At 36.6% G+C, this 72,089-nt stretch overlaps 3 protein-coding genes across 4 annotated transcripts; all 3 read right to left on the bottom strand.

Annotated features, from left to right (window-relative positions):
- Positions 1-15,442: 15,442 nt before the first annotated feature.
- Positions 15,443-19,978, bottom strand: LOC132286303 (putative pentatricopeptide repeat-containing protein At1g64310). 2 transcript variants are annotated; one of them, XM_059788620.1, is made up of 4 exons: positions 17,959-19,978; positions 17,076-17,336; positions 16,932-16,991; positions 15,443-16,536 (listed from the first exon to the last, which is right to left on the bottom strand). In XM_059788620.1, the coding sequence occupies exon 1, from the start codon at positions 19,727-19,729 to the stop codon at positions 18,068-18,070; it is 1,662 nt and encodes a 553-aa protein (XP_059644603.1). In that variant the 5' UTR covers positions 19,730-19,978; the 3' UTR covers positions 15,443-16,536; positions 16,932-16,991; positions 17,076-17,336; positions 17,959-18,067. The 2 variants fall into 2 exon arrangements, with proteins under 2 accessions (XP_059644603.1, XP_059644602.1); XM_059788619.1 differs by having other exon boundaries at positions 17,076-19,978.
- A 1,924-nt stretch (positions 19,979-21,902) lies between these two features.
- Positions 21,903-23,169, bottom strand: LOC132284909 (uncharacterized). The gene has a single exon (XM_059787051.1). The coding sequence runs from the start codon at positions 23,115-23,117 to the stop codon at positions 22,101-22,103; it is 1,017 nt and encodes a 338-aa protein (XP_059643034.1). The 5' UTR covers positions 23,118-23,169; the 3' UTR covers positions 21,903-22,100.
- Positions 23,170-24,676: 1,507 nt separating this feature from the next.
- LOC132282625 (histone deacetylase 6) lies at positions 24,677-38,776 on the bottom strand. The gene is made up of 6 exons (XM_059784363.1): positions 38,120-38,776; positions 35,433-35,873; positions 35,184-35,326; positions 25,841-25,931; positions 25,600-25,739; positions 24,677-25,254 (listed from the first exon to the last, which is right to left on the bottom strand). Exons 1-6 carry the CDS (start codon positions 38,660-38,662, stop codon positions 25,188-25,190), a joined length of 1,425 nt encoding a protein of 474 aa, XP_059640346.1. The 5' UTR covers positions 38,663-38,776; the 3' UTR covers positions 24,677-25,187.
- Positions 38,777-72,089: the final 33,313 nt, after the last annotated feature.

Below are 72,089 nucleotides of genomic sequence, written 5' to 3'. Positions count from 1 at the left end.
TTGAATAGGTTTTGAAACTTTTATTTAATTATTTTCTTGAATGAAAGTTTAATTATCATGGTTGTATCTTGCATGGAAGTAACTTGTAATGTGCTATTAAATTAAGCCTTGATATGTTCCTTAACATACTTTAATTTGAGAGCATTTGGATGAGTTTAAAAATCTAGAGATTGTAATTAAAAGAATTAATTAAAATCTATTTAATGGCTCAATTGGCTTGATTAAGTTTTTTTTTTACTTGATATTTGTAATTACTAGGACTCATTTACTAGCATGTAATAATTTGGGACCATTTAGAGTTGCTTTAGAATCTAGAGATTTAATTATCATGATTTAATTAAATTCTATTTATTGTTCCAAAGACCTAATTAAGCTTTTGTGTAGATATTTGTAATGACCATGCTAAATTGTCTAGCATGTATTAATTAGGGAATATTTTGATGAGAATTGAAACCTAGAGAAATTAATTAGTTTATTTAATTAATTTTTGTTTCTATTGCATTAATGATTTAATCATGTATTTGACGTTGATTGTATGTTTAAATCATGATTTTGGACTTGTATTAGATTTATGAGATTAAGCTTTACATATTGAATAATATTGTCATAACGTGTAACGAATCGCGCACTGAAGATTCGACACGTAATATTATTATAGCGTGTAACAAATCGCAATCTGAAGATTCGACATTTGTCATGCCATAGTAGTTGTGGACTTAGAGCATGTATTGTGTGTTTCCAAAATTGATTTGTGCATGGGAGTTAGTTTATTACCTTATATATATATAATGATATATACTTTGTAGCACAATTTGTTTATTTTAGAAACATAGGATGTCATTTATTCAATATGACTAGAGTATGACTCTAGGGCGGAAGATTAACTCTTCCTACACTTGCGCAATAAGGTAGTTCCCGGCGGGTTAGTAACCCGAAATAGCTATAATTATCGGTCTGATCCGATTTACATTCAAGTTTTTCCACTATTTGATTTCGTATTAAATTCCAAGTCATTTTTATGACTTATTTGTCATTTGTGACTTGATGCATACAGCCTTTTTACAGTTTTGTATACTATTGCTTATATACTTGTTTGCTTTGGATTTATCATTTCAATAACTTGTGTATTTGAACTGATCCCTTAGTTCACTTTAGAACATAGACGCTATGTGGCATGAACCACTTTAGTTGATTTTGTATCTTAGATTTCAAGTTAATAATTTTGAGAATCTATATCTTGTTGCGTTGTATAGTATGCTTCTATATTGTTTAATTGCATAAATATTGTAGTTTATGCTAGAAATGCTTTAAAGTAGCTTAAGATGATTCCTGAGTCTCACTTTTGACATAGACGTTAGGTGGCATGAACCTTTTGAATTGTTTTACATAATTGTGATAACCTTGTAAAATGTTAGGTCTATGCAGGCTTATTTCCTACAAGTAATACAGGCTACTCAACTTTCACTGAATGCGACCTATTTCAGGTATAAAGACGTGGTTTCGGGATGCGCAATATCCCTAGGTTGTTTTGTTGATTTGAAATTCTTTTAAATGTATTCTAGTTCACATGCAAGTGTTAGCATGTTTGAGTTTTACTTTTAAAGTTGTAATACTTAGCTATGTTCAATATGTTGTTTATACTTTGTAATATGTAAAGTGTATTTAGATATACTCTTTAGGATATATTTGACATATATGTAATGAGGCCATGGGCTAAGTGACTTTTATTTGCATTCTAGGTATTTTTTTCTTTAGGTGATTTTATTGAAAAATAAAAAAATGGCATGTTTTAGCCTCACTACTTTCGAATAGGGTGTGGGAAGTGCGTTTTAGCACTTCCATATGGTCTATTTATTTATGCATGAAATGTGGCCAAGGGCTAAACGGACTTTTGAAACCATTTTATAATTTTAATTTCAAGTTTCTCTTTTAAAAGCCATTTTAGGCGAAATTTGAGGATTAATAGGTGATATTTTGTATTTAGCGACCATTGAGGCCGTAGGCTATTGGAACGCGTGTAAATATGTATATTACGTTTGCGTGAATGCTCACCTTGCACAAAATATCACATTTGTATGAAATAGATGCTTGTTGGTCTCAATTTTTCTATTTAAGGCACTTTCTTTGCATTTTGAGGTTCGGATAGGTTGTATTTTGCATCAGGCATTTTTAGGATCCGCGAACCATTCCCACACGCTTAAAATCACTAAATACGTTTGTGTGCATGATCATTTTAGTACACAACACCATTTCGGGTCAAATAAACTCTTTGTGCAAAGTTGTTTATTTATTTATTTTTATCGTTTTTGACCAAATCGGATCTGGGGGCATTTTGAAAATTTCTTTTGAAAAATAAATTCCGGCCTTGACTTGGTCACATAGAAAATGTAATTTTAGGGGGTGTTTCTTCACAACATTTTTCCAGAAAATGTCGTCTCAGTCTCGAAAACCCCACATCAAATCTGATTTTATGTGCGCATATACACTTTTTGAAAAAGTCTGTTATAAGGGCATTTTGGGAATTTCACGTCAAAAATAAATTTTTTTTTTTCGAGATGGTCAGCTTGGAAAAATTATTTTAACAGGGGTTTCTTCTTCGTGTTTTTCTAGAAAACGTTGTTTAGTACCTCAAAACGGCACACAAATTTCAGCATTTTGCCCAGGTTACTATTCACTATTGTCAAAACAGTATTCATTGCTATTAAAACACTATTCACGGCCGCGGCAACGTTAAAACTTTGTTTTGACTTTTCTGTTCCATCCGGATTCTGAATCAAGTGATTTTTGAGTCTAACTTGATTAATTTTTCACCGGCTTTCCAATGGTGTACTCGGTGGCACCCAAATCTTATTAGAAATTACCATTTTGCCCTAGGGCTAACTTGTCCGGTTTTGCTTTTAAATTGCTTCCGCTTGCTTTCTTTTAGGTTTCGTGACTTTATGGGAAGTTACGCTTGTGTCTTGGGGATGATGTACATTTCTAAAGACGTTCTTCTATGTAAAAAGACCATTTTGCCCTTGGGGGCTTATTTGGGTCTTTTTCTAATCTTTTTCATCCTCGTTGTTCTCGTTGAGTTTTGTGGCCTCATGGAAGGTCACTTTAACGTCTTAGAGATACATTGTATCTCTAAAGACTTGGTTTCCATTTTTGCTTCCGTATTCAGATCCGTTATTGGGTCAAACTTCGGTTCATCACAGGATACACTGGCTTGAAAAACCATGGCCGTCACAGGTGGTATCAGAGCTCCCAAGTTCGAATACTTTGGGACGATGGGTTTTGGGTGCATATCACGTTTTTGTTGTTATGTTATACGTGTGTATATGCTATTTGTTAACATGTTTCGGTATTATAACATGTTTGCGTGTTTCTTAATAACATGCTTGGTTTAATAACCTATCTACGTGCTTAGTTCGCAACTTGTTTAGAAGCTTACTCAATTCGTTTTAGCATGTTGTAGATGCTTATCAGTTTTAGCATGACTGTATGTTGCATACATTGACGTGCTACTTGTTTTCATGCATTCACTGAGTGAGTTACTATCGATCATGATAACTTGTGTTATTATCGACGTTGTTTCATTCTTTCACGCATATAGCGTCATGGTCTTGACTCGTGGAGAGTCTACTCGTTAGGGCTCGGGTGAGGATAGAGTTGCAGTCTTGTCTAATGGAATGAGACGAGGGCCGTGGAGGCACCGTTTCATCTCGTTCTTCTTTCGTAGCTTTATGACATAGTCATGGGGCATCCGAGATGGCGGTATCATCTCTTGGGTTTTGTGGTGACCTTGATGTGATGACGCCATTGAGGTTTTTATTTCTAGCGTCATAGGACGATGAGTTAGGACAGACTCGAATCCTTCCTTTAGGAATCGGGAATTTATTTGTGAGCCTCAGGGCAAAGTTCTCGTGTCTTGCCTTCTTAAGGCGATGTTTTCGGGATTTGGATTGGTGTGTTGACCTAGAACCTTTCTAGTGTTGCCTTGGACAACTCTTACGAGCTACGGTTGGGATGTGAGCGGTTTCGTGTAATTAATTGCTTTGGTGCAATTAATTACTTTCCCTTGTCTTTGAAGACTTCCAGCGTTGTGTTAGGGTTCCGGTTGAATCCTTTAGAGTCCCCATAGAACTCACTGGCACCTTGAGGGGTGTTCTTCTTGTCGATGTCTCATAACGGTTAGCATTTGAGCTATCCATTATACTGTTGTCTTGTTTGGTGTGGTGTTGGGATTCTATTTGGGTATGAGCTGGTCTTGAGAAGGACTTGCTGACCCTATGTTTCGGGGACCTTAGTGGTTGTTTGGGGGATGATTCATTTCCTTGTAGTAAAAGATTGGACTCATCCAGAATCTGTTGTACGTTTTCTGCGTGGTGTCTTTTAAGAAGTATTCCATTCATTTCCTTTGATTTTTATGAACTTGACATTTATATAATCCCTTTTACATGTTTATAAGCCCCATTATTTTCGGGCATGCCTTAAGAACATGTTTAGGATATATGATTATATGGTAGTTCGTATGAGGATATAGATGATACATTTTCATATACTGTATTCGTTCAGTATGCTAGTGTCATTTGTGGTGTATAGCTTGTAATTGTTTATTTAACCCCTATATGATAGGTGGCTTATTTGATTTACCTTATATGTACAGTGTGCTTAGTACTAAGGTAGTATTTGATTTATGCAATTTATTTTTGCAAGTATGTATTATGTGAGTATCTGGTTTATACTATTTCATCTTTCCTGCACTTATGTTAGGGTTTTGTAACCTTGGTTGTCGGGATTGTCATATGTGAGCTATGTAGTAAATTTGCATTTTGTTTCCGTTTGTGACCTTAGGATAGGTCTGCTTCAGGACGGTGTCTTTTGGTTTCATGGGTCCGATCCATTGGCTTGAGAGCACAGACTTGTCAGACTGTGGATTCGTGACTGGTGTTGTTGTTGTAGTGTTTCCAGATGTAGGAGTCGTTAGTTTCGCTGGCGTTAGGGATTTGTGGCCCTTAAGCGTGGTGGTGCCTATAGCATTGTTGTCAGAGTTTTGGGATTGGCCAAATAGTTCTGTAGGACGATTTTAGACCGTATTCCAACTCTCACAGATATCTGGTTCCCACTATGCTTTCAGTAGTGTCTGCAGTGACATTGATGTCATTTGTATCGAAAAGTTTTTCGGGTTGACCTGTTAGGGGCATGTTATAAACTAGTGCCTTATACTATCATGCTACCATACAAAGTTGTGTGTTGTGGACGAGTGCTAGTTGTCGTCGATGCTACCTTACTAACGAGTAAGTGTGGGCAGGCACTAAATGCTATCATAGCTACCACACATTTAAGTATGTTGTGGGCGGGTTCTGGTCGCTGTCCATACTGCAATGTCATTCTTTCCATTTGTCTTGATTCGACGTTTCGTTATCTTAGGATTCTTTCAGTTATTGACATTGAGTTAATATACCGATTCGTTCGGGGAGTTGTCTCTCAATTCTTCGTTTCACTTTCTTCGGACGGTATTGAGGCTTTTGGAATTGTCCTTTAGCACTTTATGATCTGTCCTTTGGTTTGATCTGGAGTTCGGTCTCAGTTCGGTTCTCCTCGGGATGTTCCTAATTTCAAGGACAAAATTCCTTTAAGGAGGGTAGGTTATAATGACCCGGTCATTTTACTTCCTTTCCTTTTTCTCAAATTTTACGGATAAATTTTTCCATTGAATTTTCTTTTCTGAGTTTGGTTTCTCATCACTTGGTGTCATCTTGAGTGCTCGAAAAGGGTTTTCGAGACTCTTTTCTTTGGATTGACAACTTCCTTAAAGGACAATGTCATTTACACATTTTTATTTTTTTGACACTATTCACTTTTTGTTCTTTTCCCCGTTTGTCACCTTTTTGGCACAACCTCACTTTTCGTGCTCGGAATTGATTTTCGACTTCACATACCTTTATTCTAAGTGGTTTTCATGAAATAAGTATCTTTACTTTTGTAGAAAATCTCTCTAGTTGCTCCTAGTGTCCATACGGGTACGGATGCAAAGTTCTTCAGAAACATTTTTGTTTCTTATGGTGTTTTTCATAAATATCTTTTGAAGATATTTTATTTCGAGGGTTTTTAAGAAAATATTTTTAAAAGATATTTTTTTTCTGGGTCATTTATGCAGTTATCCTTTCTTGGAGAGACCATTGTATAATTAATGAAAGTTATTGCAAAATGCCTCATTTTAAGCCTGAATCCTCGTACGGGATTCATTTTCACATTTTGTTGAGTCATGTACTCTTAAAATTTTCTTCCGGTCTTTTTTCCCAGATTTAAGGTTTTCGGCCCCGGTTAGCGCCGAACTTGTTCGGGGCATATCTTTCTGTATGGGACTAGATTTTTGATGTCGTTTCTTCCGTTGTTTATTTTTTTTCATTCTGGTTATTTTTCATTCACGGTGTTTTATCGTTTGAGCGCGTTTGCGCAAATTTCACTTTTCTGGATCAAGCGGGACCCGTTCGGGGCACTTTTAGGGTTTTTATATAAATAAGGGGTCTTAAAATGAAAAATCTGATTTCTTCATCTTCTTCCCCTCTTGGCCGGCAGCCATGGTAACCCAAGGGGCTGCCACCTTCTTTTATTCTTTTCCACCTTCTTTTATTCTTTTCCACCTTCTTCCCTCGTGTAAAATATCGTAGTGCCTTAGCGTTTATCGTAGGCCTTGGCGAGGCGATCCTTCCCCCCTTATTAGAAGCCGGTTCCAACCATTTTTGAGTTCGGGTTTTGAGTTCAGGTTTAGATTTTCATGATACCTCAAGAGTTATTGTTGCTTCCCTCGTTATCCCCGACAAAACCTAGAAGTATCGTCGGATTCAGAGCGATTTCCTTCCGGTGGGGATTTGAGATTTCATCTCAAAGTGAGGTAGGGGATGTTATAGGCTTTTATTTTTGTTGACTTACATGCTATTGATGCTTATACAACTTATATGCATGCCTTTGTATTTATTCTAGAATTTAATTTAATTATTTTCTTTGTATAGGATTTAATTTATATGGTTGTATATAGCTTAGAATTAAATTGTGGCATGCTATTAAATTAAGTCTTGTTATATTCATTAACATATATTAAATTGGTAGTATTTGAATAAGTATTGAAACTTTTATTTAATCTTTCACTTGTATGAAGATTTAATTCACATGGTTATAACTAGCATGAAATCAATTTATAATGTGATATTAAATTAGGCCTTAGTACTTTCTTTAACATATGTAAATTTGGGAATATTTAGACTTGTTTTAAAATCTAGAGAAAATTAATTAATTTTATTTTAAGTGTTCTAATCACTTAATTGAATTTTTAATTTGATATTGTTGATGAGTATGCTATGTTCTTTCATATATATTAAATTGAGAATATTTGAATAAGTTTTGAAACTTTTATTTAATTATTTTCTTGAATGAAAGTTTAATTATCATGGTTGTATCTCGCATGGAAGTAACTTGTAATGTGCTATTAAACTAAGTCTTGATATGTTCCTTAACATACTTTAATTTGAGAGCATTTGGATGAGTTTAAAAATCTTGAGATTGTAATTAAAAAAAAATTAATTAAAATCTATTTAATGGTTCCATTGGCTTGATTAAGTTTTTTTTTTTTTTTTTTTTTGTAACTTGATATTTGTAATGACTAGGACTAGTTTACTAGCATGTAATAATTTGGGACCATTTGGAGTTGTTTTAGAATCTAGAGATTTAATTATCATGATTTAATTAAATTCTACTTACTGTTCCAAAAACCTAATTAAGCTTTTGTGTAAATATATGTAATGACCAAGCTATATTGTCTAACATGTCTTAGTTAGGGAATATTTTGATTAGAATTGGAACCTAGAGAAATTAATTAGTTTATTTAATTAATTTTCGTTTCTATTGCATTAATGATTTAATCATGTATTTGACGTTGATTGTATGTGTAAATCCTGATTTTGGACTTGTATTATATTCATGAGATTAAGCTTTACATATTGAATAATATTGTCATAGTGTGTAACGAATCGCACACTGAAGATTCGACATGTGATATTATTATAGCGTGTAATGAATCGCACTCTGAAGATTCGACATTTATCATGCTATAGTAGTTGTGGACTTAGAGTATGTATTGTGTGTTTCCAAAATTGGTTTGTGCATAGTAGTTAGTTTATTACCTTATATATATACAATGATATATACTTTGTAGCATAATTTGTTTATTTTGGAAACATGGGATGTCGTTTGTTCGATATGACTAAAGTATGACTCTAGGGTGGAAGATTAGCTCTTCCCACACGTGCGCACTAAGGTGGTTCCCGGCGGGATAGTAACCCGAAATAGCTATGGTTGTCGGTCTGATACGATTTGGCATCTAAGTTTTTCCATTATTTGATTTCATATTAAATTCCAAGTCGTTTTCATGACTTATTTGTCATTGGTGATTTGATGCATACAGCGTCTTTACGGTTTTGTATACTATTGCTTGTATACTTGTATACTTTGGATTTATCATTTCAATAACTTGCGTAATTGAGATGATCCCTTAGTTCGCTTTGGAACATAGACGCTAGGTGGCATGAACCACTTTAGTTGTTTTCGTATCTTAGATTTCAAGTTAATAATTTTGAGGATCTATATCTTTTTGCATTATATAGTATGCTGCTATACTATTTAATTGCATATATATTGTAGTTTATACTAGAAATGTTTTAAAGTAGCTTAGGATGATCTCTAAGTCTCACTTTTGACATAGACGTTAGGTAGCATGAACCTTTTAAATCATTTCACATTAATGTGATAACCTTCTAAAATGTTAGGTCTATGCATGCTCATTCCCTACGAGTAATATAGGTTACTCACCCCTCGCTAAATGCGACATGTTTCGGTATGAAAACGTCGTTTCGGGATGCGCAATATCCCTAGGTCGTTTTGTTGATTTGAAGTTCTTTTAAATCTATTCTAGTTCACATGCAAGTGTTAGCATGTTTGAGTTTTACTTTTAAAGTTGTAATACTTAGCTAGGCTCAATATGCTGTTTATACTTTGTAATATGTAAAGTGTACTTAGATATACTCTTTAAGACATATTTGACATATATATAACGAGGCTATAGGACAAGTGGCTTTTATTTGCATTCTAGGAACTTTTATCTTCAGGTGATTTTATTGAAAAATAGAAAAATGGCGTGTTTTAACCTTACTACTTTTGCATGGGGTGTGGGAAGTGCACTTTAGCACTTCCATAGGGTCTATTTATTTATGCAAGAAGTGTGGCCAAGGGCCAAATGGTCTTTTGAGACCATTTTATAATTTTAGTTTCAAATTTATCTTTTAAAAGCCATTTTAGACAAAATTTGAGGTTTAATATGTGATATTTTGTATTTAGCGACCATTGAGGCTGTAGGCCATTGGAACGCGTGTAAATATATATATTACGTTTGCATGAATTCTCACCTTACACAAAATATCACATTTATATGAAATGGATGCTTGTTGGTCTCAAGTTTTCTATTTAAGGTATTTTCTTTGCATTTTGAGGTTCGGATAGGTCGTATTTTGCATCGGGCATTTTTGGGAGCCGCAGACCATTCCCGCGCACTTAAAATCAATAAATACGTTTGTGTGCATGATCGTTTTAGCACACAACACCATTTAAGGGTCAAATGAACACTTGGTGCAAAGTTGTTTACTTTTTTTTATCGTTTTTGACCTAATCAGATCTGGGGGCATTTTGGGAATTTCTTTGAAAAAATAAATTCCGGCCTTGATATGGTCACATAGAAAACGTGATTTTAGGGGAGGTTTCTTCAGAACATTTTTCCATAAAATGCCGTCTTAATCTCGAAAACCCCGCGTCAAATCTGATTTTCTGTGTTCATATGCATTTTTTGAAAAAGTCTGTTATAAGGGCATTTTGGGGATTTCACGTAAAAAATAATTTTTTTTTTTTTTTTTTTTTTAACATGGTCAGCTTAGAAAAATTATTTTAAGTGGGGTTTTATTTCGTGTTTTTCCAGAAAACATTGTTTAGTACCTCAAAACAGCACACAAATTTCAGCATTTTGCTTAGGTAATTCACTGTTGTCAAAACACTATTCACGGTCGCGGCGACGTCAAAACTTTGTTTTGACTTTTCTCTTCCATCTGGACTCCGAATCAAGTGATTTTTTAGTCTAACTTGATTAATTTTTCATCGTCTTTCCAATGGTGTGTTCGGTGGCACCCAAATCTTGCTGAAAATTACCATTTTGCCCTAAGGCTAACTTGTTTGGTTTTCTTTTTAAATTGCTTCCGCTTGCTTTCTTTTGGGTTCCGTGACTTCATGGGAAGTCACGCTTATGTCTTAGGGATGACGTACATTTCTAAAGACGTTATTCCATATAAAAAGACCATTTTGCCTTTGGGGGCTTATTTGGGTTTTTTTCTGATCTTTTTCATCCTCGTTGTTCTCGTTGAATTCCGTGGCTTCATGGAAGGTCACTTTGGCATCTTAGAGATGCATTGCATCTCTAGAGACTTGGTTTCTGTTTTTGCTTTCGCATTCGGATCCATTATCGGGTCAAACTTAGATTCATCACAGGACGCACAGACTTGAAAAACCAGAGCCGTCACAAATAACTCAAGTCTTAAATATTAATTAGAGTCCATTATAATTAATATCTCTAACATTAATTCACACTAATGTCGGTGAATTATTATAAGAATAAACTAGAGATAAAGTGATAAAGTGAATATATATATACTAGAGACTGTTATACATGCTTGTTGAGAAGCAAAACTAGAACCTTGGAAAGGTAGATGAGGTGAAGTATTTAATATATGGTAAAGATGTAGTTGTATGTCCTTAGTATAATTTTAAGCTATAAGCTTTAAATAAATCAAATAGAAAAATCAATAGACTTAACTTTGAGGACATTTCAAAATAAGTCTATATGTGTGGCACTAAAGATAAAGGATATTGCTAACAATAAGCAATTTTAGGGCACAAAGTATACATTTGCTCTCAACTAAAGAAATTTCTGCAGAGCATAATATTTCTATATACAACTGTCTAGCCACATATAAAATTGAGGGTTGCACTAGAGAGTAATTGTATAAGATCATTGAGGGGAATAGGGTTAAATCTAAAAGCTAACGAGTCATTTTAATAGAAACACAACCTAGTTGACTGTAGATCCCAAGATCTAGGTTCAAAGGGACAACTGAAATTCTGAATGACTCACCAGAAGCACTGGGAAAATATAAATCATCTATCCATTTCTATGATGAGACAGTTTTGCTACCTACAGTAAAGATTAGGATAATCAACGATTTTAATGACTCTTATACCTTGAAAATTCAAGTGGGGTATAGTAGAATTCTCTTAATAAGAAGTCATCTACATGGATGTAAAGTGGGGCCGCTTCTGTGAGAACTGTAAAGGTTAAGTTTTCTGGAGCACTCATGAATACCAAGAGTTGTTCAGGACAAAATGAACACAACAATGAGAAATAACTCTATGAAGAAGGGTACTATGTGTTTAATATTGTCTTGGTTTACATCAACGGCTGAATAGTTCATGACATTATATTCACTGGTTAGCAAGTAAATCTTATAGTAATACACTAAGGAAGGGTCAAGGCCAAAAACTATATATCCTGATACAGTAGCTTTCGGTTTATAGTCTCTTTAATGTCTTCATAATCATCTTTTGCATTTTAGCAGCCAATTTCCATTTATGTGGGGAATTGTTGGAAACTAGTTTTGAAAACTAGTGTTTCTTATTAATGAAATTTGTCTACAACTTAAGTTGAAAAATACAGGCACGTTATTTGGGTATCCATGTTTATACTACAACGTGAATAAGATGAATACTTGTTCATGAACAGTTGATATACAAATAAAATAGTGGTGTACGTGTGTATGAACTGAAATGCCTTGAGAATGGTGTGTAATGGAATTTCACAATTAGTTATATTTAGGTTACAAAAATTTGCAAAACACAACACAACACACCCATTACGTGATTCTTAGTGTTGGTGGCTATTATTGGTTGTATGAGGAAAGTTGTGTCTATTCAGGTAGGAATGTGTTTCAGAGTGGTTATAAATTAACCGATGCAACTAATGAATAATTGCATCCCTATTGAAGAGACACGTCTAATATGAAAAGACACATCTACGCCTATAAATACCCCCTTGGCTGTTACAATTTATCTGTTCAATTATCTGATTTCTTTTCACCCTCCATAGACTTGAACCCAACCCAAGTGGGTTCAAGCCATAGGTCAAGTGGTCCAAACTACTTAGACCATAATCTAATTTCACCTAGCCATATTAAAATTGGGTCGAGCCATTTGGTTCGGATTGCAACCAATGATTCATTTATATAATATATAGATGCATTTTTGAGTCAAAGAGATTATTACACAAGAGGTTCTCCGTATCCACGAGTTTGAAGTGCTGTTACTGATGGAAGTAAACCATTGTATCCTAGGAGACAAACGCTACAAAGTCCATCAGTACCATACGAGGGCATAAATTGTCTTAAGGACATACTATTCAATACTAGCCTCGATCCAGGTTTTTTATTTATTATTATTATTTTATTGTATTATTATGCATATTTAATTAAATATTTTTAGCATATTATTAATTATCTCGTAGTATATTAGTATAAAATTTGTTATATCTTAAATATCGTATGAATCATATATTTTTCAACATATATATATATATATATATATATACACACATTCAATGAAATTGTGATTGGGTTTACTTGTAAGCACTTTTATTTATGTAATAAGATATAATTAGTTGATAGTACGAATTACGTAATATAATCGGTGTTGGAAAGTCTTTCTTGTGAGATTGTAAATTCTAAAGAAATTAGCAAACTTATTTAAGCTAAAAATGGGTTAATAATAATACTCTAATATAATGCCAGCAAGTTAATAATAACCTCCTCCGGTACCTACTTGAGCATTGCTTCATTCCATATTTAGGTATGTAAGACCAACAAAAGCTGAAGCATGACCTACCACATGTCCACATATTCAAGGCAGTCTCAATCAATCCCCATACACCTAGTTGAGACATTTTCAGATAGGGGTAAGTTGAGAGACTGCCAATTGGGCACGCCTGCCGGACTTTTGCCACCCATTCCATGTGGGTCAGATTACATTCAGTACTGGATTAGTTAGCAAGCTATATGATTAAAATAATTAGAGTTGAAGATGGCCCTAATGATTAAAAAACGCCATCAATAATTTTGTTATATATATATTTTTTCAAAATTAACTTTTTGACCAAAAATTTCAAACTTCGCCTTACAAACTTTTAATTAATGGTATTTGATAAAATAAAATATAGAGTTTGGATGAAAAGAAAAACAATTTTTCGTCTGCAATAAGGAAAATTTTGAACTTAGGTGGGAAGAGTATTGTAATAGATATATAAAATTAAAATGACGAATTATGATATACAATCCAACATTTCAACTGAAATGTCGACAACATTCAAACCATAAAATTCATTTAAATAGCATCTCATGATTGAAATGTTGTGCTTAACAATCATTTCCTGTGTAAGTATAAGAATGACCCTCTAGATTTATGGAAAGAGCTTATAAAATCTTTTGCATTACTTGACTATAGTCCATAGTTCACTTTGATATGCATTACCTAATAACCTAATTGGTAGTTCGCCCAACTCCTTAAACGGGTATGCCTTCGTTTGAGTCTCCCCTTCCACAATTTGACAAAAGAAAAAAAAATTCTGCCCCAAACCGATAAGACCCTGAATGAGGGTGGGGGCCACCTACTCTGTTTGTATTGATCTGGGCCAAATTCGGCCCAAACCAGCATAACACTTATTTAAATCTTGACATTCTTTAAGAAATTTATTTTGGTGGAGGTCTGCATTCTTAAATATACTGGAAATATGGAAATGAATGAACTTGAGACATCTCCGAATACTTCAAATTCTAGAATGACATTGTATATAGTGCAACTTGGGTGGGTCAATTCGAACCCAATCTAAGCCCAGCCCTCATAAATTTGGATAATTATATTTATAATTAGGGTTGGGTTTGAATTGAACTTTTTTAATCTGAACTTGATCAGGATTGGATTTGAATACAGGTGCCAATAAATTGAACCCGACTCGACCTAAATTTTACTTTAATTTAATTTTTTATTTTAAATGTACTATATATATCTTCAATTATTTCAACTGTAAAAAAGTTAAAGTTGTTCATCTTTTAGTCTTTACATCAAGTATTCCTAGTGGTAGATTATGTGCATTCCAAGCACGGAAAAGAATGAGAAAGTATTTTACAAGTTTCTTAAAGTTGGTCTGGCACAAGTCATTTATGTGATAAATTCAGTGGTAACCCAAATTCTAATCCAAAATCTCAGCTCGTGTTACAAATCTGAATTCAACCCAAACAAAAAACCAAAAAAAAAAAAAAAAAAAATTTGAATTGAGCTCGGCTTAGCGTTAGGTTAAGATTGAAAATTTCATATGCTAGATTGGTCACACTCAGATTAGAGAATGTCCATTGTCATAACTGTAAAACCGTAGGTATATTAAATTAAACAAGGCTTAGCTGAGAGCCTGTATATTCTCATGGACCAAGTCCACATGGCTAAATCACCCACACATGGGTTCTGTCTCATCCAGCTCTATTTGGGAAGGTTTTCGAAAATGTCTTAATAGGGTTTGGACAGATACGAAGCGAGAGAGTAAAAATTCGCATGAAATTTTTTTTTTTTGGGGGGGGGGGGGGGGGGTATGGGAAAGCTACCTCGACCTGTTTATGTTGCAAAATACCTTGATATACTTTGGAAATGACCATGTCCCATCTGAAATGACACAGTAAAAATGTGATTAGAAAGAGGGCTGAGGTGCATCCAATTACCGTACTAAAAGGCTATTATAACAACGGTATGACAAGAGTGTCATCCCGAGCGTGGGTCTCAAGAGGGTTGTATGGGGCGTCTCAGCATGCTTCTCTTGTGCCCCCACGACAGGTGGTGCGGTGGTACTTTTGAAAGTATATTATAATTTCTTATGTTAATCTCTAACGTTACTTTTCCATATCGAATTTTTTCTCGTCAATAATTTATGAAAATATTGACGTTAATTTTTCTTAAAAAGAATAATCTGAGTGTGACGGGATAAGAACGAGATGAGAGACAAAGAATCATATTAAACGGTTTTGAGATGGGGATAGAAATGAAAAGGAGGGACCCACAAACCCTCTCCTTGCCATTCCTACATGCATACCTAAAGAAGAGTACACTTGTAGAAGAATAATTGAATAGGGTAGGTATCTAAATGGTTAAGGTAAAAGCCTCCTACATGATAGTCAGCTGTAGAATGGAACCATACAAACTTTTTAACTTAAAAGTTACCATAAAAACATAGCTACAGCCTAGGTGAATTTTTACTTTCTGTGACTCCAAAAGCTCCTATACCTTCCCATAGTTCAGTTCTAGATGGTAGGGTGAAAAAATCATGAACCTCAAGTGACCAAGATTCTGAATCCTGTTCAAAAAGGAGCCTAATACACTAAACCTATGGATTCACACTAAGGCAGGCTTTAACAGAATTCCCAATTAAATTGTTGAGCCTAAGGCCTTGACTCTGTGTGCTAGAAAGACTAACTGGACAAGCTAATACCACCAGGTCCACCACCCTAAAGAAAAAAGGCACTCTGAGTTTTCAGGTTGGAAAATAGAGTACAATCCAGAAGATGTGGTTTAAAATGTATAGGTAAAACAAATAAAATAAAATAAAATAATCTATGGGTTCATGACTAATTTACACAAACTTTGTTTATTGACTGGTATCTACGTAATTTTCACTGCCTATTTGCAAGGGATTATTGAAAAGCCCCAGTTTGGCGTTGGGTGAATTGTCAAAATCAATAAGGGCTCACAGCTGCAGCATTCAGATCTCATTCAATTTAAAGTGAGGCCAGTAGATGGCTCTATGTACAACCCTAATAGTCCATGAAATTGAAACCACAAACTCAATCCACAACTTATAAAGACACAAATGTTACACCAAATCTCACATTAGACCATTTGCTGTGGCATGATCAACCAGGCAAGCCTTTTTTTTTTTTTTTTTTTTTTCGTTTATACTAAAGGTTTTGACCCTCTAGGCTCGACGGATCAAGCATTGTTAGCCACGTTTCTACAGAGAGCACATAGGCATACATGGTGTAATGCAGAAAATTGGAAACCAACTCCAGACATGCAATGCAAGCACAACAATGTAAAATTATACTCTTACAGTAACGGTGATCAAAAGAAAATCATCTCTTTTCTTTTCTTTTTTTTACCAATGTGGAAGTTCAATCATTGTCCAAAGCAAGAGTTACTCATATACACGTTGAATCATCAAAATGGACTTAATTTTAGATGTTTATATCAATGTCACCTCTGAGTGCGACTGGGATACAAAAGTGAGACCAAGCTGATGCACAATCATGACAATCATTCAGGTCAACTCTCTTTCCATATAATTGATGACCTTCTCTAGTTTCCTTTGTGCAGCTGGTGAAATCAAAGTAAAAGAAATGCAACAATTAGTATCTACAAGAAGGAGAATTGCCAGATGAGATATAATTTAGTTTCAAACATCTAAAATCTAGACTTGGACATGCAGAGGCCTATCCCAAGTCCCTTAACGTAAATTCATTTTGGTAATTCTACTCTATGTTGGCCATATTTTTATGTCATGACATAAGCCATTAAATACCATGGTTACAATAAATACATATGTGAGTGAAATCAACGTATACCACTGAAACCAATTAGGCTCGTAACTACATTCGGGTCTTGAATTTTCTAAAAGAACTACCCAGCATGTAAAGAATATATGTAATATGAAAAACTAAAGACATATCTTTGTAGAATTAAGAACGGTAACTAAATATAGGGGAACTTACCATGAAACTAACAAGTCATGTGGGACCTGAGATCAGCATCGCCAGGTATCTTTGGAGGTTCTGCAGCATCCATAACTTCTATTAAGAAAAGAAGATTTTTGGATTGTAATCAAGGATTTACTACACATGTAAGTTGAGTACTACCTTTTTCAGCCTTAGTACAGCAGTCAACGAGGAGTGCTATGAAGCTTCGACACAAGGTTGTCCATGTGCCTCTGAAGTCATGGGGAAGTGCTGTTCCTCGTAGTATGTATATTACATGCCTTTGTTGTTTTAAGGAAGATTGCATGAGGGGTATAATAAAAGGAACAGTTCAAGGAAGATTTACTCGCCTTGGTGTCCATTTGCAAGGTAAACGGACCACTGGCAATAAAAGGATTGGTTCACTGGATATATTCCCCTTGGCTGCAATATGAATGTGTAAGTTTTAGCAGGCTGTGACTCGATGCACTCTGCAGAGGTTATTGCTAATAGAAGGGGTAAGAGTTAGTTACTTACCAAAGTTAGCCTGTCTCTCTTCCAAACTAAGAATGGGAGAAATATAATTATTGTACCAATATCTGGATTGTTTAAGGGTCGCATTGATATTGTAGGAGTTATGAGTTTACAATTCAACCAAAAGAGCTACATATGGTAAAACAATGCCATTCTGGGTCGACACACTCGCTCATGTATGGCTGCTATACAAACTACAGCTCTAATAAGGAGGAACGATATAATAGACCGGACTGCCAACTCGATAACTAGTGATTCAAAGATCAAGTTCTGTCATTCCTCACAACCAGATCAACACACTGAGCCACATGTTGGACTGAATTTCACTATTATTACAGCCGTATTGTCGCAAAACCTAAAAGGACCTCATTCTTCCAAAAAATGGAGTTTGGTTCTTCACTGTTTGCATGTCAATTATCAATAGATTTCTCTATATATTACCATAATGGCAAATAAATTCAATGGAGTAAAAGCAACAATATCTTATATGTTTGGTTATATCCTAATGAGCAAGTGTTTTCTAATGCTTTACCTCTTTTAGAAGCTTCTGGATACTAACAGTTCTTCTGTGTATCAATATCACAGAATGACCTGGGATAAGAAAGTCATAATCCAGCATTCATTCAACTGTCCAATTATTACTAAATACTACATTCCTCAATCCAGCTAATTCCAGGTGTTTTCCTCATCCCTCCTTTCATATCATCTCTCAATTTCATCGCATCATTCCACCTTCCATCAGCAGCATATATGTTTGAAAGCATAACCTTGTACGTACTTTTTTCTGGTTTATTTTCAAAGATCCGCTGAGCTACAATTTCTGCCAACTCAGAATTTCCAAGAACATCACAGCATGATAGAAGTGCGCCCCAAATGCCAGAATCCACTGGTTCTGGCAAGGACTGGATGAGATTAAAAGCCTCTTCCAGCTCTCCATTCATCCCTAAAAGCTTTACCAAGTAAACAAAATGCTCTGCTCTAGCTTGGATGCCAAATTCATTTTTCATTCTACTGAAATATTCCCGACCATCTTTAACAAGACCAGCATGGCAGCAAGCACAAAGAAGATTTGAGAAAGTGGATTCATCTGGTTTAAGTCCTCCCTTTAGTATCTCCTCGAAAATTTCAAATGCCTCAGAAGCATGTCCATGCAAGCCAAGACCAGAAATTAATGAATTGTAAGAAATGATATTCCTTTTTGGCACACTGTCAAAAACCCGAATTCCCATTCCCAAGAAACCACACTTTGAATACATGTCAATGAGAGCAGAAGATACCATGACGTCTGACTCATATCCATGTCGAAGAACAAAACCATGTATTTCACTGCCAGGCCCTACGATCGCCAATTGAGCACTAGCCACCAGTAAACTAGCAATCAATATGGAGTCTGCCTTCTTACCTTCCATATTCATTTTCTTGAAGAGAATCAAGGCCCTTTCGGAGTCTCCAGACTGGGAAAAACCGGTTATGAGAGCAGACCACGTAACAAGATCAGGTTGCAACAAACTATCAAAAACTCTATGTGCTGAGTTCAAACACTTGAATCTTGCATACATGCTAACCAGTACAGAACATATATGAGCATTAGAATCAAAGCCACTTTTCAAACAAAATCCATGAATTCCTTGACCAATTTCCAGCAAGCCGGGATCCATCAAACCCGAAATCAACCCCACCAAAGTATAACCATCAGAATGCTTTCCCCTGCTTCGCATCATATTAAAAAGTTGTAGCCCTTTATCCCAATGCCCACAAAACCCATAACCTGAAATCATTGAATTCCATAAAACCAAATCTGGCTCCGGCATCCTATAGAACACCTTACTTGCCTCATCCACAAGACCCACTTTAGAATAAGCTGTCACGAGTGCACTACTAATAATGGAATCCAATCCCATACCAGAAACTATAACTCCTCCATGTACAATTCTCAATCCTTCTAGATCACAATTTTCCGTACACCCACGAACAACACACGCAAATGTGAAGTTATCAGGCTTTGTTTCTGAACAAAGCATCTCTTTGAAGAGATAAAATGCATCATTAAATTCATGGACGCGGGCATAAGCTCTGATTATGGAGTTCCAAAGGAAGACACTTCGGTGGGGAGTTTCATCAAACATGTTACGAGCAGAGATAAGGTCCTTATTGATGGCATAAAACCTGATGATTTTAGTCGCATAAAATGGGTCATAGGTGAGACAATTCCTGATGATCAAACCATGCAATTGTTTGGTTCTTGAAAGGGTCTGATGAATCTTCGAGAGCTCGAAGACAAGTGAACTGAATTGAATGGGCATTAAAAATTGTTTCTTGGCTTACCATTAAATTCCATGAGAGAATTGCAGGTAATTCTGAAAATGGGATTTTAACAGAGAATATAGAGATAAAAGATTGAGAAAATTAGAGGCAATAATTAGACGTCTATCGAGGCTTTCTGGTCTTTTTAAAAGATATATAGGTGCTTGACATACAAATTGTCAAAGTATGTTGGTAACAAGACCAACCACAGTTACAAAAAAGGAAGGTAATTTAGTTATGTGGAATGGTGGATGAAAATTACAATTAATATTTACTGGCCAGGACCAGGTGTGTTGAGAAATTATTGAGGCCTAAGGGAGAAATTTAATTTTCCTTTATTTTAGTCTTTTTATTGAACATTCCAATTGTCCAGTGACTGAACCCTGGTCCGAATAATTCTCCAGACAATCACTAATTGACGCATTTACTTGTTAATTAGTGATTGATCCGAGACTATATAATAATTTCTCATGTAATTTCAAACAGAAGAAGGCCACAAACTTGTAATAGTATCATAATTGATCATGGACATTATCAGGATCTAACCCAAACCTAATAATGTGCAATCTATGTCACCTACAAGACGCAATTGTAAAATAATGTGTCATTTTTAAAAGTAAAAATAAAAAATATATAAAAAGATAAAATAAAATTATAAGTTTATCTATCTTATATTAAAATTTTAGAATGAAACATGTTATCACATTAGTGATGTGAATAATGTGACAAATATTAATCTTTCTTTTTTAGGGAAATATTTAACCTTTCGAAAGCGGAGGGTGAAATTTCTATCTGAATGCACTAGTCTGGTCGAATGCATTCAACTGGAATTCACATTAGTCTCATCTTTTGTTCGGTCCTCTTGTTTTGGAGGACCTACACTCTTCATTTTATATGAATTATGTTTCGATTTGATTCAAATGGGTCTAGCCTAGTTAAACTCGGGTTAGGCAAATAACTCACTTAGATATATACATTGTTGCTAATAATTATATAAAGGGAGCAAAGTGGGTGGAAATCAACACTTGAACAAAGTAGAATGAAAATCAGTTACGCATCTGATTGCTTAAAGAATTTGGTCTTGGCTACAATCAGTCTCTCTTGTCAAAACACGAACCCTCACACTAAACAACCAAGTACGTACATAAATGCATCAAAACAAAAAAAAACCCTCCTTAAGGCATAACATAAGTTTAATTAAAACTTGAAATATAGAACTTAAAAAGACAAATCATTGGAGAGCAAATTTAAAGCTAAACCTTCAGTTACGCTGGAAGAGCAAAGCTACATAAACAAAGTGTGGAATGAACTATGATTGTGAGACACTTGGAAGTGTATTTGGTGCGGAATCATTATTTGAACATAAATGAGTCCTATTTATACTGTTAATTGAGGAAGCTCATCCACTGGATCAATATCTAAATGGACCTTTGAAATGATCCTTTGAAACTAGTCGTCTTGGATGCGTTTGGGAAGTCAAAAGCTAACTAGGTTAGGACATATTGACTGCCGTATTTAATGTTGAGTATGGAGCGCCACCTGTTAGCGTCTCTGGTTCTCTAATATGTTATTCCCCTGATACTAAACACTCAAGTTTTTTGAAACCTTAACTTTTCACTTCCATTAGTCCCTCGTGACGTTAACATGTGATCAATGGATAAAAATGACTCCTCGGCCTAAAATCCTCTAGGAACAAGAAAACAAATATCTTGTGTCTCTGGGCAAGGGGCTATGAGAGTAAGTCATCCATGGACCTTGAAGATAAGCGTTGGTCTTTGTTCTTAACCCCAACTCTTACCTCAACCTTAGCATCTACTTGTGGGCCCGAGTTTGAGACCGTGAAAACAAAATACTCATTTTGAGTGAAAACAAGTAGTCTCTAAAAATTTAGATTTTTCAAGTCGTTTTTAATTACTCCATCCCACATGAGTTTTGATCCGCCTCTTCACTACCTTTTGCGTGAATCACCTTAAACAAAATATGGATATTGCTTAGCAGTGAGGGCTGAGTAATTTCAGTAAATGAATTGGGTACAAAAATAGTGCAAAAACACCGCAAGGCAACATTTCAGCCACATTGACACTCAGAAAACATTACCCAATAACATTTATCATCAACATTTAATATATATTGCTGCCACCAAAACAATATCCAAAATCCAAAGCCAAAAAAGAAGGAAAAAAAGAACCACAAAATTTCATTAAATAAACAAATCACAAATTCACAATGTATATCATCAAACTACCAACAGAAGAACAGAATTGACACTTGCTCAAAAGTACTTTTATCATTTATGGAACTAAAGCTAATGAACACTGCATTCCAATAGAATTGGCAAGTATACAGAGCACAGACACTAGAAAACAATCATCATATTGATCCATTGAAGGGTGTCCACATATCAACATAAAACTGCAAGGATTTGGGCAATGCCTTCTTCCACGCGACGGTATCCGGAAAATCGCCCGTGAGAGCAATGGAGCTATCATTCTTCCTATTTCCAAGACTCAACACAAACACTTGCCCCGGAAAGGCCTTATGCAGTGCCTCCAAAGACTCTTCCATTACCACTTTCCCGTCTCGTCGCGAATCCTCGGCTTCAACACAGCTCCCGCCAACATTCACCATGATCCTCCCACCTCTCCTCAAGCTCTTCTTCAGCTTCACCCATGTATTCGGATCCTGGAGCTCCGGTATCAAACTGCCCTGACTGAACAAATCCACCAAAATGCCCGAAAACCCGTTCTTGACACTAGCATTCAGTGCATTGCCAATGTAAATGAAAAGCCTATCTGGGTATTGTTTCTCGAGCTTTGAGAGGCCAAAGTACTCTCTCCCAACTGCAATCACAGCCGGGTCGAGCTCCCAACCGCGGATCACACCTTGTGGGTACAGCTCCAGGATGGAACGCGCCGCGGAGCCCGCTCCGAACCCGAGGATCCCCAAGGGTCCGGGAGGCATGATTGGGGGCAATGTAGCGAACACATCGAAGTATGTGTTTGTGAGGGACTTGAAAAGGAAAGATATGCTGTGGATGTTGCCCGGACCGTCGAGCAGGAGGAGTCTCGACCCGGCAAAGGGATGGTCGGCCTTTCTGGAGACATCCAGGACCCGGATGTAGTTGTGTCTGGACTTGAATTTGACTAGGGTTTTGACGAGGTCGATGGGAATGCCATCGTCTTGGGTTGAGGTTTGGGGATTGGAGAGATGGGTTTGTTGGGATTTGAGTGTCGGAGGCTTGGAAGGGGTTGGATTTGGAGGGAATTTGAGAGATGGAGGTGGGTTTGGAGGGCTGGGTGAGAGGAATTGGCGGGGGATTTGAACCGGGGAGGAGATTAACGGTCGGATTTGGAGGGAAGTGAAAGGTTGGGCAGCCGCTGGTTTCATGACACCAGATGGATGAGGAAATGCGCGCACACACACCCAACAGCCTCGCTACTTTATGTCAACCATTCTATTTCTAGGGAATTAGTTATAAAATAGGGACAAGAAAATGACCTTTTTCTTACCAAAATGAATTCTCAAAAACATATATATTTATGTAATATTCTCAAAATTACATATATTTACGTTTGTTTCTTAAAATTGAGTAGAAAATTTTTTAAAAAATTTATAATTCAATGTTTTTTCATGAATATGCCATATAAAAATAAAAATAAAATATTGTTAAGCTTTAAGAAGTGACATAATGTCTCGTTTCAAAAAATGGAATTTAAATAATTTGTTGATCATTATTGAACATTGTTAAGTTTAGTAGCAGTTAGAACCATGCATTTGAACTGTTATCAAAAAAAAAAAAAAACGGCTATTGATACCACTTATAAAATTAGAGGTACGAGTATATTTAGGATTTCAATCAGAAGACACTAAAGATATTTCAATAAGGGAGAAATGGAAATATATATATATATATATATATATATATATATATATATATATATATATAAATTATTAATAGTTGAATTCTAAATTAGGACTTTGATTTCCTAGAAAATTTTAATAGGACTTTTAGTTCATTGCAAAATGAAAAGTATGACAAATATGTATGTTTATTTAAAATATATATATATAGAAATGAAAAGTATGACAAATATGTAAGTTTATTTAAAATATATATATATATATAGAAAAAAGACAAAATGAATTAAAAGAAAATAATTTTTTTTTTTTTTTTGGTTAAATCTAAGCTTGCATTGAAAATGAACACATGTTTCAACCAACAAACTAAGTTGAAAACAACTCCAGAACCTCTTTGGAGTGGATTATGGAAAACAAGTCGAAAACAAATCAATTCCGGATTCTCTTTGGAGCCAACCCAATGGTGGATTATGGAAAGCTCATGAGAAGAACCACAAGTTCTCCCTATTTAACTATTAAATTGAAATAAAAATTATTTAATACATTTTTCAATTCATGAGTTAAAAAATGAGACCTCACGACTCTCATGAACAGATATACTCTTGGAAGAGTTATTCGGAAAAAAATTATAAAATATCAATAACAACAATCTTTTGAGTTCAACTAGACACATTTTTTTTGGGCTTAAAAGAGTATCACCCTTAAAAATTCCTCCATTTGGTAACCGTCAATAACAATAACATCAACAAAAGTATATAAAATATACAAATCCGGACAAGGAAATCCAAAAATGTTCAAATATAAAATACAGTAGCAGTCATCTACTAGAGAGGAACCAGTAGAACAAGGGAAAAACTTTTCAATAGTCCCTAACAGAGCCTACCTATTTGCCACTTTCAAGGACTCCCTTCTATCCACTACCATATTATACCAACCGTGAGACTTCTTAACTATCAGAAAATGATAAATGTAAAGGGGGTAAAACCTATTCATTTAGGCATCAATGAAGATTAATAGTTAAATCTCCATATATCCATAGAACTGCAGAAACATGAATTCACTCGAGCAGATTCCATTGCAAGTTCGTATCACAAAAACATAAAAGATATCCACATTTTAAGCATTTCCAAAAGAGAATCCATAATGCTTTATGAAATGGCAAGTAGAACTTCGATCCTGACATGACGAGACCAGGGTTTAATCTGAATCAGAAAGTTCTCGACATACATCAGCCCACTTACCATGTTAAAGGAAGAAGAGTTTTACATTGTAATGGTTACTCTTCAACAAAGCCTACACAAGGTAATCAATACACAATGATACAAAAACTCAATTCTTAGTGACTGCCATGGTAAACATTTTGCATAGTGCAGGTAATTATCTCTCTTCGTATAATCCCTACTTCTGATTCTAACCCATGAAAAATGTCTACTAAAATAAATTTTAAAAAAGAAAAAGACTAAAAAAAGAAGGGAGCATTAGTGAGGGATCAGCCGTAAGTGCCTTTCCTAATGCCAGTCAAATGAAATGGCATTTGCCTTTATAGGAAGAATCCTTTTGCATACGATAAGAGGCATTTGATTTAGGAGTTCTGGAGTTTCATCTGTGTGAAGATGGAGGATGTGCATCTGTCATCTTCTCTTCTTTGATTTCATCTGCAACATCCCTGAGTCACAAATCACACGAAGTCAACTCAAAGGAAACCCAAAGCCTATAACCATCACTGGAACACTCAGCTGAAAGGCTTTGTCCCTTTATCCCAAAAATGAAAGTAATAACTATGAACTAAATAATAAGTTAGAAATTTCAGATTGAAATAAGATGGTATAAAATCCCTCCCTCCCTCCCCACATGCCAAGCACAAGGGAGGGGGGGTGTGGAGGAGAGAAATACAGAGGACCAGCCACAAACGGTGTCACATAAGCACAAAATACATTCAATTTCTGATGGAAGAATTCCTACAAGGATGTTCTAAGAACCCTTTAATTGAGAAAACCACTTGAGGCTTTACCTCATGCCATCATTTGCTGTGCGATGACCAGCAGTGTTCAAGCTGTGATGTCGAGGCTTCTCATCTTCTTCGCCATCAGATTCAAAATCCTCACCATTCCATATGCGCCGGGCTGGTCTTCTATCCATATTCTCTTCTGCCTATAGCCAAAAGTCCTCCAATGATCAATATAAAATCAAAAGCAAAATGGTCAAGAGAAAATCCACAAATGATCCAGCTACTCAAGCCACAAGTTACCAACCTCTTCTGGGACTTGTGTAGTGGGTGGTGTTGTCTGAAATGGCACGCTAGGTGCATGTGGTAGTCTAGAAATTTGCTCAAGCAGCATGCTCCTGCAAAATTTATATTCGACTGACATTAGTGTCAAAAATATACATAAAGCTGTACACAGTGACACCAGTTCTTAAAAAAAATAACAGCACAACCAATTCCAATATTGAACTCAATGACCAAGATATTAGATCCAAGCGAGAGGAAAGAGGGGGGAGGGGGGCTGGAGAGAGACTCCTGCCTAAGTAACTGACGGTAAGATAAAAATATGCACAAGCACTACCGCGCGTGTATTCTGGCTCCAAGTATCAACCACATTGCATAAAGTACATTAGGACAAGAAAATGGTTATAAAAAATAAAAAAAAAAAAATAAAAAAAAAAATAAAGTTATAGCAGGATAAGTCAACAGTTGAAGAAAGGAGTGTGGTTTAAAGAAGAACAAAACTTTTGATAGAATGGAGACACCAGCTTTTGTTGAAAGGAAAGTTAAGTTGCCCAGGTAAAAGCACCTGGTCGAAACAATATCCACAGAGCACAAGCTGCTTGCGTTCTTCTTATACAAGTTCAATACATATATAGGGTTCATTTGGATAAATGAATGAATTTGAAATCAAGGATTTAAGTTTAAGTAAAATATTTTGAAGTTAGATTTCAAAGTCCAAGGTGATGTTAGATTAGAGGTATGGGACAAATATTTTATTACAATCATAGCACAACTTGAACCCCACCCGGCATAAATTTCAAATAACTACTTTAACCTTGTATATTATATCCACGCTTCTAACTCTCTCAAATCCACTAATTTGAAATCCACAAATCCATCAAGCTATATTTCCTACCGCTGAAAGTTTGGACCAGCACCTGAGGCTCTAATAGACTGATACAGAGTTGCGTAAGACCCGTGATCTAGAGTGGGGTGAACAGATCTTGTAGATTGGATTGCCGAACTTAAGTACTTTTGAAATTTAAACTAACTTAACAAAAATTAAAATCGTAACAGAAATTTAAATCGACTCCATCCATCATTCATGCTTACTCCATCGATAAAGCATTAAAATAATGGACACGCAGGTTAAAATTTAAATCAAGCATTAAAATTTAAATCAACTCCATCCATCATTCATGCTTACTCCATGGATAAAGCATTAAAATAATGGACACGCAGATTTTTTAATGCGGAAAACTCAAATGTTTGAAAACCACGGGACTTAGTCCAAGCAAACCAAATCCACAATGGGAAAGAAGGATTACAACCTCAGTTATTATTTTCCAAAACCCAAGAAACCCCTAGTTACCTCCTTGACAAAAATCACTCCACCAAACTCTTGTTGACTCTCCAAGCACACGATTTTCGCTCATCAATAGACTTCTCCTCACGAATCTGCTTCTCCATCAATAATCCAGTCTCAACCGTAGCCATCCAGTTCAATCTCTGATGAAGGATTAACAGTGGTGTTGAATTCTTCAGTTGTACACTAAGTCACATAAAGCGGGAGCAGGAGCGAGAGTGAATTCGAGGGCATGAGGGCGAAAGTGGCAAAATCAAGTCACAAATAGTGGGAATAGATGCAAGAGCGTGCATGGAGCATGAGAGCGACAACCGTTGAGAAGGATTGTGTGACTTAGGTTGTACAACGAAATAATAGATGTCAACACACAACGAAGAACTCTCACCAAGTCTAAGAATGATCAATGCAAAACAAACTATGATGCAACTCGAAGAACTCACAATAATGCTTTCTATGTATTTGTGTAATGATTTCTAAGTATTTGTGTTCTATTCTGTCCTAGCATGGTATACACATGCAAAATAGAAGTATAAAGAGAATAGGGTTGGTAGTGTTTTACACCAGAAAGAAAACTAAATTTCGCAGGTCTCAATTGATCAAAGAGTTAGCCACTTGTTCGACACAACTTTAGTAACCTGCAATCAATAGATAGAACGATCGAAGTCCAATACAGTTTTAAACTTACAAATATATCAAAACAGAAAGCTCCCATAAACACTTCTATGAATATTTAAAACGATTTATGGAATCAAATCCAATTAAAACATTAAAACTTGGAAACCCTAATAATCTATGCATAAACCAAAATTTGGTAAGTCAATCAATGTGTCAACTTACGATTTTATCCTTATGGAAAGAGCTGTAGTATTTTCTTATTTCCTTGAGGCCTACCTCTAGTCGCCTCGCAGAAGATCCCAGTATCGTTTCCGCCTTCTGATCGGGGTATGGAGTGGTTGTACCAGCCAAAATGAAGACAAGAAAGCAATTATGGATGAGATTGGCGAACGAGTGGGATCCATTAGTGGAGCAAGCTATTCCCCTCAAGTACTTCATGTCAATCCTATCTCTAATCTCACGCAAAGAAAAAGTTCACCATTAAAACTGCTGCGCGCCCTTGACTTGAGAATGGAAACAAATTGCTAGTCGTAATAGATCAAATGTCCAATGCAACAAGCTCTGCGGCAAGAAAATTATTTGGAAAATTTCCTTATTGTCAAACTGTTCCAAGCAAGTTGAACGCGCTCTCGTACTAGATTGCTCATCCTATGACATTGTTGAAGAGATTCTGGTTGAAGAAACTTGACTTCCGTGATCAAGCAAACAGAACCTAATCTCCAAGAACAGTACCCGTATGTGCAAGGGGTATTGTCATGGGAGGGTTCTCGTGCTTAGGGTTTGCTGAATACTACCTCTGTACCTCAACTCTTCGAGCTGAATATTACGCAATTAAACTTGTGTGAATATTTAATTTCCTTCTTCAACAATGAGTACGAAGAAACACCTAACCTAACAGGCTAACACTAACTTCTAAAATTTCTAATCTGAGATAGAAATTAGAATAAAAGTTATAGACTCTAGTTTTGTTCTACAAAATTCGCCAACGGCCAACCTAAGTTCTGTTAACATAAGAACACCATTTGGCAATTATATTGCTACACAAAGGCACCATTACCCAACCCATAGTTGCCAAGGAACTTGGTTCGATAGGGAAACTATTACCCTGGAAACTTGTCATGAGAGCTGAGACACAACTTCCAAAGTATTTCTGGAAAACGAATCAATAGCGCTTCAAAAAAAACAATCTATAACCCCTAGAACTTCAAGAAAACCTTGTGAAAGCAATACGAGAACACTATGAAACATCCTATGCTTATGAAGTTATCCATTCAATCATGATACATAAATTTCTTAAAATATCTTGAATAATTCCAAGAAGTTTACACTTCAACCTATTTTTCCAAGTATCTAATCTTAAGATTAGTCTAGTGAAACTTTTAGTTTTCCTGTAAACTTCCAATTTGATTTGACATCATTTGACAATTCACATTCCAAAACATTTTGTGTTTCTCATTCTTCGTGTTCCATTTACCCTTTTTGCTTCCTCTTTTGGTCACTGTAGACCACTTCCAATTTCCAACCACTTTCCTACCACTCCATGTTAAATATATACATTGTCAATACACATCTTATAATTTCACATATGTCAAATGACTCAAGTGTCAGGTGCAGATATACCTAGGTGTCAATACGGACTAAGGAGTATCTTTTCATATATAAAACTTTTGAACAGAATGGGTTATGCATTATCCCTAGAGGGACCCAATGCTAATACCATACTTGCAAGAAAGCCTTAAGTAGGTGCTACCTAGCCAATTAATAAGCCTCAAAATCCATTTAAAGAAATGTATGAATAAATTTCACAATATCGCTATCACAATGGTGGTCAAACAATATTAATCATGAATCTATCAATAATATTAAAAATTAGTCAGAGAATCATCCCAATTCCCGAATGTAATTAAAATGGCATAATAGTTTAAAACAGAAAACATTTATAACAATATTTTAGATGTATAAAAGAAAGGTGTGAATGGATGTTCTGTTTATCCTTATAACACTTGGATGTTCTGTTTGTGAAAACCTACACAAACACCTCCTGAGATTTGGCGCATGATAACTACGACCGTCCCTTGTTAACTAGTCATCATGACTGTCACCCCACTTTGTGAAATGACGTATTTACCACCTTGAATTGTTCAAAAGACCTGTTTAACCTTAAAATATTATGTGAAATGACCAAATTGCCATATTAACAAATATACTTTTTCACTCCAATGTAACATGAATCCAATTGTATAAATAGATATATGTAATATAATTATAAGATACTCGTTCTACATACTAACTGAGGGATATAAACATGCATCTATCAAACAATTAATCACCTTCTTATCAGACGTTATGTAACAATATCTTCTTCAATAGCTCCAAACATTTGATTTGAGAATTCGCCTTCTTTTCTAATCTACCATTGTATCCAATGCCTTGAACCCACTTAACTATCAGAGCACCCCATCGTTGCATGATAATATAACTTTATGGATGCTTTTGGGCACTGCTAACAAAGTAAGATTCTTCATGTGTCCAAATAACAACAAATGGTCTATTGGGATCACTTGATTCACTTGCTTGCTCTAAACAAATCGTGCCACCAAGAGAAACTGTGACTAGATTGCTGGAGTGGGAGAAGGGAATGAGGAGGAGGAGGGGAGAGAGGAGTGATGGGCAGTGCAGATTGTAGGTGGGAAGCGAGAGAGGGTTTGGGCAGTGGTGGAGGTCGCAGTGGTGGGTGGAGAGAGATAGAGAGGGTTGAGCAGTGGTGGAGGTCGTTGGGTAAATAAAGCAAAGTACCCACAGCAAATGACTCAACCATTCACAGAAACAAATCACTTGGAAAACAAAACGAAACACATGAGATATACGTGGTTCGGAAAATACAGGCCTACGTCCATGGAGAGCAAGATTTCCACTCAAGATTGTAAACTGTACAAGATAAAGGATTACACAGAGATTTCACTCTACACCCTCAACCCTTCATGTACCCAATCACTCACAAGGACAATCTAATCTCTACCGTTCTCCACACCTAGTGTCCTTTTAAATACAATAAAAGTAGCCCTTCCTAACAAGAGTAATACCCCTTTCAAATACTATGAAAGTAATCCTCCTAACAATCTACCACATGAGATAATCACGGAAGATAAGAGTTTATCATCGCCTTCACGTTACGTCTGCTATAACATGGGTGGACCCCAACAGAGGTCGCGGTGGTGGGTAGGGAGAGAGGGAGAAAGAGAGAGAGAAGGGGTGGGTGGTGATGGAGTCAATTGTTAGGCAAATCTAAGTGGGTGCAAGTGTAATATACTCTAAAAATTGAGCAAAGGACAAAGATGCCATCTGGAGTTCAAAATAGAAAAAGAATTTTGTGGTAGATCATCTAATTTCAACATGCTGCTTCAAGAATTATCTTAATCTCTTGACAATGTTAATCATAGAATCGAGACAGGGTAGGCTAAATGGAGTTCATCTAATATTTTGCGCCACCAGCATATCCAGTTAAGGCTGAAAGGAATGTTGATAGCTATTAGAGCAGTTATTTTTTACGGGATAGAATGGGCATTTAGGAAACAATATATGCACAAAATGAACGGTAAAAATACGAATGTTAAGATGGTTGTGCATGAAATGGTAAGACATGAAATGATAGAATTAGAAATGGACACATTTGTGAGATGGTCGAAGTAAGAAACCCACTAAGTGTGTCAAGTAGTAAGAGTGAAATGGTCACATTAAGGGTAATACTAAGACAAGGAGAAGTCAAAAGTTAATGCGAGTAGAGTTAGTAAGGAACGGTATGATGACATGTGGTTTAAATGAGATTATGGCTGTTCTTTTTGTAAGTAAAATGTCATTGAAAGACACTCAAAATTGACTAAGATTATAGCCTTGAGTTTGGAAAACGGTCTTGTTAAGTTGAGTGGAGTTAAGTATCTAGACATCATACATATTACATACACACAAACACGCACAAAGAAAGAGAGATATATTTGCTTCCATAGAATTCCCATGCAAAAGCCTATATTCAAACATAAAGTGGTAATGCCATAGTAACAAATTAATCATCAACAAAAGAGTAATGACATATTATGTGATGCCATTTCTTCAAATCCTAAAACCACTATTACCTACCTGCTACCAGATACAATAATCAATTCACTAACAAGTTAAACGGGCATTAGATATTACATGAACATGAAGTCAATACATTCAACCAGCAAACAGACCATGTGATGCATGACACCAAATTGATGTTGGACCAAAAGTTTTTTGATACCACGTCGTCTTAAAATGGAATAGTGCTCTAATACCAAGTTTACATAGGACAAGAAAGAAAGAAGGGCATGGAAGCGAAAAGATTGAATGAGGCTAGAAGAAAAGGGGAAAGAATAGATGAAGGATATTAAAAAATATATTAAAGTTAGGCTAGGGAGACTAAGGGGTTGAGAAGAGCAAGAACAATGGAGAAAGAAGAACACGAGAGAATTCTAAAACCACAACTATTATTAATTATCAAAAGTTGAATGGTTTTATACATAAGAGACTTCACGTACGCAAAAACATAAACAAATCCAAAAATAAAAAAATACATGACTAACTCTACAATTAACATTACCAAAATAAAAATAAATATCTGACCCTGATTTACGGGATTTTTGTTCCTTCTTCTATTGTGTGTGAATCATGTGCGGATTGTGTTTTTGGATCACACACATTAAAGGAAGAGGCAGTGACTGATAGAACTAGAGATTTTTAGTAATTTAACTATTTAAGGTTACATATTGAATTTTATTTTTATTTTTAGTAATCTTTAATTTTAGATTTATTTATGTATGTTCTTACTTTAGGGTTTGCTTATGTTTTTGTTTACATGAAGGTTCTTATCTACAAAACCATTCAACTACTTTCTGCCTCTTTTTTCATGCCTTATCTCATCTTCTCATCCTTATCCACTTCTTTCCCTCTAGTCCTGCATCAATTTGGAATTTAAGCACCTTTTGGGTTACACACTTACACCAATTCATTGGTCCTACATCAAATTGGTATAAGAGCATTCCTTTTCTACATCAGTAACATCACCGTGTCATTCTTTCTAGTATTTCTTCGTTTGAGGTGATTGCAACTTGCTAGAAACTTCCTTTGAAAGGAATAATATATATCCTTAAATAATGATACAAGACAAAAAATAGACCACTAAATCATAAAAAATGCCTGATATAACCATGTAAAAGAGAGGGGGGATTGAAATTCTAACGTAGATTCAGTAACCAATTAATTATTAATTAATATACTGATTTTTATTTTATAGAATCTATAAATGTCAAGTTTATCACAACTTATGTTACTTGTACCAAATTGACAAATATGCTAGTAATAATGAATATAAAATAATTATAGGAAGTATAATCCCAAAACAACAAAATAGATCAATACAAATAAAATCTGAACAATCAACTTCATAAAAGCTTGAACTTTTACTGTCATATAGCTATTAAAAAATGATTACCGAGTACAAATTAAATAGTTAGAAATTTTGGTTATTAAGTTTAACTTCTCATGAACCCCAAGTAGATAGCCTAATGGCAAGGCTCTCACCTAACCGCATGGAGGTTGAGAGTTTGAATCCTCTTAAATAGCATAATGGCAAGGCTCTTACACGCGAACATTTTTATCATTTTCTAATACAGAAGAAAGCTTTTTGTCTTCAAGAATTTAGAGAGAATTCCCTTATTTTTTTTTTTTTTTTTTTTTTAATAATATCTTATAGATATTTATCCCAATTTGGGATTGATGATAGTGATGTTGATATAAATCTTTATCTTCTCAAAATTCTTTTTGATAAGCAAAGTATCATTAGATCCAAATTAGGCCCCTAATATCTCTATATGTCCAAAATTCTAATGGTGTAACTTGAGCCCACTCAACACTGCGCGCTCTGCCCTTGTGTCCATTTGAAGTTAGAATGAAGAAATGCAATTTATCTATGAAGCAATTCAGGAAAAGTAAAAAAATTGCATAGGCTAAAGGATAAGTAAACATGACAACCACCACAAAAACAACTAAGGTAGATCCAGCTAAGGACCCTAAAACCACTAACCTGAACCAAATCCAATTATAATAAATCAACCTATACCAACACACCAGTGCAAACTCCAATCACATTTCAATTACAAAATTATATTTTCTTAGAAAATATTAGTCTGGTTAATATATGGTTTGTGAGGTCCAATCCCCTAACCAATCCCAACTAAATTATAAGTGAGATGTATATTGGGCACCTGAAATTAAAGCATTCTTCTCCGTTCTATTCCAAGACAAGTTCTGCCAACCTCTAGCTGCTGCTAACTTATATTAATGCACAAACTAGCAGGGCAAAGAAAACGAGTATAATGTTTTCTAACTATATGGAACTAGAAAATCGATAGCAACTTTCGCGTCATTTTACCTGAAAGGGGAAAAGATAAGGTCACCTAGCAATGATTTAGGTTCAAGCATCGTTTTCAACTGAAGCAAGGTTCCAAAAGGCCTCAAAGAGATAATCGTTGTCAGTATCGCAGCCAAGCCAACTTATGTAAATCGGGAAATGTGTTACAATCGTACTACTAAATAAACAATACAAAAGTATTATCTATAATTACAAAGTTAACTTTCCAGAGCAGTAACTAGAAAATTTAGCCCATATACAGCTCCAATGGATGAACCCCACCCATCCCACAAAAGCATCTAAACAAAATGAATCCAAAGAAACACCAAGTCGAGCCAAGGCAGAATCGGCAATCAAATAAAATCTAAGACAATCATCTCAGCAAAGTCCCAACAATTTTGAGAATGCATGAATCTGAGGTTCTAATGGAATGAATAGACAATGAAACAGACATAATAATAAAAAAAAATGAGTACACAACGTAACATAAATGCATACATAGTCTTCCTTCCTCCAGTCTCTTAAAAAAAGGGAAAAGGACATTACTTCAAGTATGTAACCAACCCTATCTGTAACAAGTTTGAGTTTCTAAAATAACTCAAGATTATATTCTATTATAATTAATCTTATGTAAGAGAATATTTTTATTTTCATAAGCCAGAAAATAAATATAAAATTAATTTACGTGCTCAATCATTAGCATTTGGTTTAAGAGTCCTTCAAGGTTAATCAGCCATATAGAGAAGAAATTTGAAAATGATGCAAAATGCAAGAATGCAATAGAGATAATCAGATTTTAAGGGGTTTTTTTAGTATTACAACATTACAAATATTCAAACAAATATAATGTCAGATTCAGCACATCACCATTTCATTATTTCATACTAGTTTTCAGAATTTTCTTTTGGGGTGCTAGTGATACAACCACTAGCACTAACTGTAACTATAATTGTTAACTAGAAATGTAGTATTCAGAATCACCTTATTTTCTCCAAATCCTTGGGCGAGTTCTGATTCTCCATGGAGTTTGGTTCAACATGAAGAGTGTAATCAGGGCCAAAGTACTCATAATATTCATTGTAAGGCAACTTATTATCAGGTTCCACCCCTACTGCAACTGCTGTCTGTAGCAATGTAACAAACTGAACTTCAATAGACAACTCCAGCATAAATAAGAAATTTAATGAGATAGTCTAAGAAGCAAGGCGAAAATGAAAGAGAGAGAAAGACCTCATAGCACCAACAGCGAGCAACATTCCGTATTGTATATCCTCCCCCGCCCAAGACCATAAGAGGGACATTGAAAGATCTAAGGAAATGAAGGCAATCGGCATGGCCTTTCACAGATAAGTTGAAACACCCCAACCTGTCGCCAGTCAACGAGTCTGCTCCACATTGGAGAACAACAGCATCTGGCTGATAAACTTCCATAACTTTTTGCACGATGGGCCGAAACAGACCCCGGAAGCTATCGTCATCCATTCCGTCATTTAATGGAACATTTACAGCATAGTACTTCCCAGACCCTACACCTATGTCTTTAATGTGCCCTGTACCAGGAAAGAAGTCCCCAAATTTATGGAAAGACACAGTCATCACTCTATCAGTGGTGAAAAATGCCTCCTCAACACCATCTCCATGGTGGATGTCAATATCTACATATAATACACGCTGCCCAGTAATATCAATAGAATTAGAGAACGATATAGAAATGAATTGTATCTATGTATTTAGGATAACCAATAACCACAGTCCTTGCACCCATGAACATATAACAAATTTTGAAAAGCCAATAGATGAATATTGGGTTCTAAACAGGAGAACGGGCGCACCGATGTGTGAGTGCATAATGCATGGATGAAATAGATCAAAGTAAATGTGGGCCAATTAGGATGAATTATTATACCAGTATATTTTAAATAGAACAATTTTTGAAAAGACAATTAGGATGACTGACATGGATGAATGATTATACCAGTATTTTTGCAGTTAGAAATAGATCAAAATAAACCAAATAACCATATAACTAAAACCCTTGTTTAGATACATCTCAACTCAACAAAGTGTTTTTTCCCAACTACTTGGGGTTGGCTACATGAATCCTATTTTTTTTTCCCCGCTTTATGACCATAAACTCATTCCTTCCTTACTCACTCTAACCACATTTACATTGGTCTTCCCTTTCTCCAAACATTACCCTTAATGTGGACCACATCAATCATCCTAATTGTTGCACTTAGTGGTCTCCTTTACACGTGCCCAAAAAGTTTTATTCGATTTTATCTCATTTTATCTCGAATTGGTGCTACTTCAACCAACTCACAAGTGTGTTCATTTCCAATTTTATCCTTTCTAGTCTTATTACACATCCATCTAGGCATTTGCGTTTCCGCTACACTCACTTTATCCACAAATTGTTTAACTATTCAAAATTCTCTCATAAGAACAACAACTGGTCTAATAACTGTTTTATAAAACTTCCCTTACAATTTTACCCGGATACTCCGATCATACAAAATACTAGATGCACTCCTCTGTTTAACTCATATTGCCTTAATTCTATGATTAAAGCCATTCTAGAGGCACACTGCCTTTGTCATGTTTAATGGCTTATTTTTATACAACTGGTGCCAAGCTCGGAAATAAGAGGATTGCATTAGGTAGTTCGACAACCAATGCAAAACTTTTGCAATCACCAATACAAACATGAAACCCTTGTACATCTAAAGCCAAAATATTAGCAGGCTTAAGATTTAAGAAAAAGAAAAGGCAAAATGGATGACAATCTGAGGAGAGAAATGCAAAAATTGCATTGACAGGGTAAAACAACCAAGGATGCAATACAAAAATGACACCACTAAATTTTATATTACCACTGTTTCTTTCATTAAATAAATTCTTTAGCAAAAGATAGTGCCACAGTTAACCAACTAATCAGTTGTCTAATTTCTATTCCAAGTCATGTTCCCATTCAACCTTAAGATTCCATTTGAATGTCAATAACTTGTCAGAAAAAGGAAATACAAATACAAGTTTAAAATCACTAAAAAAAGAGATGAAGAGAAGAAAGAAACCAAGGAAAAGAATAGAATTCAAAAAAGTTTAAACAGAAATTATCCAAGTATTAAAACCATAAAACAATTCAGACTATCACAAATAAAGAAAAGAATGAAACTATTGTTTCATAAATTAAAAACCATCTTTTCATAGTCATTTAAAATTGATAAGTATGGGAAGAATTTTTTTGGCCCAAGGCCGACCATTAGATTGTACTAGAAAGGCAGATCAAATTTATGATAATAAAAGCTTATCTAGAAATGCAAGTTGAGCAGAATCTACACCACCAAACAATTACATAAACCCACCAACACCAGTAATATAAAAGCAATATCAGATTCTTAAGCTAAAAATTAGAAGACAGAGAAGTCTCAAAAACAAAACATATGAGAGATTAAAATGAAATTAATTGCAGAAATGGCTATCTATTGACTATTAAAAGGGCTAGTCCAATGCACATTGCGAGCTCTCGAGATGATCAGATGTACGCAACCTTACCTCCACACGGAGAGAGAGGCTGTTTCTGGTTTCAAACCCTCACACTGGAGGGACGGTCTTACCGTTGAGCCAAGGCCCACCCTCTCTATCTATTGACTATAATATTACACAAAACCCCCTCAGTGGAAACCAATAAAAACCACTAGCGCAAAAGTCAAACTCAAACATCAAATGTAGCAAAAACCCAATTACACACAAACAAACAGCACATAAAAGGAAAGCTAATAGCACAAAATTATCAAGCACACCATAACACACAAAAACATAGCTCATATGAAAGCTAAACTTTAAAATAAACAAATTAAATAACAGAGTGATTAGTATGGATAGAGAGAGAGAGAGAGAGAGAGAGAGTACATTACCCTGTGAACCTTAAGGAGCTCAAGAATTCCCAGAACAATATCATTGACATAACAAAACCCAGATGCCTCAGACTTCTTAGCGTGATGCAACCCACCAGCCCAATTAAGCGCTATATCGGCATCCTGCCGATTAAGCTTGACGGCTGCGCCGATTGATCCGCCGGCGGAAGCCTGGCAGAAGGTGAAGAGGCCGTCGAAAACGGGGCAGTCCTCGCCGACATTGAAGCGCTTGAGGTTGCGAGCGTGGGTGTGGTCGTGGAGGGTTTCGGGCGTGACGGAGGCGAGGAAGTCGACATAGTCGTCGGAGTGAAAGAGGCGGATATCATCGGGGCCGGCGGGGAAGGGACGGTTGATCTCCATCCGACGGTGGAGGGAGTAGTGGACGATGAGGTTGTGGGCCATGCGGATTCGGTGGGGCTTCATGGGATGGCCCTGGCCGTAGTAGTAGTCTCCGATTGAGGGTTCGTAGAAGTAGGTGACGCGACGCTTCTTGGCGTCGGGGCCGGAGGGGAGAGAGGCGCTGCCGGTGGACGACTCACCCATGATTGATGACTGCTGTGATGGACAGACAGTCGGCCTTCCCGTTTCTCTCTCTCTCTCTCTCTCTAAAAAGCACAGAGAGAGTGATACAGACGAGAACTGAAAATGAAACTACGAGCGGGGTTTTATGCTTTTATGTTGGAGTTGATGCGCATGTTAAGATGTAGCTTTGCTGAGGCTAACATACGCTGACATTCAAGCGGTACACGGTACATGTTACAAGGGACAGTACACCAATAGATTTTTTCTTCGTTTTTTTTCCCCCCTATTTTTTTCTTCTATGTCGTCAATTAGGGTTGCAAATCAACGTTTGTGGGCTTCAATTGAAATTGTGACGTGGTCAAAAGGTTGATCTCCAGTTTGACTCGTTTAATAATAAATAATTAAGCTCTAGTTCGACTCATTTAATAAAAAAATTTATTTGGACTCGATTTGAGCTTTTAAATTCATAATCTAACGTGTATCAACCTATACAATACATTGTTTATGAACATTTTGATGGGCTTATAAGAGTCTTTTTTTTCACAAACATATATAAATTTACAGGAGTTTATGTTCACGAACTTAGATGACTTGAACTCGGCCCTCTTAACAAACGGGCCTAAAAAGAGGCTTAACAAACGAGACCAAATCGAACCCAAGTTTTTCATAAACTGCTGGATTCATTTGCTACCCTAATGTGAATATGGGATAAATGGTTAAATCTCATAAATTGTGTAACAAATCAACTCAAATTAGGTTTCTAATTTGGATAACTATGAAGAAATTTTAAAGGAAATGGGATAAACAGATATGAAAATAAACTAAAAACGAGTAAGAAAAATGATTGTTTTTTGTGCCGTTTGATATAATGGAAAATTTTAAAAACTCAAATTCTAAGTGTTAATCATAAATTGAAATATATTTTATTTCAATGATAAGTGAAATCTTATTCACTTTAAAAATTACTCCATTTTAAGCATGTAATGCGTTATCATGCGCATTTAATTGGAGAAATATTTAATTTTATTCATAATTAAGTACTAAATTGATTATAAAGTATTACGTTAAATAAAAAAAGTGTGGTGCAAAAATATATATATATATATAAAGTGTGACGAAATTAATAATCACTAAGGTGTTATTTGATAAAACTGAAATTTAAGTAACAAAAATTTTAAAAGCTGAATTTTAAGTTGCAATTTAAAAATAAAATTTGATATCTTTTTTAATTTTTAGTGTTCAACATTAAGTTATAAATAATATAATGTTACTTACAATTATACATATTTTAAATCACACTTATTTAAGTGATATTCAAATTGTATTATCAAATGTACTTAATTAGATATGCACTTAATTGTTTAAAATCAAGCGAACCGTCAAATAACACATGACTCTCTTTCATGAATCGTAACTCTTTGTTTTATACTATTTGTAGGATGAATAGTATCCTCTTTATAATTTTGTATGAGGGAAAAGTATGAACCACTTGTCATTAAAAATGCTATGCTTGTCCCTAACACTTTTGCTTCACGTTTTCTACCATCAATTCCTGGTATAATTTTACTTTTCAACTTTAAGAAAGTAATTCCTCCTTAAAAATAAATTAAAAAAAAAAAAAAAAAAAAAAAAGAAGAAGAAGAAGAAGAAGAAAGAAAAAAGAAAAAAAGAAAAAAACAGAAGGTGAAGATTTGTTACTTTTTAGACCGGAAATAATTTTTGTCAATGTAGTCATCTTCTCTGCTCGCCTCATTTTACTATTTGTTACACCCTAAGAAATTACAATCATTATTTTACTTTCATAGGAGACATGCCTGTCGAATACACTCCAACAATCAAATTATCACTTAACAGAACTTTATATTTAATTTTTGTTCGTATCTTTTGAATTATCCTACCCCTCTTCTTTAGGAGAATAATTGTAGTGTTTTGCTATGAGACTGCTTATGTTTCCTTCTCTATCTCCGTTGTAGTTTACCTTATTGTTTAATTCCCTTATCATTTGTTAATTTTTCCTTATCGGTTTAATAGTCAGTTTCCAATTGTGAAAAAAAAAAAAAAAAAAAGAACCGAGTTTTTAGACTTTATTATATAGATATGTATAGTCAGTTATGCTATAAAAAATGATAAAATGTTTTGAATCATTTAATGTCAAATACTATAGCAAAAATAACAATCAAGTTTTTTTTTGACAAGTAGTTGTCAGCTACGGTTACCTCAATCATCATATGTGTTTCACTCCATTTATTTAAGGCCATACCTGGCTTGAAATGGATGGAGTTTGATATAATCCGATTGGAAGTCCATTTTTGTGATTTTATTCTAATTTTGAATTTCAATTTTAAAATGAATGGAATATGAAAATTCCTTAAATAGTCCACCATAGATGAGAAAGTGTACTGTGGGCGGTTTTTCTTATTATTATTATTTTTACAATGATAAGAAACCCACATATGTTACTTGTCCCAATCTAATAATTGAACCCTGGCTTTCTACTTTATAAGTTGAACAATTATCGCTAAATTACAACCCATTGATAATGTATTGTGAGATAAATCAAAACTCCTAATGGACATGTGTAACAAATGGAGTCTTGCTCACGTCGAATTTGAATGGAGAAGTGATTAAGTATATATGGGTTGGGTATTAGTCCTTTTTAATAGCAAGATCTTTTGGGTCAGATCGTGAAGCACTCGACCTGTTATAGTTGATATCAAAGTCAAATTCAATCCTTAATCCTACTGTAACGAGGGCGTTGTGAATTCCCATCAGTTAAAATATTAAAAAACTGTGAGACTCGAGACAATGGGCTTGGCCCAAGCAGATACAATGGGCCAAGGTACATATGATGTTGAGCTTGTTACCTTTACAACTTCCATTCTATGCATCTTCAATAAGCTGGCTAGAATTTATTGTCAAGGCAACTCCATTGAGCATTGTATTATCTTGCTTACACAAAATGTTAAAAAAAAAAAAAAAAAAAATACATGTTTAAGACTTTCCTTGGTGGCATGAAATTGTGTTTTAGACTCTCTCATATACCCTCTTTATCTTCCTTGGGTCATGCTAACAAAGTAACAAAGAAACAGTCTAGTTTGGCCTTGACCCAACAACAGAATTGGATCTAGGCATAGAACATACACCAAACAGCCCGAAACAGGCCCAGTATCTTATCACAGGAAAACTAGAAACAGGCCCAATTTGTTCATACCGGCCCAATCAAACTCCTCTTTAGTTGATGGACAACGTATGAATGTTATTGAGACACTTGAATGTAAACAATGGCTTTAAAGCCATAGGACTAGCAAATCAGTGATCTCGAAGCCCGTCATGGTTTATATTATGAATTAAATGTATGCGATTGTTTATGTATCAGTTTGGGTTTATGTATCGATGGTTTAATTGGTTTATAAGTGGTTCGAAAATTAAATGTATCATATTGTTTTATGTGAGTGAGTGATGACATTGTCATAACGTCATTAAATATAATGATGTCATCATTGCATCATTCTTTACTCACGTTATTTTAGTCGGATGTTTCTGTCTTTGAGACTCTATCATTAGTTCATAACTCTAAATATTATTGTAAAGAAAATGATCTGTTGAAGTCAGGAATGAAACTTACACTGTCACTCACAGCGAAGTAGTCGGACTGTCGGACCGGCTCTTCCTTTAACTATCCATTATTGGTTCGCAAGCCCCAGATCAAAAAAGCTGCTCACCCAGAGACCTTCTTGTTCATCTTTGGGTAATAATGGTGGAACATAAACCAGCTAGGTTCAATCCCAGAAGCCTAGACAAAAAGTCCATAACATGGCTGGTTTGCAGTTTAAATTGTACAACTACCCTACCCAACTACAACATAATGTTACCACACCACAAGTTGGTTTTTCTCTCACTTTAAAAAGATAGGGTAGAAGAGTAGTTGACAATTTTTTTTTTTTTTTTAAAAGAAATTTAACTAAAATTGGAAAACATAATCCCTTTTACTAGCTGGTAGTTTCCAAAAGAAAGTGCAGGAAAACAACTTTTTGAGAAAATTATCTAGCATTTGGTATCAAGTCATTCCTTTACACTTTGTACATCACTGAAAAGGAAATGGAATCAGTATCTTTTGTTTTTGTGAACTTTTGTGGATCCCACATCTTGCCTCTTCTTCAATTATTTGTTTGATGGGCTTCACATCAACTTATCTACATACCACACCATGGAGTATCTAATACTCGCACTGTGCTATAATAGTCGGGCGCTTCAGAAATTTTGTGACTCATAATTCTCAAAACATTCAACTATTATATAATTTTCTAAATCACCCAATTATTATGGAATAAAGGGAATATATTACTTTATTGTGACTCGATCAAAATTACACAGGAATAGAGCGCTTAAGACTTATCTATTGTTTTATTCATATTGTTTAAATTAATGTTTTCTTTATTCATTTGATAAAAGTACGTATTTTTTAAAAAATTTAGGTGTTCGGGGAATTTTTTATTTTTTATTTATAATAATAAGGTTTTAATACTTTTTATTGTATTAATGAGAATGAATTTTTAAATTTATCCTTATTAAAATATAAAGGAGTACTCCGTAAATAATGTGTTTGTTTAATCAAATCAATGTTAAAAGGACAACTCGAATTTACATATAAAAAATTATAAAAACTATTAGATGGTCCAATCCAAGACCAATAGACCTTTGTCACGAGAAATACAATCCAATAAAAATTCTCCCATTAAGCACAGAGGTCTCACAATTATATAATAAGATATTATCCAAAAAAAAAAAAAAAACTAAAACTTGAGCATGATTTTTGATATGATTGTCAATCTGCAGTCGTCTCAATCGAGAAAACTCTTATGATTGATTTTCAACCTATCACAATAAATATTGTATTTTTTTAAAATTTATTTCACAAGTATTGTGATTGGCAACCAATCACAAAAACAAGTATGGATTCACAGGTCAGGACTGTAACTATCATTTCCCGTCTTGAATACATAAATGGACTTTATGCTAACATAAACAGATCGTGAATGAGTATGGTTGTATGGTATCATATACAACAATACAGAAGCAGTAGAATCTTGATGGTATCATATACAACAATACAGCTATATCTGTGTGTGTGTGTGTGGGGGGGTGTGGTCGTGCTTGATCTGAGTCAAGTTTAGAAAGTAGTGGTCTCTGTTAGTATGAGGAGTTATGAAGGCATTGTCCTTGGAAAACAATCTCAATCAACCAACAATAAAGCTTCTTTATGAAGTGATGATGATAACAAAATGATGGTGAAAATAAAATAAAGGGTTTGGAACCCTTTTCTTTCCCTTCATCCTTCCTCTTAATGATTTGGTCCTTTACCTGTCCGGCTGTCCCCCTTTACTTTTGCACGTCTCAATGGAAAAGAATGGAATACTTTTTTATATGCTTACTAAAATGAATCCTCTTCCATCACCATTGAGGGCATGGAAGTTTATGTTTTCGCCCTCAAATATTGACACGTGGATCTCCAAGGTTTTAATTTCCTAACTTTTCCTTTCTATGCAAGGCCTTAAAGCTATCCTTTGTCCTCCTGTACGTGCTGTAAATACACACCAATTAAGCATTTTATTCACAACAATTATCATTTCGCCTACCAGATAACACAAGGAATTAAATCCTAGAAAATGTGGAACTGCCGACCTGGAAGAAATTATTTTTTGGAAATTGTTTTTATTGGAATTGCCGACCTTGGGTCACCCAAGTTTTTAAGAAGGGCTCTAGGTAGGAGCAAAATGCTCAGTTGCGCCCGCGCTATTCATAAATTGGATACGGCAAACATACCAAGTTATTGATATACCTAATAAAGTTATTCTAAAAAAATAATTATGCTTTTTATTTGTTATTTCATTGGTGTGAGGTGCTGGTACTAATGAAAGAGTATTATTGTATCCTGTGAGACAAACACTAAGTGGGGCAAAATTTGTGTTAAGAACACAGTGTTTAATACTAGTATTTTTTAATTGTTGTTTTTATTTTATTTATTCATTAGGGATGACAAAAATTCACAACCCGGCGGGGGCCCGCCCCGCCCCGTTTGGGGCGATTTTGGGAAACTGATTATGTAAATGGAAACGAGAATAGGGGCTGCTTTGAAAACCCCGGTTGGTTTTTAGGCGGTTTCGAGGATTGCCGCGCCTTACCCTAAATCAGATAGAAGTGCAAAGTAGGGGGCTAAGGATAATAAGAAAATTTGAAGATGAACACAATAATTCTTATGATAAAGATATGTTATATATATTCAAAAATAGACCAAAAAATGATAATGTTTTCATATATCAAATCAAGTATTTTAGGGGATAAAAATTAAAAGTCAAACGTAAATAGAGTTTTCTAATCTCAGAAAGATTCTTCTTCTTCTACGTATTCTCTAAAGATGAGAAATTAGACCCCCTTTCATGTCTCTGCAATTTTCTTGCTAAACCCCTAAACAGGCCAAACCCAATGAGGGAAAATACCACCGCGTGTTGAGAAGAAGTGGTTGAAGAATAGTAAAAATTGATTACAAGTGGCTGAAAAGCAATAAAAATTGATTACATATCACATATGGATTAGGTTAATAAAAAGAGGAAGAGTAGTTGTCACGACCCGAACCTGTGGGTGCGAACCGTTAATTGGGTCCTTACCCTGACTCAAGGTCAACTAAGGGTAACATCGTCCTTTGCTAGGCTCATAGGTGGTATACAAGTCATTCTACAGTCCAAGGTACTACAAGATATGACTTGGGAGAAAAAGTCAAAGGTACTGGTCAAATGAGCAAAATCAACCGGCTGATAGACCTTCATCGGGCGGCTGAAAGTGTATGGTTGGCCGGCTGACCTACAGGGTCGGTCGGCTGAAACAATCATTAAGATTGCATGCTCTTGGGAATTTTTCAAAATGCACTATCGGTTGGCTGAAGATGGAGTGTCGACCGACTGATGATGGAGTTTCGGTCGACCAATGGTGAGGTTCAGTCGGCTGAAACATGTCTTCTCAACTACACAACTCACTAGAATGATCTCGAGATACTTATCAGACGGCTGACATGCCTTGTCAGCCCACTGATTAGCCCTGGAATGCTGCTAAGTGCAGCCTGAAGGTCCAAAAATTCTAGGTTCTTTGTGAACTGAACCCGATGCACAACCTGTTCCAACCTCACAACAATAATAATACATATCACGAGTCATTATCATCAATGAAATTAATCAAATAACTCATAGTTGTGATACCCCTCGGATCCGAGACACGGGTTAATCAGGCCCAGGCCCAAACCCGAGGGAAATATCAAACAATTAAAGTATTTTAAAGCGAACACGGAATATTAAATGATATAAGAAATAGAATAAAGCTAAAAGAAATATCCAATATCAAATCCTTCAAACGATAATGAATAAAGTGAATCCAAATCTCCAAAATCTCCATGAGTACAACTTGGGAATCCATCTAGTGGACCCCTAAACAAAAACCCAACTGAACTGAAATAACTGAAAATAAATTAAACTAAAACTTCGAGAGAAGTCCTACGTAAGCAGATGAAAAAGAGACTGTCCTCGACAAGCACAATTAAACTCTAAGGCTGGAACCGTCCTATACCTGAAAAGAATAAAAGAGTGGATCAAGCCCACGAACAAGTTTTAATCTAACTGCAATCCATACAGTGACCCGATACACAGATATACCCTAGATACCTCACAATATCTATTTAGTCCATAAGTATATATATATATATATATCCACACTAAGGGACATTCACTGGACTACAATAGGGGTCTCAACCTGAATAGAAGGTAACATGCGGAAATACACCCAAAGGTGGGCATGAGTACCTAGACCTAATAGGGTACACCTCAACCTACCATAGCCAGCTACGCATCCACTGCATATACGCACCCTAACCAACGAGCCTGAGACTCAAGCTCATCTCGTGGTACCATAACTATATATCTAAAATCCGTCCAAATCCAGAGTATGACATTCAATTATATATTGAGGTGACATACAAAATACAGTCCAGTTAGTCACTCAACTTATTCAGTTGATATGACTTGACTACAATCAACTAATCTGGGAAGTCATTCAACTTAGTCAGTTGATCTGACTTAAACACAATTTAGGATTCAATATTTTACAATCCATTTCTTTAATCCGATAGGTCAGGTCTTAGCGTTTTGAGCTAAACCATCCTTACTATGTCACCGTCCCATACCAGTGCATACAATCCTCCATATCCATGTAAATTACAACACATAAATAATAGTTTAGTAATTTACAGTCCAAAACCAATATCCCATAATTGCAGAAGAATGTCTAGTATTACAGCAATTAAAATCTAGACGGCAATCCACGTAATTATAGAAAAGAATTTAATATTTCAACAATTAACATCCAGAGCATGCATAGACCAAAACCAACAAATAGATGACCCTATCATGCATTTAAAAATATGTTTTATAATTATACTATATCCCATTAAATTGTTAAAATCTAGTTAAGCAATCAATTTGTCTTCCATCCGTTAATATTATAAAAAGTTGTATACTTTCTACCGTTCCATCCATTAGCCTATGGGTATAATTTATGCCATATGAGGTTTTAATAATTCATGAAATTATATTTAAAACCCTTTGTACACTTCCAAAATCATTTCAGAATACCAAACAAGTCCCAAACAGTGCCCAAAAGTCCAGATTTTACAAAAATAAGGGAGCCTGCTCTTAAACTTGTAGAGCAGGCTCCAAAAATTGGTGGAGCAGGCTCTAATATTTATTAGAGCTGCCTCTAGATGGGTAGAGCCGGCTCTACACTTGGGGGCAGCCGGCTCCCTCCTCCATGGAGCTGGCTCTCTCCCTCTCTGAGAATTGTTTGCTACGTCTGCAACTTCTGTGGCCTTCTGCTTCATCTTCGGCCCCTTCCAACCTGTCTGACTGTTTTAAAACTGAACCTAGAAGTCCTAAGTATGTCTAGTAGCATCCAAGTTCATTATTCAGACCAATTTGCATTACTAAACTCCGTTACACTTACCGATTAAAACATACTTAAAAAAACAGTTACTGTAACAAAACTTGCAGAAACCATCACAGAACTAATTCAAAACATACATATGACTAATTTGACATATAAAAAGCATGCACGATTCAGTTATTGATCCATTAAAACCCTAGAGCATATCTAGGTACACAGAACACAGGCCAACGAGAAAGAGGAAGAAAAGAACTTGCCTGTGATTTTAGTTATGAAATCTTGGCGTCGTGTCCACTGTTCCGGCAACACTGAACCACTGTCAAGCCTCCTATTACTTCTGCTCTTCCCTTCTCCTAGGTCCGACCTTCAAGCCGCAGTCTGAACCCCCACCAAACGTACTCTGTTTTCTCAAAACCTCACTCTGTTTCTCTCTGTAGCTTTGATACTTGAATAGGGTTTTTCCAACCCTTACTACAGACTATAACCGTGTATATATAGGCACAATTATAACCTAATTCTAATGGTAATCCAAGACAAAAACCCTAATCCAAGTTAAACCCTAGTCGGCCCATAGGATAAAACCCCCCTTATAACCTTTGTCTGTTTCTACCTACGGGACTTCTAACAGAAACCCTAAAGAACTTATTAACGTAATTTAAACCTCAATTAACTTAGTTACATTAAAATTAATAATTACTAACTTAATCCAAATTAAAGAAAATACAAAAGACATAATAAATAATTAAACCAAATAAATGAAATTTAAAATAATTAAACAATTACCCAAATAAGCCAAATAAGCCAAAAAGTCACACAAAAATACAATAAAACAATAATAAAAATGCCGAGACTATCCTTTTAAAATTAGGGGTATTACATTTTTCCCCCCTAACAAAAGGAATTCCATCCTCGAAATTCGCTCTTACCTTCTTCCAATACTTCAGGAAACTGCGAGCGAATGATATCTTCCCATTCCTAAATAGACTTAGCCTCATTGTGATGACTTACTGAACACGCACCAAAGGGATAACCTTATTACGAAGGATTTGATCCCTACGGTTGACAATACGACACGGTGGCTCTAAATAAGTTGCATCGGGCTGTAACTCAATCTCGCCAACATCGATATGTTGATACCGATCCTCATCTCGCAAAAATTTCCACAACATGGAAACATCGAACACGTTGTGTATGCGATCCAAATTATCCGGAAGTGCCAACCGATAAGCGACAGCTCCAACTCGATCCGTAATCATGAATGGACCGACAAAGCGCGGAGACAACTTCTCTTTCTTCCCAAAGCGCATTACACCCTTCATAAGAGACACTTTTAGTAGCACCTGATCCCCAACTTGAAACTCCAAAGCACGTGTGCGACGATCCGCATAACTCTTCTGCCTACTCTGGGCAGTGTGCATACGATCCCTAATAAGAGCAATCTTCTCAGAAGTATCCTTAATAAACTCAGGACCCAAGAATCTGCTCTTGTCAACCTCCATCCAACAAACAGATGATCGACACGGTCGACCGTACAATGTCTCAAATGGAGCCATCCCAATAGTCTTCTGGAAACTATTGTTATATTCAAACTCGACCAGTGGCAAATAATCCTCTCAATGGCCCTTGAAATCAAGAACACACGACTGAAGTATATCCTCCATGATCTGATTAACCCTCTCAGTCTGTCCATCAGTCTGAGGATGATAAGTAGTGCTAAGATGCAACTCTGTACCCAAAACCTGCTGAAAACTCTTCCAGAATCCTAACACAAAGCTCGAATCCCTGTCCGATATAATAGACAATGGAATTCCATGCAGTTTTACAATCTCTGTAATGTAAAGTCTCGCGAACTGCTCCGAAGTGACTTAATTATCAACATGCCTTCATTATGCAATAAACAATTTGTTGACCACAGTAAGATAATTAAACAACTTAAGCATGCTTCAACACACACCAAACAATCATACTAAGAGTAACACATAAAATCCACCACATAATCACTTTTTAGCATGTTATTAGAGGTTCATATACAAAATAAACATTTAATTCCATCAAATCCATTGATTAGGCAAAACTCAAGCATGAATCAAAACCCTAGAATTTGTATCTTTTAATTGACACCAAATCCAAAAGAGCGGAAAAACATCAAATTAACTACTAAATCCAAGGAAATCGACAATTAGACAACTCTATCTCAAATTGATGTAGAAAACCCCAAAATCCCCAAATCCATGCCCAAATTTCTGAAATTCCAAAGTGCACCAAAAACACTTTTGCTGTGATCAAATCATAGTTCTCAATGAGCTCTCTAATTTGCTGCAAACGGCACCAACAAACTCCCAACGGTTGGAGATAAATCAAGGATTGAAGATTGAAAGAGAAAAAGGAAAAGAAATGAGAAAAGAGAGAGAGAGAGCCGTGAGATTAGAGAGAGGGAAAAGATGAGACCAACTAATGGTCTCATGACCATTTAAAAGAAAAGAAAATAGTGGTGGGTCCTACCAAAATGAAAATATCCTTTCTTTTCTAAATATATAATATTCAATTAAGGTACCCACCATATAATTTAGCACATCACTACAAAAATTAAGCATAAAATAATTATGCATGAAATGCAATAGACATGAGATGCAACCCCAGTGCACGACAATTCCGGTAGCGGGTCGCACCCGGGACCATCTGGCCCGAAAAACTGAAAAATGCCGAAATGGCAACTCTTACATTTCAAAGAGTCCTGAACTCAATAAAATGCCCCAACCAATTCTCGGACACACTCGGCACACCCCACGGTGTCCGGCACATAAAACAAGAAAAAACGAAAATAACCTTGAAAAATTCAAAAATTCTAGAAAATGAAAAATGGTGAAAAACAGAAATATTACAATCCACCCTCTTTAAAGAGATTTCGTCCTCGAAATCTACCCTTCTTAAAGAGAAAGGCGAAAGGATACAAGAACGGGGTACGTCTCCGAGTACTCCACGCAACACGCCAAACCGAAAACCTCTACACAAGGGGTCCACGTCCTATGTCACTCGCAACTCTGTGCTTGTGACCCAACGCAACCTCAACCGAATAGTGACCACAGCCACACATGATCAAATCACGCACAATAACTAACTGAACGAAAAAGGCACTACAATACCGAACAAAACTCCCTACCATCACCTATAAGCACACGAGGCACAAGTCCTCAACCAACTCTGTGACTCTACTGAGTCCTGACTACTAAGAACCATCAAGATTGTCATCCTTCAAACCAATACATACCACTAATCCGTACTGAATCCATAAACGATGACTTCAGTCAACCCACATGAAGATACGCGTCACGAAAATAATCCTTCAATTCAAGTCATCACGACACTCAATTATCTACTCCCACACGTGAGATCAAGAAAAAACACTCAACCCCGGTCAAAACCAATCCGATACATAAAATTACACTAACGCAGTCCACACAAGACATCTCACTAGAAAGCGGTTGGATCCCACACCCGGTAGGTCCGACCAGTAGCGTTTCACGCAATCCGTACCAAACGCCCTAAGGCCCACAAAACAGTGGTTACAAAATTGCTTAACGAACCATCATACGAGCTCAACTTGCTATCCCAAAGGCACCCTTTAAACCATCTTTGATAATTACTGCCTTCAATAGCTACATCATAGCTAAACACCCAAGACTGTAATCAAGAGAACCATCTAACCTGTCAAACGTACCATCAGGTACCCAGAAAAACAACCCAATAGCATAGCTCAAGGATCAACTGATCCAACAACTGAAACTCCTTAGACACGTAGTCCCGTACCAAGTACACCACCATACACAACAAATCACCAGAATACGTACAAAGAATACCATCAACCCCAAGCTAGACTCACTCTAAAATGGGATTGTACTACCATACATACATAATGCACAACATCGTACTTCAATTGTCAAGAAGCATACTAAACCTCAAGCATATTTATGTACCAATCTCTACGTCTACTCTAGACATACGGTCCATAACACCCTATCTAACTATCCATAATAAATAAGTCGCATTACGACTACTAGATACCACTACTAACCCCAAGACCCTAGGTAAAGGTACATACCAGTAAACAAGTCACGTCTCACCATATCGATTAAAACTGCACGAAACGTGTAATACCCCTAATTTAACAAGGATAATTCTGAAATTTATTATTTAAATTGTGTTTTATTGATTTAGTTGTGAATTTATTAATTTAATTGTGAATTATTTAAATGACTTGTTTTTATTTGATTATTGGATGTAATTGTTTTCTTCAAATAGAATTAATTATTTTTCTTGAAATTGAATTAATTATTAAATGATTTAATTTAGTATAAATGGATTTTCTATAAATAGAGTTTTATGTTAGAAGGATTAATTAAGGGTTTTGGTTTTAGACGTCACGTATGTAGCCGATATAATTAAGCATTAATTAGGTTTCATATGGGCTCACTAAGGATTTAGTGTAGGGTTTAAATTAAACTAGGGTTTTGTGTAAACTTATAAACCTATAAATATATCTGTATAAGGCTGTCAAGGGTTTAGAACCCTAACCACGTTGTGGAGACAGAAGAAACAGAGAGGAGGAAAACCAAAGGGGCGCCGGGAAAACTTAGAAAAAAGACGCTGAGATTTCTGAACCGAGTCTCACAGGCAAGTTTTATAACTAGCTCTACCTCTTTGACCTGTGTTCTTTGCATCCCTAACACAATCTCAGGATGAAATAAGGATTAAAACAAATCTGGTTCGCATGCTTGCATTGTTTAATAAACATATGTTTATGAACTGTTAAATTGTTCGTTTTACAGTGTCGTTTGTTTTACTGTTTTGTTTTACTTAATTCATGATTTTAATGATGTCAATTGATGGATTAAGAATTTTTAATAGTTCTAAAACATAGTGGGAAATCTTAAAGTTAATCTGGGACGCAGGGCTAGATACCTGAAACAGTATGTGTTCTTGTATGGATTTTAATCCACTTAGAAGCTGTTTTGTGTAATTCTTGTTCCATATGATTTGGTTAATAAGTTATGAATTTAATTAACTTTGAAACTCCCTAAGACTTAGTTTTAATCAGTAATGAACTTAGTTGGAGGAATACAGATGCCGGACACCGCCGGAACTGGAGAAGAAGATGCACAGGGGAAGAAGGAATAGAGCAGGCTCCATTAAAAGATTGAGCAGGCTCAATCTAAGGATGGAGCAGGCTCAATCTAAGGATGGAGCCTGCTCTTTAGGAAGTGAAAGGCGGCTCTATTATGATGGAGCCGGCTCTATCATAGAATGGAGGCGGCTCCACTTTGTGTGGAGCCGGCTCCTTCAACAGGTTTCAGTTTTTCGCCTTTTCAGTGATGGTTTTGGCTACGGGTTTCAGAATTTGGTGTTTTCAGATGCTATTATGAGCTATGCAGGGATGTTTCAATAGTATCTAAGTCCTATTAGAAATCCTAAGGGTGTGATGATACATAATAAATTACAAATAAATCGGTAGATTTAAACCGTTATAGTTTCAGGTGAACTTGTGGACTGTTTTGGAGGCAGAGGATTTTAAGTGCATAACCCTATGAGTTGCAATTTATCTGGGAATGGTAATATTGTTAAATCATGTTCCTGTAATTTAATTTAAGTTTATTAGATTACGAAATGATTATATATGGTTATAAGTGACAATAAGACACTTTTAAGGAAGTTTACATGGTTGAAATTTTGTAGACGATTCAAGTTGATTAATTTTAAATTAGCAATTGAATTAGAAGTTTGATATGTAAATCATATATCAATGGTATGGGATTAAGCCTATTAACTAATATAAATTCAGTTAATACTTAATATGAAACTAGTTGATGTTACCAAGAATTTGTTTATGTCAACTTTTGGGATGTTGTGGAGTAATTACAAGTAAGCATGTATATACTATTATTATTATTATTATGCTTATTGTGAGTTACAGGATGGTTATATTTCTTCTCTGCATTTAAAAATTTGTCAGAGAATTAGGTACTGGATGTATTGAACAAGCATGCTAATTAAGCATTCTTGTTATGCTTATGATTGGATATGTTGATATTGATATGTTATGCTATCATATATATATTATCAATACTGGATGGATGGTTTGTATGCACCGGTATGGGACGGTGTCATACTAGGGGGATTAGCTCAAAAATGCTAAGTCCTACCTACTCTGGATTAAGGGACGGATTAACTACAAATGTTAAGTCCTACCTATATTTTGTGTTGGATCAATAAATAATTGAGTGGCACTTTGGTTTGGAATGGAATTTAAAAATATTTTTATGATGCCACGATATGAGGCTTTTTGGGATAAAACTCAAGAGTAAAACCGTGCGGGCTCAGGCCCAAAGTGGACAATATCATACCATGTGGTAGAGTGGGTCGTTACAAAACGGGTCCTATAAAACCAAGGACTTCACCTCTTGTCGTGGAGGCAAGCCAAACGATCGAGATCAAATCCTTACTTGTGGTTCCTAACAAAAGTGGAAACTCTAAAAAGTCCTTCCGTCCGCTGACACGCACAATCCCCTATGTGGAGACACAAAACTCAAAGGCAACACAATTTTTGTTAGGACCAAAACGAGAAGAAGAGAACAGTGACCCTTCCCAAAACACTAGGGCTAGACAACGAATTCTAAGGCATCGCGTCTTATTCTGCCCGAAGAAAAACCTTAACAAGTGAAATTCGAAACCTTCCATTCGTAGAAACAACTAGATAATGCTGACCACTACTTCAATAACTTTAAAGTAACATGGTTAAAAATTCTTTTGTCATCAATCCATCAATAAAACCAACACATAAAAGCTCGACTATTTATGAAATACATATCATTATCTAATAAAACTGTCTGAAATACTCATATAGTCTTACAAACACGTCATTGCTTTAATACATAACGGTCATGTAATGACCCGGTCTTTTTCCTCCTTTTTCATTATCGACGATTTTCTTTTTTTGTCTTTTTCATATTTTGTCTTTTCCTTATTTCGTCTTTTAGTCGTTTTTCGTTTTTCCTTGCATAACCTCACTTGTTGTGCTCGGATTTGATTTCGGTTTTGCATGCATTCATGATGTTTGATTTCCATGACATTGGTATTTTTACTTTTCTTGAAAAGCATGCTAGATTAGTAATTTTCTTGTAAAGGGCATGAATGTGTAATTATTTATAACTTTTGGGGTTTTAGTGTAATTATGTAAAAAATTATTTTTCGTTTTAGGGACCTTTTTGTAATTTATTTTAGAAGATATTTTGAAAAAGGACTATTTTGTAATTTTTGAAAAGTGTGACAAGTGTCACACTCTCATTGAGCCATTTGTTGGCATTTAGGTGAAGAGACTTGGCACCATGACTTCTTGGCATTTGGTGGGTGGAGATTCATCCATGTGTTGGCCTTAGATTAGTGCACATGTAACCTTTGATTTGTGACAAGTGTGGGCTTGGGATTTAGCCTTGGAAGAGGCATTGGATTAGTGATAAGTGTAGGATCAAGGTTTAGTCTTGCATTGTGTGTGTGAGAGATGTAGTGCAAGAGCATATAGAGAGTAGAGGATTTCTAGCCCTTCCACTCACCATTTTACACTTTACCTTCTTCATTTCATTATCTCTCTTGAACCCTAGCAAATCCACCATTGGAGGAAAGCTTAGTTTATAGCTTCTCCCTTCAATTTGGCTCACTTCCTTACACCTTAGAGTAAAAACCTTAGGAGAGAAAAGATTCCCCTCACTCTCCTCTTCAATAACCCTAAGCTTGTTTTCTATTTAGGGTTTGGTTGCTTGGATTATAGAGATTCAATTCTCTATTGAGGTAGGGGTGGTTGTATGTTTATCCTCTTTGGGTTTTATATATATTGGAGCTTGATATATATTGATTACATGCTTTAAAATTCTTGTATTTGCATAAGAATAGAGATTTTATATGCTTGACTTAGGATTTGTGGATTAAAGCATGTATATGACTATTAAATTGTATAGGTAGGTTATTGTTTAATGATTTGCCTAATACTTGTGATTTCATTAAGGATTTATGATGAATATCTTGAAATTACTCTTATGTTGTTAAGTAATATAGATTGCATTGAAAGTCTTATTAGTATCACTTGAAATTACTTGTAGGTAAATTGCTATATTGCATAATTAGTAATTGTAGCCTACATTAATATTAAATCCATGTGGCATAATGTGTAGTATCATTAGCTTGCCACTTTAGACATGAAACCTTAGGGCATGGTTTGTGTGGTTTTACCCTACTTGTGCTTGGTAGGTAGTTCATGCATTGAGATTGTATAAATGACATGAACTTGTTGATTTTTGGGAAGCTTGTAAGGATATGAAATGTTTGATGGCTAGAGTTTGGCTCTAGTACGGAGGATAGGAATTCTCCTAAGTCATAGTGCGCACTAGGTAGTACCTTGTGGGTCATAATTACCCAAGATAACTTGTATGGTCTCATGGCCACATATCCTAGTCTTTCCATTATTTGATTTCGCATTACTTTCCAAGTTGTAAATCATGGATTTCTTGTAGCTTGTGATTTGGTAAATCTTAGTTTTAATGTGGTTAGTGTACTTGCTTATATATACTTGAATGTTACGTGTTTACCGTTCAACATTTGTATAGCTTGAGATGATCCCTTAGAACACCATGGGAACATAGACGTTAGGTGGAATGCACCCTTGTGATGGTCTATGTTTGGTTCACATTATACTTGAAACTATAGGGTATGCGCATGCACCACATCCTACGAGTAACTTGATTACTCACCCTAGTGGTTTGGGTTATTTTTCAGGTAAATAGACTATGTTCTTGGAGGCTCATCATCCTCAGAAGCTTTTGAGCTAAATGAAGCATTTTTGTATATTGACATGCAAGTGTTTAGCATGCCTTTCTTTTGATATCATATTTTGAATGCCATGGATGTATGGTACTTTTGGAGCTTTAGTAGCTTTCTTGATATGTAATGACAGTCAAACATTTACTTTTGACATTATAAACATGTATGTAAAGAGGCCAAGGGCCAAACATGTATACTTTTGTACTTAGTCACTTTTGGTATCAACCTTTGCATCAAAAGTGTATTTAAACTAAAGTTTGAGGTTTGACATATGAAAATCTTGTAGATGATGTGTATGAGGCCATGGGCCATTATTTTATGTTTATTTATTCATATCAAAGTTGTTGACATGTTCACATTCTCGAAACTCATGAAAAATCAGTTTTACATATTTATTGTGAACCAAAACATCATGGGATTCGAAGTTGAGGTTGAACCTTAACACCTGATAAGCGCCGAATATTATATATTCAAGCGCCCTAAATTGCATTAGTAAAGTCCGTTGTATGTTAATTTATGTAGATTATCTTCATTCCTATGTTTTTATGCATTTTCAGGTCCATTTGCCAAAAAAGGAGCAAAATCAAGGCTTTGTGGAGTTTTGGCCATCAAAAGGCACAATTCTGAATTTCTGGCAGCAGTGGAGTCAGGACTTTGCTCACCATTTTGACCTTGCAAACTCGAGAACTGGACTTCCATTATAAAATGGCATATTTAGAGCTCTGAATCAGCTTTCCAAATCTTCAAGAAGTTCGTCATTCGGAGCTCGGACCAGAGAGTTATGGCCTTGTTACCAGAGGTGCGCAGAACTGCCTGGCAGCAATGAAATTCTGCCTTGATCTTCATTTTCGACCAATCATCCTTGAGAATTGGATCTCCACCAAAACATGAAGTTTTTAGAGCTCTGAATTGGCTTTCCAAATCTTCAAACGGTTTATCATTTGGAGTTTAGAACACAAAGTTATGGCCGTTTTACCAAAGTAGGTCCGGGATGAGCAAACCAAGCATAGGGCATTCTGGCCAATTTTCGAGTGCTCGAGGCCTAATTTCGAGTACTCGAAATTAGGGCAGATTGCTTCACGAGATCAGCAGTGGAGTTAGGACTTTGCTCGCCATTTTGACCCAGAAAGCTTGAGAACTGGACTTCCATCATAACATGAAAGATTTAGAGCTCTGAATTAGCTTTCTAAATCTTCAAACGGTTCATCATTCGGAGCTTGGAGCAGAGAGTTATGGCCTTGTTACCAGAGGTGCGCAGAACTGCCTGGCAGCACTGAATTACTGCCTTTCTCCCCATTTTCGACCAACCAGACTTGAGATTTGGGTCTTTATCAAAACATGAAGTTTTTAAACCTCTGAATCAGCTCTCCAAATCTTTAAACGGTTCATCATTCGGAGTTCGGAGCGCAAAGTTATGGCTGTTTAACCAAAGTAGGTCTGGGCGGAGCAAGTGAAGCATGGGCATTTTTACACTAAATTCGAGCGCTCGAGGCCTTGCTTAGAGTGCTCGAATTTGGGGCAGAATTGCCTTCGGGAATTCTCATTTTGGCAGCCACTTGTGCATTGGTTTCCTCATTTTCTACTTACTTCTTTATGAGGTGGTTGGGGATGTTTTTTTTGGAGGAGAGAGAGAGCTTTGTTGAAGGAGATAAGGCAAGGAAGGCCACACATATCATTATCCCATATTCTACAAGATTAGAGGAGAGAGAAGAGAGCAAGAAAGGTGTGTTCTTGGAGCTAGAAGAGGGGAGCTCGAAAATGGAGGTCAAGGCTTTGATTCCTCCTTCCTCTAGTGCATCAATGGGTAACTAAACCTCCATCTAGGGAGGTGATGAAGCTCTACCTTGTAAGCATGTCTAGTTTTTGATTTATTTTGGGGAATGAAATGTATATTTGGCTAGTTCCATGGTCTAGAGCATGTTACAAATTGTAATGAAGATTTTGAATGTTTGAATGACTATGTTGATTTACATACTCTTGTCTTAGATTATTTAATCTCATAGTTGTATGACTTATAGTTTCATAGTGACAATGGAACTAAGATTATGGAACGGTTTTAATGGCATGGTTTTGAGTAGCTTGTTAATCCATAGCTTAAGAATTTCTTTTGATGAGTTAATCTTGTGACTTGATATCATGTGCTTCCACCAATTGATTAATTGTTTGACAATCTCTAGCTTAGTGAGCATGTCTAGGGTTGCATCTTAGTTTAGGTAACTCAACCATGTGAAGCTTTGATAGGTTGTTCTTACTCTTTAATTAATTGAATTTCTTGAAGATATTATAGTAGTCATGTATTATTATATATCAAGGTCATTTCTACATTAATTCCCCAAATTAATCATATAATTAGCTTGTGTAGAGGTTTGGAGTGGACTCACTTCCCTAGAATTCCTTCTCTAAATCTTCTCTTTTAATCTCCTTCAATTTATTGTTTTATGCATTCTGAATTTGTAATTTAGTGACAAACAAAACAAACCCTCTATGAACACCCCTTATCACTCTAAAATGACTCTAGACACTTAGGTTGCCATAGATTAGCGCAGTCCCAGTGGTTCGACTTACCCGACCAATAGCCCTATTTTACAATGATTCGTGCTATTGCGAAGGTTGATGTTTAATTGACCAACCGATCAATTTTTGGCGCCGTTGCCGGGGACTGCAAACGGTTTAGCAACCAAAGTTTAGGGTTAAATTTAGTCTGATTGTGCATATTGTGTCTTGTGAATATTCCTTGTATGTTTTGATCATCTTTGTGTTGTAAGATTCTAGGGACTTGAAGCTCGCCGTGGGATTGCTAGCAAATTGTAAGTCTAGAGGACCCCAGGTAAGTCTCTTGACTTCTAGTTTCGCATTGTGAATATTGTGTATGTGTTTAATTTAGTTGTGAAGCCCTTGTCGAGGCTCTTAACTTGTTTATATTTTGTATTCAAGCATCGGTCCTTGTCGTGGCCATTTACATTTTCTGTCTTGATAATTGAGGAGAAAGGGAACATCGTATGTGGAGTTGTGGTTGATGAATTGCTTTGTTGAGTATATGCTTTGTTGTTGATGTTCGGTCGTAGGTCACTTTCCTTACCCACAATCGATTCTCCCATTGATATTAACTCTCTTGAAAGAACTCTTAGACGGAACCTTAGGGAACCCACTCTTATAAGGGACCTTGGACCTGAATTCAATATAATGGGGGATAACGTAGGAAATCCGGGGAATGAAAGGGCTGAAATTCCTAATATCGAGCCAATGACTCTTAGAGATCATTTCATCCCTACCACCTATGCTTCTCCATCTTGCATAGTGATGCCAAACATCGATGCAGCTCAATATGAGATCAAGTCTAGTACCATTCAAATGCTTCCATCATTTCATGGCTTTGATAATGAAGATCCATATAAGCATCTTGATGAGTTCCTTGAAATCTGTTCAACCATCCGGTTGAGAGGTTTTCCGGACAATGCACTTCATCTCCATCTCTTCCCATTCTCCCTAAAGGATAGGGCAAAATATTGGTTGAACTCCCTCGCTCCCAACTCTATTACTTCTTGGGCTCAATTGCAACAAGAATTTCTTAAGAAGTATTATCCGGTGAGTAAAACCAACCAAATGAGGCGTTCCATTCTAAGCTTTTCTCAAGTTGATGGAGAACAACTCCACGAGACTTGGGAAAGGTTACAAGATCTTCTTCGGAAGTGTCCTCATCATTTGATCCCAAAATGGCAATTAGTGCAAGCTTTCTATGCTGGCTTAACCGAAACCCATAGATTCATGGTTGATTCTTCTTGTGGTGGCATGTTCATGTCCAAGAATGCGGATGAGGCTTGGACCTTACTCGAGAATTTGAGTGAAAATTCACTTCAACACAATTCTCGTAGGGCTCCGACCTCAACCACTCCAAAGAACACCAATCCTTGTCAACAAAAATCAATAAGGGAGGAATCATCTCAAGTGGATGCCATAGCTCATAAATTCTACCAATTGATGGCACCACATCTTCCTCCTTCATTGTCTCAAAATTCGGCAAGTTCGGTTTGTGCCTCATGTAATAGTCCATTTCATCTCTCGGAAGATTGCCCCACACCGGAGCAATTTCCCAATCCCAACCAAGAGCAAGCTAATGCCATGTTCTCACGGCCCGGGAACAATCCATATTCCAACACCTACAATCCGGGTTGGCGAGACCATCCGAATTTTTCGTGGAGGCAACAAGCCCCACAAAATTCCCAACTTCAAAACCAAGGGCCTCAAAATCAGCCCTCTTCTCAATATCAAGGTAGGCCTTTCCAAGCCTCTTCAAGCTACCAACCTCCATACAATCCAAATGTCTCCACTCCACCTCCTGCGAATCCAATTGATGAGATAGTAGCTGCAAACAAGCAAATGATGGAATCATTAAATGTGCAAATGATGGAATCATTGAACAAGCAAATCATAGATTCCAACAAGCATCTCTTGACATCCTTGCAACCTACTCTCCAAATGGTTCACTCCCATACTCAATCCATAGCTAGGCTTGAAAATCAAATGGGACAAATAGCTAACCAAGTGAACCAACTTCTTCAAAAAGACAAGGGTAAGCTTCCCGCTCAACCATTTGAAAATCCTAGAGGAATGCATGTGATTGATGAAACCCCTCCTCCGAGTGGGCCGACTCATGAACAAGTTCAAGCTATCACCACCCTTCGGAGTGGTAGAGTGGTTGACAACAAGGTTGATGGAGACACAAGTGAGAAAAACCCTCCATTGAAAAATCCAAATTCAAGCTCTTCAAGTCCAAATCCAAGTTCTTCTTGTCCAAATACCATTCACGGAAGTCCCACGCATGTCACCCCAAATGTGGAAACTACTTATGAGCCAAAAGCTCCGTTCCCTCAACGTCTTCAAGAGTCGACACATTTTGGGAATAAGAATTGCAAAATTCAAGACATGTGGGAGGTCTTTAGGCAAGTAAAGATCAATCTTCCTCTCTTGGATGCTATCAAGCAAATTCCTCCCTATGCAAAATTCCTTAAGGATTTGTGCACTCAAAAGCGCACTTCCAGAAGTCATTTACCAAAGAAAGTGAGGTTAACCGAAAATGTTAGTGCGATCATTCAGCACAGCACTCCTCCGAAGTATAAGGATCCGGGTGCCCCCACAATCTCTTGTGTCATTGGTGACAACAAAATCGAGAGGGCCCTCCTTGACTTAGGAGCTAGTGTGAATTTGATTCCATATTCGGTTTACCTACAACTTGGTTTGGGAGATCTAAAGCCAACTCCGATAGTGTTGCAATTTGCTGATCGATCTATTAAGCAACCACGGGGAATTATTGAAGATGTGATCATAAAAGTGGACAAATTCTACTTCCCGGTAGACTTCGTGGTTCTTGATACGGAACCAGTCCATGATCCAAGAAAACACATTCCCATAATTCTCGGACGTCCTTTTCTAGCTACAGCTAATGCTTCCATTAACTGTAGATCCGGATTGATGGATATCTCTTTTGGGAATATGAATGTTAAGCTCAATATCTTCAATGCTGTGCAACTTCCTTCAGATGACAATGAGTGTTTTGAAATCACTATTGCTGATGAACACATTCAAAATCCAATCCCACTTCCTTCAACGGAGGATCCCCTACATGCTTGCTTGGTCCCTTTTGATTTTGAGGATTTTGGTGTGGACAAATCCATTCGGGAAGTCAACTCCTTGCTTGATATTCCATCACCATTTTCCTCTCCTTTATGGGAAGCACCAAATCCATCTCTATCGTGGGATTGTCCATCTCCTTCCATTTCTTCACCGGAGTTACCTCAACATTTTGAGGGTGAACCACCGGACAAAGGTAAGGAAAATGTTGACAAGTTGCTGAAAATTCTTCCAATCATTCCAGCCCAATCTAGAATCATTGTCCATGATACTCAACCTGTGAACAAACCATTTGAGTACAATGAGGTATATGACTTGGAGATTGCAAATATGAAAGGTCATGATCCTACCATTGTTAGTCAAAACAATGACATTCAACGAGCCTCCATAATCTCGAACAAGCAACACCTTTGCTTAAATCTGAAAATAAAAGAAGTGAGATTAAAAGCGATGCTCAAATCCTCTAAGGCCAACCTTGTTTCTCTTCGGAAGGATCAATATCCCTCACCATTCATTGATCCAAGTCTGAGACCATATGAAGGAGGCAAGTTGCATACGGAGCGTTAAGGATCCATCTCTCCAATGAATCCTGATCCTGGTTCGTCTAGCTATCGACATTAAATTTAGCAAAGCAAGGGAAGAAATTCTTTCGATGTTCCAAGCTTCCCTCATTTCAATTGCCTGAGCCTTGAAATTTTCCGGGAAATGGTTTCGAAAAGCCAAAAATTTGATTTTTCTGGAATGCTCTTCAATTGTGTTTCACAATTTTAGACCGGCTTATTAGACCTTCTCAACTCCTGTTTTCATTCCCGCAAGTTTCCGGCTCTATCAGACAATTTTCTCGGACTTTCGACATGGCACTCACATGCATAGCCTCTCATCTTCAATGCATTGTTGGATCATGGTTCCTCAAAATCATCCATGCATTTGTGTGATGTTGCGAAAGTTTGAAAAGTTTCTTAATTTCATTTATGCAGTAGAGAGTAGTTGCAAGGTCTCAAAATTTTCCCAAATTTCATCCATGCATTTGAGATGAAGTGCAAAGTTTAAATTTTTCCATGCATTGAATTAAAATGGAGTTGCTAAGTTTTAAAAAAAAAAAATTCCATGCATCAGAGAAAAGTTGCCAAGTTTAAAAATTTTCTACATTCATCCAAGCATTGGTGCACAATTGCAAAGTTTGAAGAATTTTCAAAAAATTAATCCATGCATTGGATTGACATTGCAAGTTTTAAAAATTTTCCATGAATTGTGTGATGTTGCATTGAAGAGATATTCAAAAATTCCAAAATTTTCAAATTCATTCAAAGTCTGGAAATTTTCCAAAGATGATGCAATTTGAAAATTTTCTTCAGTACATTCAAGCATTATGAGACAATTTGAAAATTTTCAGACATTCTTCCATTCCATGGGAATGACATGCAAAATTTTTTTTGTTTCCAAGTCGCCAACTTGCAAAATTCCTGGAATGATGTTGCAAATGCATCAAAATGCATGAAAATGCATGCAATAGTGCTCACTGTCTCCCATGGAATGAGATTGCAAATGCAAATGCATGGAATTTCCATGCATGGACTCCATTTTGAACAACTTCCATTTCCATGTTGCTCACATTCCATATTCCATTGCAACAAATTCAACTTCTATGGTGCTCACTGTCTTGCATGTTTTCCCTTTCACTCATTGCTTCAGTCCTCACAGCCGAGTTCACCCCCTAGCCTACTGAGCCAATTTCGTGCCCTCCAAATCCCATTCAGATTGCTCCAAATTACCACACCAATTTTGCATGCTCACTGCCCAAGTTTGGAGTGCTCTAGCTTCCATTTGGATTGCTCCAAACTTCTCCACCATCATTCCGAGGCTGCTGCTTGTCTTTAGAGCACTCTAATTCCATTTTAGAGTGCTCTAAATGTGAACCAATCTCATCCCAAGCTACTGCCTTCATTTAGAGCACTCTAGCTCCCATTTGGAGTGCTCTAAATGTGAGCCACCATCCCTCTCGACCTCACACCATTCAACCACCATCAACCTCACTTCACCACCCTCATCTCATCCCACCATGCATGCAACCCATAACTCACCACCATCAACCCCCCAACCTTCCTCATCTCTCTCGGCAAACCTCAACCCATCAAACCCACCCTCTCGGCATCTCCATCCACCACCCCAACTCTCACTCAACCTCACCACCCCATGCAAACCCACCTTCACCTCCTCCACCTTTTTCCCCACTCTCCTCTAACCCAAGCACCATCATCAACCTCTCATCCACATCTTCCATTAACCACAAATAATGGGCCTTGTGTTCTCCATTGTTGGGTAAGTGTCTACCCTCTTTTTCTTTCAATTTTTGATCAATGGAGGATGGGATTGCTTGTGTGAAGGATTTGTGATTGTTTGGGAGTTGTGTATTGCATTTGCAGGGCCAAATTTTTGGATTTTCTCATCTCTAATCAACCTTTGGCCCTCTTCCTTTTTGTCTTGCACACCACGTGTTTGACGAATTGCCTAAGCCAACTTTATCTCTCTAAATGCACGGCTTTTGGCATTGTTTTGTTTTCCATTTTACACTTATGACTCATGTGTGCCAATTTGTATTTTGTATGGATTTTTACCTTGCAATCACATTCGTCTTAGTGTTTTCATTTCTGTTTTGATTTTTTTTTTCTTAAGAGACCTATGCTTTCACCTGTGTACATTAGTTCTGTCTTGATAGGTCTTCATGTCCAAGTTTGGGGGACGCCATTGCGCACTCACATGGCTGAACATCTACGTCGTCGTCACTCCACTTGGTATTATTGTTCTTTTACCCTCTTTGCGCTTATTTTGATTTACTTGTCTTCTCACATTGAGGACAATGTGACATTCAAGTTTGGGGGTGCATTTATGTATTTTTGGTTTTACATTTTTGCTAAGCAATGATAATGGAATTTGAAACCTGTTGGAGATGAAAGCATATGTTTAAAACTTTGTGTATAGAAGCAGCTGATATTTTTGAAAATAAAGAAAATTTGAGTTGAAATGATCATGTAGATTCAAATTAGTCTGTATAAATGTCTCAATTAAATTCTCGCTGGATTTGACACTCTTTTAAGCTTCACAATGCACAGATGCACATTGGAAACTTAACTGTGAGGCATGCAACTTGATTGACCTTGACCTTGCCCTAGTTAATTTGATTTGATGAACCTAATGGATGAATACTTTTGGCATGAATCTAAAAAAAAAAAAAAAAACTGAAAGGGAAAGAAAATAATGACCAGTTGACGTTCGTAGCCTTTCCAACTCGAACTATTAAGCCCTAGGAGTGTCTCTACACTTAACACCCTAAAGCCATCTGGTTTGGGAGTTGTTGGCCTAACGCTTGCTACAAGGGTTGGTTAGAAAGCTAAAAGGACTTAAACATTGCACGGTCATTCAAAAAAAAATAAACTGGTAATAAACATGGTTCGTTGGAGTTCGTAGCCTTTCCAACTTGAGCTATTAAGCCCTATGGAGTGTCTCTACACTTAACACCCTAAAGCCATCTGGTTTGGGAGTTGTTGGCCTAACGCTTGCTACAAGGGTTGGTTAGAAAGCTTAAGGGACTTCAGCATTGCACAACCATTCTATGTTTCGCTTGAGTTACAATAAATTGTCAACAAGCAACAAAAGTTGTCTTGTAAATAAAATCATGCCTTAGGGACCTCATTTAAAGGGGAATTCAATGATTTGAAAACTTGTGCTTTGGAATTGGAAAAGAAAGTAAAAGCCGCATGTTGAGAATCTAATTCACTTTCACTGAAGCTAGAGTTGATTTCCATTCAAGAGATGATAATTGAGTTATTTATATAGACTTTGATGTTGATGCATGTATGTGGAAATGTATTTAGCCAATTTTTGTATCAACGCTTCATATATGCAAGGTAGTCTTCCCAATGACCCCATCTCCAGCTCTTTTTCTATTTCAAGTTATTTTTTGAGCAATGTATATATCTTATTTTACCATGGATGATATTTTTGCAGTAGCAAGCCCATGGTTGTCTTTTCATTAAATTTTTCATTGTAGTTTTGCTAAGGGACTAGCAACATGTAAGTTTGGGGGTGTGATAAGCGCCGAATATTATATATTCAAGCGCCCTAAATTGCATTAGTAAAGTCCGTTGTATGTTAATTTATGTAGATTATCTTCATTCCTATGTTTTTATGCATTTTCAGGTCCATTTGCCAAAAAAGGAGCAAAATCAAGGCTTTGTGGAGTTTTGGCCATCAAAAGGCACAATTCTGAATTTCTGGCAGCAGTGGAGTCAGGACTTTGCTCACCATTTTGACCTTGCAAACTCGAGAACTGGACTTCCATTATAAAATGGCATATTTAGAGCTCTGAATCAGCTTTCCAAATCTTCAAGAAGTTCGTCATTCAGAGCTCGGACCAGAGAGTTATGGCCTTGTTACCAGAGGTGCGCAGAACTGCCTGGCAGCAATGAAATTCTGCCTTGATCTTCATTTTCGACCAATCATCCTTGAGAATTGGATCTCCACCAAAACATGAAGTTTTTAGAGCTCTGAATTGGCTTTCCAAATCTTCAAACGGTTCATCATTTGGAGTTTAGAGCACAAAGTTATGGCTGTTTTACCAAAGTAGGTCCGGGATGAGCAAACCAAGCATAGGGCATTTTGGCCAATTTTCGAGTGCTCGAGGCCTAATTTCGAGTGCTCGAAATTAGGGCAGATTGCTTCACGAGATCAGCAGTGGAGTTAGGACTTTGCTCGCCATTTTGACCCAGAAAGCTCGAGAACTGGACTTCCATCATAACATGAAAGATTTAGAGCTCTGAATTAGCTTTCTAAATCTTCAAACGGTTCATCATTCGGAGCTTGGAGCAGAGAGTTATGGCCTTGTTACCAGAGGTGCGCAGAACTACCTGGCAGCACTGAATTACTGCCTTTCTCCCCATTTTCGACCAACAAGACTTGAGATTTGGGTCTTCATCAAAACATGAAGTTTTTAAACCTCTGAATCAGCTCTCTAAATCTTTAAACGGTTCGTCATTCGGAGTTCGGAGCGCAAAGTTATGGCTGTTTAACCAAAGTAGGTCTGGGCGGAGCAAGTGAAGCATGGGCATTTTTACACTAAATTCGAGCGCTCGAGGCCTTGCTTAGAGTGCTCGAATTTGGGGCAGAATTGCCTTCGGGAATTCTCATTTTGGCAGCCACTTGTGCATTGGTTTCCTCATTTTCTACTTACTTCTTTATGAGGTGGTTGGGGATGTTTTTTTTGGAGGAGAGAGAGAGCTTTGTTGAAGGAGATAAGGCAAGGAAGGCCACACATATCATTATCCCATATTCTACAAGATTAGAGGAGAGAGAAGAGAGCAAGAAAGGTGTGTTCTTGGAGCTAGAAGAGGGGAGCTCGAAAATGGAGGTCAAGGCTTTGATTCCTCCTTCCTCTAGTGCATCAATGGGTAACTAAACCTCCATCTAGGGAGGTGATGAAGCTCTACCTTGTAAGCATGTCTAGTTTTTGATTTATTTTGGGGAATGAAATGTATATTTGGCTAGTTCCATGGTCTAGAGCATGTTACAAATTGTAATGAAGATTTTGAATGTTTGAATGACTATGTTGATTTACATACTCTTGTCTTAGATTATTTAATCTCATAGTTGTATGACTTATAGTTTCATAGTGACAATGGAACTAAGATTATGGAACGGTTTTAATGGCATGGTTTTGAGTAGCTTGTTAATCCATAGCTTAAGAATTTCTTTTGATGAGTTAATCTTGTGACTTGATATCATGTGCTTCCACCAATTGATTAATTGTTTGACAATCTCTAGCTTAGTGAGCATGTCTAGGGTTGCATCTTAGTTTAGGTAACTCAACCATGTGAAGCTTTGATAGGTTGTTCTTACTCTTTAATTAATTGAATTTCTTGAAGATATTATAGTAGTCATGTATTATTATATATCAAGGTCATTTCTACATTAATTCCCCAAATTAATCATATAATTAGCTTGTGTAGAGGTTTGGAGTGGACTCACTTCCCTAGAATTCCTTCTCTAAATCTTCTCTTTTAATCTCCTTCAATTTATTGTTTTATGCATTCTGAATTTGTAATTTAGTGACAAATAAAACAAACCCTCTATGAACACCCCTTATCACTCTAAAATGACTCTAGACACTTAGGTTGCCATAGATTAGCGCAGTCCCAGTGGTTCGACTTACCCGACCAATAGCCCTATTTTACAATGATTCGTGCTATTGCGAAGGTTGATGTTTAATTGACCAACCGATCAACACCTTGGACTCATAGCAGCCTTTTTAGCAGCTTTTTGTGGTGTCATTTCGGTCAACCAATGGCAAATGGAATTGCCAATGCATAGTAAAATCACATTCCAGTAGCCAAATGCACTGTTCATGAGTCATTTCGGTCGACCGAACCTTTATTTCGGTCTACCGAAGCAACACGAACCTTTTCTTCATGATTTCAGGTCTCAGCACTTCCATTTTGGTCGTCCAAAAGTCCATTTCGGTCGACCGATATAGCTTGATTCCGAGCCTAGACTTTGTAGAGTTCTAACACTGATTATCCAACTTCAACAGGTCATAACTTCTTCGTTTCTAATCCAAATGGGGTGATTCTTGAGCCTAAACTCGAGAATTTTGAGTCAGATTTCCAATGGTACCAATCTCATTCTCAAATTCCAAACATGGTGGGAGTTATGTATATTTTAGTGAAGCAGTGTCAGTTTCCACTTCAACCGGGACGGGGCATTTTGTGGAATTCTTAGCCAATGTTCATGGAACCTCTTGGAATGTTTCAAAATGATTAAATTAGGTTGTATTCACCTTGTTTGACTTGTTTTAAGTCAATTTTCTCTCTTTTATTATGAATTGACCTTTTTGCCCCTTGGATAGCAAATTTTGTCCTTTTTGACATTTGTTTCCGTTTTTTGTCCTCTTTGACTTCCGTGACCTCATGGAGGGTTACATTTGTGTCTTAGAAGTGACTCCCATATCTAAAGACCTTGGTTTATCATTTGCTTCTGCATTTTGGATCCGTTATCGGATCAACTTTCGGTTTATCACTGACGCACCGGGTTGAAAAACTTGGGTCGTCACAAGTCATAACTGGTACATCATTACAACATGAAACCCATACAAAACCTCTCGATCTATATTATGCCCCAAGGGCTCACACTAAGAATCATCAACATCGTCCAGTCCGGAACCACACTACGGGATATGTCCACCATCCTGGCACAGATAAACCTGACACTGCACAAAGTGCACAGGCACCTGCCCAAACTCGCAGGTAGCCCCCATTACTAGAACAACTGTGTGTAGGCATCTCCTGTCACACCCAAACTCACATGTATCCCCCGTTATAGAACTCGCAGGTATTCCTTGCTACAAAACTCGCAGGTATCCCTCGCTATAAAACTCGCAGGTATCCCCCGCTACATAGTCATAGGTAACCCTCGTTACTATACCAGACTCACAGGTATCCCCCGTTGCGATACGACACGACTCACAGGTAGCCCTCGTTACAACACGACAAGATGCACTGACAACAACATGACAAGACACATATATGACAATGCGATATGATTCCCAAATAACTAAGCAACACAACTAACAAACTACCGTACAACACGACTCATAGACAACAATGCATCACGACTCACAGGTGTCCCTGTTACAACACGACATGACTCATATGTAGCCCCCGTTGCAATATGACACGACTCACAGGTATCCCCCGTTACAACACAAGCCGGCTCACAAATGTCCCCGTTACAACCGACACGACTCACAAGTATCCCCCATAACAACACAGTCACAGGTAACCCCCGTTACAAAACTCACAGGTAGCCCCTGTTACATCCAGCATAACTGTGCATAGGAATCTGCCTAATCTCACAGGTATCCCCCGTTACACAAGAATCAATTACAGTAATATCTCATCTCCTCTATGGACAATCCTTCTTCAAGTGGCCTGACTGACCACCTCAAAAACAAACTCCGAAACTAGGTCTGTTAAGAGGACATCCTACCTTGCGGTGTCCTGGCTGCTTATAGTGATAACACACCAAACTTGTCTTAGAAGGCTCTGAAGAAACACCAACAATAGGAGTAACACTTATTGTTCGCTGCTCCTGAGAAAATAATGAAGCACATCTGTGCCTCTTTCTGTTCTGACTCCTGGAAGAAGTACCCACACTCGTACCTCGTTCCTGAGAACCCACAGTACCACTCCTCTCTTACTAATCCTTGGTTTCTGTTTCTGCCATCAGTGCTCTCGTGATTGCTTCCGAATAATTCTTTAACCCCAAAAGTGTTACCCCCCGCCTAATAGAACGATTTAGGCCGTACACAAATCGTCATGTCTTCTATTCTTCGTTCCCTAATACATCTATAGCAAAACGTGAAAGAGAAGTGAACTTATTCTCATACTATGTCACTGACATGTCACCTTGTTCAAGTCTATCGAACTACGTCCTTAATTCCCGTCTCTTAGTCTGCGGGAAATACTTATCAAAGAAAATACTCTTGAATGCATCCCAACTCATACTGTCAATATCATGCGTGCTAGTCATGGTCTTCCACCATACCGCCGCGTCGCTAACAAACTTGTACGTAGCTAAGGTGATAACAAATCATCAGGCACTGCTATTGCCCTGAAATGCTTTCAACTTCATCTAACCAATCGTTTGCTACCAACGGATCTGGGCCTCTCTCAAGTGCTACTTTTATGAGTTTGTTAAACTGGAGCAAGTACTTAAGATTTCACTCCATCCCTGTCTCCTGTGGCTAAATAGCCACTCGTGGTACCACTTAAAGAGCTGTGGTACTCATTAAATTCTGAAAGGCTGAGGCTACAGCCCTTGTGACTAGAACATCGTCCTCCGGTACTTGTAGATCATCATCCACCTCTCTATCTTGGCCCTATCCCATTGAAACCCTGTCTGGTTGGGATGACTCTTAACTTGCTCGCTGTCTAACTTCATTCAGATCCATCTTTCTACGTCGTCCTTAAATACGATTCTACAAAGACAACTAAATGATCAAAACAAGAATGCATAAAGTAGCTCAATCCACGAGCTACGGTGCTCACACTAACAGTTTAATAAGAACTAAACATTCAAAATCATAGAAGTGATCAAGCCCCTCACTTACGTGGGTCAAAACCTTCCGCAACTCAACATACAACACTGTCCCGAACACTCAAACCTGTCAACAACGAAACCAACAAGTCATGCATACTGTGATACCCTCGATTCTAGAGCCACGGGTGAACAAGTCCGAGCACAGATCCGAGGGATACCAAACAATTAATATGTAAATAAGCACAGAATACAAATTTAAGATAAGAATAAAATAATAATACGCTGAAAGAATTCTAAATTAAAAGTCCTCAAAATTATATAATTAAAATCCAACTTATTCAAAATCTTCAATATCTATACAACTCGGGAATCCATCTAGTGGACCCCTAATAAAAACCCAAACTGTAAAGAAACAACTGAAACAAATCTAAAGCTAACTATGGAAAGTGATCCTACATAATCTGAGGAATGAGTGTCTGTATCTGCTCTGTACGTCCAAGCTCTAACCCTGGAACTGACGAACACCTAAAAAATAAGAGAGTGGGTCAGGCCCACATGCAAGTCCTATTCTACTACGATCCATACAGAAACCCGATACGCAGATACATCCTAAATAGCTCAACAATAACTAAAATAGTCCATATATGTTTAAGTTCACACTATAGGACGCTCACTAGTCCAATAGGTCTGTCTCAGCCTTAGTAGAGATATTATGCAAATCGCACACAATGTGGTCATGTGTACCTAGACCTACCAAGGAACAACACCTATGTCCAGTTATCCATCCTAGGCGATATACGCACCCTAACCATGGTCCTGAGACTCAAGCTCATACCATGGCACCATAACATAAATATATAAAGTCCGTCAAGGTGTGTCATTC

The sequence above is a fragment of the Cornus florida genome, unplaced genomic scaffold (genome assembly GCF_030987335.1).
Source record: "Cornus florida cultivar Cherokee Brave unplaced genomic scaffold, ASM3098733v1 CherokeeBrave_3.0.0_Hap2_Chr11, whole genome shotgun sequence".
In the NCBI taxonomy this organism is placed as follows: Eukaryota; Viridiplantae; Streptophyta; class Magnoliopsida; order Cornales; family Cornaceae; genus Cornus; species Cornus florida.
The sequence above is the reverse complement of the archived record's forward strand: the minus strand, read 5'-3'. Positions and strand labels throughout refer to the sequence as shown.

Excerpts from the sequence above, each read along its gene's own strand:
- LOC132286303 (XM_059788619.1), bottom strand. The coding sequence starts at position 19,729 with ATGCCCATTCAATTCAGTTCACTTGTCTTCGAGCTCTCGAAGATTCAT.
- LOC132284909 (XM_059787051.1), bottom strand. The coding sequence starts at position 23,117 with ATGAAACCAGCGGCTGCCCAACCTTTCACTTCCCTCCAAATCCGACCG.
- LOC132282625 (XM_059784363.1), bottom strand. The coding sequence starts at position 38,662 with ATGGGTGAGTCGTCCACCGGCAGCGCCTCTCTCCCCTCCGGCCCCGAC. Across the intron at positions 25,740-25,840 it reads CTACACAAGTCCCAGAAGAG|GCAGAAGAGAATATGGATAG; the intron begins GTTGGTAACTTG and ends TTTTGGCTATAG. Across the intron at positions 25,255-25,599 it reads ACAGCAAATGATGGCATGAG|GGATGTTGCAGATGAAATCA; the intron begins GTAAAGCCTCAA and ends TTTGTGACTCAG.